This window comes from Phragmites australis, chromosome 1 (assembly GCF_958298935.1).
Source record: "Phragmites australis chromosome 1, lpPhrAust1.1, whole genome shotgun sequence".
Classification (NCBI taxonomy): domain Eukaryota; kingdom Viridiplantae; phylum Streptophyta; class Magnoliopsida; order Poales; family Poaceae; genus Phragmites; species Phragmites australis.
The window spans coordinates 55,315,418-55,387,266 of record NC_084921.1 but is presented as its reverse complement, the minus strand read 5'-3'; the positions used below and the strand labels follow the sequence as shown (position 1 = coordinate 55,387,266).

Genomic DNA, 71,849 nt, shown 5'->3' with positions numbered 1-71,849 from the left:
CACAGACAGATTGTTGTGTGGGTTGCAGCAAGCAGTCTGCTAGTGCTAGCTAGCTAGCCAGGGATGGAAGGAAGCAAGGCGATGCTGCTCCTGGCGGCGGCGGCCGTGGTGCTTCTGCTGCTCCCGCTGATTCTTCCTCCCCTACCGCCACCGCCGTCGCTGCTCCTGGTTATCCCCGTGATCCTTCTGCTCTCGCTGCTTTCCCTCGCTTTCCTCCCCAACCACGACGGGGCATCGTCGTCTCATCACTTCATGCAGTGATTATGGATGGGTACATGCATGCATGTTTAACTCAGAAGATGCAGGCATCGATCCATCGTCGACTACGCCTCTACGCGCGGCCGGCCGGCCGGCAATCTGCTAGGAGCCACCAAGTTCCAGGGGCTGCAGGCCTGGAATGATGCACACGAGATTGATGCAGCGTCCTGGCCGGACCTTCAGTAGGAGCAGGGATTTCAATTTGGTTTTAAATTTGTTTTGTTCATCAACGAAAAAACCAAAATTCATAAAATTTTGTAGAAATTTTGGTTATTTTTCATCCTATGTGGTTTCATATATCAGTGAGAGAAAATTTCAAAATTAGATATCTTGTTTTCATCCAAAATTTTGCCGAAATTTTAATCCAAAGTAGGATTGTTTTCTCTTCTATCCATGTGCTCTAGCTAGATGTCGGTAGAAGAAACTTAATGTGCATATGGATTAACTTGAACGAGATGGGCTTTAATTAGGGGATTTTGAAGTAGCTAGCACCGTGCATGCAGTTGTACAGCATTGTTCTTCTTCACTAGCACTACTTGTCAACAATGTGAAGAGTTCAGATCAAGGGGTGTTAAATTAAAAGTAGACCGACCAAATCTTTGTGGCATGTGTAGTTTTCCGTGCAATTTTTAACCAACAAGAGGTGTTAAATTAAAACTAGACCGATCAAGTCTTTGTGGCGTGTGTACTTTTCCTTGAAATTTTTAACCACCAGCAACCTCTTTAACTTTTAGCTGCTCAAATCAAGTTAATTAGTTACGACGTCAGACCTTTGTATGACGATCTGCAAATACATTTGCTTTGGACAGAAGTACACAAGATGAATTACTTTGATTGTAGAAATTAATCCGCGTTCTCATTCACGGATAAACCCCGCTCCTCCTCGATTGATCAGCTTGTATGTCTCGGATGTCTGACTGACATATCAATGCATGTAATTGCACGAACAGATAATTTCTTGCTTGTTAATCTTTCATGTTCTTTCTTACCCGTGCCTCCTCGATTGATCAGCTTGTATGTCTCGGATGTCTGACTGACATATCAATGCATGTAATTGCACGAACAGATAATTTCTTGCTTGTTAATCTTTCATGTTCTTTCTTACCCGTGCCTCCTCGATTGATCAGCTTGTATGTCTCGGATGTCTGACTGACATATCAATGCATGTAATTGCACGAACAGATAATTTCTTGCTTGTTAATCTTTCATGTTCTTTCTTACCCGTGCCTCCTCGATTGATCAGCTCGCATGTCTCGGATATCTGACTGACAGATCAAAGCATGCAATTGCACAAACAGATAATTTTTTGCTTACTAATCTTTCATGTTCTTGTTTACCCGTGCCTCGATTGATCAGCTCGCATGTCTCGGATATCTGACTGACAGATCAAAGCATGCAATTGCACAAACAGATAATTTCTTGCTTATTAATCTTTCATGTTCTTGTTTACCCGTGCCTCCTCGATTGATCAGCTTGCATATCTCGGATATCTGACTGACAGATAAATGCATGCAATTGCACAAACAAATAATTTCTTGCTTATAGCTTACATATACTTTATATTATGATAAGTAAAACACTTAACTTTTAGGGGGGTGGGGGTCATTATTATTTACTTGTGGATTGAAGAAGTACTCTACTGATCAGTCAGTTTCCGTTCTTAACGTAACCGTGCCATCACTCGGTATAGCAGAACAGGCTGAACAGTAGGCAGGTCCCCACGGCTGTTGCAAGTAGCAGAGTTTTTGATCGACGGTCGATTCAATGCACAGTTTCACACAATTGGACCCAAATTAAAACTATGTAGAGATGGAGGGATTCAAATCGAATGGGACCGAAAAATAAAGAGGGATGCCAAGTTGAGTACTCTAAGCAAAGGCAGACAGCTGCTCCTCTTGTTGTTTCTTGACTGCACCCCCCCTGGCCTAGATCAGTTGAGTACTACCTACACACCAAAGCCACTTGTGCTTTGCTCTCTATATATTTGTCCTTAAAGGGTGCAATGCAATGAATCTGACTACATATGAGCAGCTTGACCTACAGAACCAACGAGTAGCCATGCACAACCATGCCAACTTTTCTTCCCGTTGGTCCTCCGATGGATGGACGCCGGCCAGCCGGCCCACTCGACCAAGCAACTTGCCACCGGTTTTCTTGAAATCTTACTCCAACTTGGTTTCGCACAGCATGGCGCATATATATACAACAATTCTTCAATTTATTTCTTGAATACTTAATCCAACTTGGTTTCGCAGTGTTTATCCGATCCACAGGATCGAATGATGCATGCATGTACCCCGGCCACCTCCTCTCTCTCTCTCTCTCTCTCTCTCTCTCTCTCTCTCTCTCTCTCTCTCTCTCTATATATATATATATATATATATATATATATATATATATATATATATATATATATATATATATATATATATCAAAAAGAAAATTCGATTAATCTGCCTTGGTGTAGATCATTGTACGATTAGGTGAGTTTTCGTTGAATCATTTGATTCGATCGGTAGTCCCCAATCAAGAACAGCATACCCACACAACTTGCGAAAGGGAAAATGATGCAACAACGACTTTGGCTGCCGTTGTGCGCTCTCAACTCTCAAGCCTAGCCACATCTCTTATCTTAGGAAATCGCTAACAAAAAAAGCCTCCCACGTTCACTCCCAAGAGGAGAAATTACCACATTAATTAGAAAAAAAAGAAAAGAATCTACACGATTTATTGTTACGATCAACTAATGGTCTAGATTAAGTCCAGAATTTAAAGTTATGGAAAATTAGTAGTTTGATTTTCATGCAAATTGGGAACGAAAATACCTAATACTAATTCATACAAAATACTGCATCGAAAAATAATGGTACAACTACCCCTAAATTAGAAACTCCTAAGATCCGAACCTAAGTCTGATGGCTAACCTAACAGAGTTGCAAAAGGATGTAATGAGATTAGGGTAACTTAACACAACGGAAATCGAATCCAACAAGGTTTCACAGCTCTTCTCTTCCTCTGCTTTCATTTCTTCTCAACCTCTGTCTTTTTCGAATAAAATGAGCTTTTGGGCTGATTTTTGTTCTTTTATCGAGGCGGGACGGCGATCTATTGCCCCGCACAATGGATCTCCCTCTATTCGGAAGATTTTCTATTGATCGTGAAAGGATGATCCATTGCTTGATCCCTACTAGGAGCGCGACACATGGATCGCCCACTAGGTGGTAGATTTTTTAATGGATCAAGCGGGCCATTTCTGGGCCTTAGTGGCAGCCAAGCATGTCATGGTGGCATGACAGATGGACTTTTCTCGCCCTCTAGTTGGGCGAGGACATGGATCGCTCTCTCATTTATATATTCTGTCTGTTCAATGGGCAATATTTATCTCGCCCGTTCAATGTGCAATATTTATATCTTGCCCAGTGCACATATGTGAAGCACCTTTTTTTTTTTTTTTGCAAATTTTGGGAACAGGCATGTATTTCTGCTATTTTTAAAAATAAAAAAATCACGGATCACTGTGGTGTGTTGGGTAATGGCGGGCCGGGTGGGGATTTGCTAGTTCTGTTCTGGGCCCATTAAGTTCTTTAGATCAGATCATGCATCATCCCCTTCCTCTAAAAGAGGATCAGGCATTCATCCGATGCTCTTTGTTCTTGCCATGGAACCTCTTCACAGGATTCTTAATCTTGCATCTCATCTGAACATCATCTCCCCGGTGCACAAAAATTCAAGGGGAATTGAGCATCCCTTTATGCAGATGATGTTGTGATCTTGCTTAATCCAAGGACTTTGGAGCTCAAAGCGGTTAAAGAGATCCTCGGTCGCTTTGGTGAGGCTTCTGGTCTACACACAAATTTGACAAAGTCTGAGCTATACCCGGTCAGGTGCGAGCGCATTAATTTGGAGGAGATGCTACATGACTTCTCGGTTAAAGTTAAGAAATTCCCATATAGGTACTTAGGACTGCCACTATATTTACGAAAGTTTCGGAAGGTAGATTTTCAGCCTCTTATTGACAGGGTAGCAGGACGGCTTCCCAGTTGGCAGGGTCTACATCTATCTAAGGCGGGAAGAGTCGAGCTGACTAGGACGGTCCTGTCTTCAACTGTCACTCACCATGCCACTGTTTTCAAGCTTCCAAAGTGGCTAATAAAGGCGATAGATAAAATCCAAAAGCGTTTCATTTGGTCAGGGGATAAAGAGCAAGAGAAAAAAGGGTGCAACCTTGTTAACTTGGAGGTCATGTGTAGGCCGAAAAGGCTTCGAGGCTGGCATTTTGGACCTTGAGCGTTTTTGCAGAGCACTTCGGTTGAGATGGCCTTGGTACTCATGGTTTAGCCTGGATAGTCCTTGGTCTAGTTTCGCTTTACATCTGGATGAAACCGAAGATCACCTATTTGCTGCGTCTACAGTCATCCAAATTGGCGACGGAACTAAAGCGAGGTTCTGGCTGGATCGATGGCTAGATCAGCGCAACCTAGCTTGCTATCTTATCAGCATTGCCAAATTCAAAATGCGAACAGTTGCTCAAGAGCTAAACAATTCGCAGTGGGTTTCCATTTTTAAGAAAATTGAGAACTTGGTGCAGCTGCGGGAGTTTTTGGCTGTTTTGATGTTGCTACAAGGGGTTATCTTGATGCCCGGCCAGCAGGATACGATCTCTTGGAAATGGACTGCCACTGGTACCTACATGACGAGGTCCGCGTACAAGATACAGTTCCAGGGCGCCACTCTACCCTTCCATGACCCGTTTTTTTTGGAAGGTGAACGTGGAGCTGAAGGTGCGGTTCTCTACGTGGATGGCCTTGCACGGTAGGTTGCTTACTGGAGACAATTTGGAATTGAGAGGCATGGATCAAGAGTCATCTGTGCCATTTGCCACCAGCAGCTTGAAACGGCAGACCACCTTCTCTTATACTGTCCCTTTGCCCAACATGTCATTTCTCAGGTTCTGTTTTGGCAACTTTCTGCGATAACCTCATTGTACCTTTCCTTGACCCCCTTGCAAACTGGTGGCATGAGACAACAATTTCAAGGCCGAGGACGGAGTGCAATGCAACGTTGGGGGTAGTTCTGTATGCATGGTGGAACATATGGAAAAAACGAAATTGATGTATTTTTGAAAGTTGCGAAGAAGATTGCTTGAAGGTGGCGTTAAGAGCAAAGGAAGAAATCAATATTTGGCGGATGGCGTGGACAGGAGATTTTCTGGTTTTCGATAGTTCTGACGGTTGACATCTTCCTCGATCGATTTTTTGCTTGACCCATGTCTGACCATTTCGCGCTCTGCAACTCCAACTCCATCGCTCGGTCTGTCTACTGAACTAGCCAGCATCGAGCTGTTTGGTTTTTAGAGGCATGGAGCTTTGTTTCTTTATAGTTTTCTTTGCATCTTGAACTGTTAATCATGTACTTCTTGAACTCCTCCTTAAATGAATAGGCTGAGCACGTGCCGATTTGCTTAAAAAAAAGAGTCATAAGACCGTCGCAAGGGACAGATCAAAGGCTAATCCTAGCTAGCAAAAGTTACACTACTATAAGACAGGTTATATTAGTGCCTTAGTGGCGCCTTAACCAGGTACATTGCACCAAGGCTAGCAGTTAAATTAGAGCTCTTTTACGGTGGTTCATACTATCTAGAGGTAGGAGGTAGTATAAATTTAATCCGACGATCCATGTAATTGGATATTTTGGTAATTATGGTAATTTTGTTAATATTACCTATCATGCTTTTGCTAATAGAAAGATCAAAGCCGTAAGCGTCGGATCGCTAACCCTAGCTGATGGGTAACAAATGAACTCTCATACCGAATACAGATTAAAATGTTAAAATGGCAATGAAATATTACTCTATTTAGAGATATATAACTACAGTTAATTACTTTCATGTCACGTATTTTTTCCCAAAATAACCTTAATACTATCATACTACTCACAGATACTACCAGTGAGAAATGAATAGTATCCTGACTAATCTGGACCGTTGGACGGCTCATATTAATTTTAGACCACCATAAAATTTCTCTTAAATTAACTAAACTGCTACTTGGCCATGCACACACCAGATGACACAGATTTCCCAGCATTTCTCTGCTGCTTTATGCTGCATATGGACCGATGCCTTTAAACGTGGATTAGCCCAACTTGCAGCTGTTCAGGCTAATCCTCCCTAGTGTACTACTGCAATCAGCTGGCACTAGAGACCAACACCTGAGGTGACATGAACTTGGATATAAATTCAAACCACGCAGGTATAACTAGCTAGAAGATGTGCAAACCATGCATGTTTATATCTCTATATATAGAGAAAATATCAGTGCACAAAAATATATTAATGAACATATGTACAAACTCAATCTCGTGTCTCAGATCCAATCTGAAATGGACTAAGTGGAAGGTGGGAAGTCCCTCATCCCTCTTGAACCAACTTAGGCCTAAATGAATTGGTTAAATGAAATGGTGCATAAGTGAGTTGGAGAATTTCCACGTCTCCCTTAGGCCACCCAAATTGTATAGCACACATGCATGATGGGTTAACTTTGGTCCTATATGCTATAGCTTGGTTCAGGGTTAAGAGGAGATTAATACATGTTATTAGGAACTGACTTGGGTGACCAAATTATGTTTGATTGCTCATTTGCTCCCATCTTTGTCACTATTGTACAGTATGTGCGTCACTAGTTGCAAAGATTCTGCGCATGCAAAGGTTGCTAGCTACGGTCAACAAGCGTGCTAGCCATTACCCATATATACGCAAGCATCAATCCGGCCGTAAGAGAATCCAGGAGCCAGAAGTTTATTAATTTTCATGTCTGAGTGCGGCTAGCTCAATGAAAATATATATTTATATCCACGCAATCGGTCATTAGTGGAATATTTATAGGCTTATAGCTCGCAGAGTGGCCGGCGAGACAGCCGGAGATGGACACGGCGGCGGTGCTGCTGCTGCTTGCGCTGGTCGCGTTTTCCTCTGGTGCCCGCTTGTTCTGCCACCGCTGCCGCCTTCTCCGCCGGCGCTCTTCGTCTGGATCCCGTTGCTCATGCTGCTTCTCCTCTTCGCCCTTGCTTTCTTCCCAGATCGGTAACCCAGCTAGCTATACAGCTGAAGCTCACAAGGTTTATTCCTAGACTCCTAGCCGCTGAAACCTACCCAGCTAGCAAGGGCATTCGGATTTGTGTCTTTTGATCATGAGATGTTCCATCATCACATATAAATGCTTGCAAAACCTCTATATATGATCGCATATGAATGCAGTCATGCAGTTGTCTGTCGGTCTATATCTCATGTATGGTGGTGGAAGCGTGATGAAGCAACTGAGACTCAAAGAATGTGCGATGGGATCTACAACATGTCAGCGAGCTTAAGTCATTTGCTGCTTATTATTTAGGCAAATACTTTAGTGACCCCTGTCTTAATAAAGTTAATTTTACATATTTTTCATCGTGAAAAATGCAATATTAGATATCCTTTTATATAGGTATAAGAAAAATACTCATGGATTATACACATGCTTAATCAGGCAGTATATGACCAAAATCCTACCGATATTCCATTTTTCATTAGAGATATTTGCACAGAATCTCTCTATTTAATGATACCCAAATCCACATATTTATAAATTAAGCAGACGACATTTTTTCTGAATATGTGCACAAGCATGCATAACTTATTCTTATATTGCGCGCGCGCACACACACACATAAAATGCTACTCTACAGTCTACACAATGTGCTACAGTTCTGCAATATTTTGTCACAGAAAATTGCAGGATCAAGGACATGTTTAGGATGTAGCTAGTGACAATAAGCTACTTGCATATTTCCAAATCTGTTGGAAGGCAAAGAATATACAAGCGGAGATCCTTCTTTTGCAAGGACAAATTAACAAGAGGGAGACAAGCTCCAGTGCAAATCTCTAGAGCATAACCCACTCGATCGAGTACAATCGTATCTCGGAGTGGTTGATCTCAAGGATTATCCTATATATCCGTGTGTGTGTATATATATATGCTTGTTTTTTATATATATATGGTTGCGACATCGAAATCAAGCTTGATCTGCGTCGCCTACCCCCGCATTAAGTATAGCTTGCATGGAATATGGATTGCCTGAAGCTTAGAATGCTTGGATCAGCTAGGTGATAACAAGTGCCCTCCCCGGTCCTCAAACTCTTAAGTTAGGTCCGTATGTAGGGCACTGGCCGTACGCGTGTGCCGTTTCCTTTCCGCGTGAGGCTCGCCTGGTGGGCACAAGAAGCCAGCCCATGCCGTGCGCTCGCGCGCATGTCGGCTTAATCGCGAGCACAGCGGCGAGCGGTGGCCTCGGCTTCCCGAACGACTGCTACACAGAGCGCACGCGGGGCGGCCGCGCCCGTCAGACGTCAGAGACACTGGCCGACACGAGTAGTCACGCACCTGACACTTGCACAGCCTCTGCACTAGTGCACTGCCATCAGTTCGCAGCCCCTCTTGCCAAGTTGCCTCTGATTTATTCTGGGAGTGTCACCAGGTGCACCGAACCTAGCTAGCTAATCCAACATCCAATATTTGGCTTGGCGTTCGTACCTCGTACGTGCTACTAGTGGCTAGTACTAGGAACGTATGGATGGCATGTACCAACCTACACGAGGGCTAGGCTGGTCCATGCCCAATAATGGCAAACATACCTCATCAGCAGTCGTAGCTGTTCGCAGTCGGACAACAGATCGAGTTCTTTAATATAACGCCCCTTGTAATCGATCGAATTCAAAGGAGAATTAATCTCTTAATCTAAACGGTTAATTAGCGAACCAATCAAGCGCAGCTAGCTAGTAGATCGGTAAGTTACCGTACACGGCCATATCTTGTAGCTAGTTCTACACACAGTACCGTATAGCAGCTAGTATACAGGAGTTGGAGAGAGAGGGTAGATGTAGCACCCCGTAAAAAATCCACTTACCCAGCCAGACATATGAGACGAAGGGAATGGACCGGGAGCCGGCGACCCGTGGGTGGCTACCAGCCAAGCAATTTCATGCCTGACGACCGGCGTGGGTGAGGGGGCACATGGTCCGGCGCCGGAAGGGCCTCACGCAAAGATCCAATGGTTGCCAACGAACTGCGGGACGCGGGACACCTATCGGGCTCAGACCAGGGCGACGGGGAGCGCTGGGAGGCCTACAAAATCTAGTCAGAATTAGTAATAGTAATAGTATTTATATATGCGGCACAGTATGAATTGAGTTTAGCTTAGCTCAGTTAATCGATGGTATAGATGTACATCTAAATCAGTCAAATTCGAGTTCTATTGAATACGAATTTAAGTGTCCTTTTTAAAAAATTGTAGTATGTATTCTAAAAGTCTTGACATACAGAAGCTAAAGTTGTACTTTATTATTAAAAAAATTATATGGGTCGTAGCAGTAAGCTCATACGAGGTGAAGTGGATGTGGCTGCCGATAAGGGAAGCAAATTTTATACAAACTTTCTATAAAAGATTTTCATGAGATCTTAATATAACCACACATTCTCTAATCTAACGGTTGAACTGAAGAGAAAAAAATAACACATATCATCATAAATAAAAAAAATCTTTCATATTATCCAATCCTATAAATTTTGGATTCACCCATCAGATTCGATGGTTTCTCAGCGGCGGTGCGCTGCATCTCGAAGTCCGGTCAATTGACCAAAGCCCTGAGTAGCCAAGGCTACATCAAGAGAGGCGCCTCTGTGATCATCGCGACAGCATCCTAATTAAGCACCTCTTACTACATAGAGACCGTACCGTACTTATATTAGGCAGTGCCACTACCTGAAACACTGATGACTTATTGATGGCACTGCCGGAAGCACTTAGAGTTCGACAGTTAGGAGTAATCAGCGTACTATTACATGCTGCAAGATCGTTTATTTGATGCGAGAACCCCCATTGACGGGAGGGGCCACGGATCGTGCGCCATTGGTGCAGCCCATGTGTGCTGCGGAGTGCGACCAACTTGGATTGCATGCGCTGGAATGCTTCAGTGATCTTTAGCAGATATTTTAAAATTTTATCTTCTATAATATTATTATAATATCACTTATTGTTTTATCTTTAATAGCTACCCTATTTTCTACCTTCTATTATTTTTCTCCTCCCTTCGAACCCACTGTCAACCTCTATAAACAATGCTACTACAGTAACTCAGCAAACTTGGAGGGCCAGCCTCCCTTCATTACACTGTAGCAGCACTGTAGCACTGGATAGGGTTAATTGAAGCTGAATTTTAAGTGCTACGGTATTTTTATAGATACTATAGCACTTGGATAAAAAATCTGCTGAAGATACCCTCGGTCTCCCTGTCCCTTTTGCACTGTCGCCCAGGGCCCCAAGTGGGCCTTTGGCGGCTCCAACGGAGGAGGCAACAAAAGGCGTTACTCCTAGTGACACAGTTGACACGTCCTGGTAATCTGTACTCAAATACCGCTAGCTGCTTTGCATCACTACGTTCGTACTAGGCCACTACTCCATCTAAAAAGCCTAAAATGAAGAATTCGTTTTTGCGGCACTTAGATCGTTTATTTTGTTGGTAGTTTTTTAAGCTTCGTGGCACTTCGATGCCGCTTAGCGGGGTGTCTGATCCCTAGCATTACGTTTATACTCAAAACTTTATATTTTTTTATTTATTAATATAATGATACATAGTCGTCCTGTGTACTGTGAAAAAAAAGAATTTGTTTTTATGAACAAGATAGGCTGCATGCTTAATTCAACAAGCTCGGGAACACATCGATCGTGTACAGAACACACATTTTGGAACTGCGAGTCGGAGAAAAAATCGACTTTGCAGGATTTACCAACACATAATCGGAGTCATTGCGGACGTGCGTGTAACGTCGTGGTAGAGCTCCTTAAGAGAAGCCAGTCCAATGGAGGCTCGAGCCCTGTTCCACGCAAGTCCTATAAAAAGACCCGGTTCAAAATAATAATAATAATCATCTGAGTCACCCGGAATCCGGGGACCAGACTGCCGCTGGTTCTGGAAATCCGCCAGCAGCAGGTAATTAACCAGGCCCACCACCGGCTCCTGCCCCATTCCTGGAGGAAAAAAATTATATGAGACCCTATGCAGAAAGGCCTCCGTGAGACCCTGATCTACACCGTTCGTTCTGGATCCAACGGTCTGATTGAATATATGTGAGAGAAGTACAGGATACGTGTCACGCAGAGATGAGGGTCTTTCTATGAGACCGGGTCTCACAGAATTTCCTTCCATCCCTGGAGTCTGGACCTCCGCCCTCAGTAGCACCCAATTCCTCGAACTCCCAGAAAGAAAGGGCACCCAACCAGAGTGTCAGCAGCGACGTTGACGTCGGAGAGATCTCTTCCAACCACACTAAGTGCAGTCTTTCTACGTGCGCTGAAAATTTAAAAGTACCGTCTAATATATTTACTTAATATCAGCTTTAAAATACTTATTAAAGTTGATATTAATAGGATAGATAGCGTAGTTGAAAAGATAGTGCGACCTACCCAAACTGTTTTTATGTTTGATTGAAATATAATGGAATGAATTATTATTCCATATGAAACAATTCATGAACTACATAGAAAAAAGTAAAACGATGTGATATTAAAAATCAATTTTGAGAAAATTTATGACAAGGTTAAATGACATTTTCTTCAACCAGTTTTACGTATGAAAGAATTATCATGATAATGGTGCAAATGGATCCAAAGCTTTGTGTGAGAAGACAATGTGAGGATTAAAATCAATGATGAAGTTGACCCTTACTTCCAAACACATAAATGACTTAGGTAGAGAGATACTTAGACAGGGAGATCCTCTCTCGCCAACCCTTTCTAATATTGTTGTTGATATGCTTACAATAATAATCTTAAGGACCAAACATGATGGACAAATCTTAGAAGCTGTATCACATCTTGTGGATAATGAAATATCCATTCTGCAATATGCAAATAACACCATCATTTTTATGAACCATAATTTAGAGCATTCAAAAAAATATAAAAAACATGTTATGTGTCTTTGAGCAACTCTCTAAGCTCAAGATAAACTTCCAAAAAATAAATTGTTCTATTATGACAATACTAAGGATTATAAAGATATATACACATAGTTATTTGGGTGTGAGATTGGCAATCACCCATTCAAATATCTTGGCATATCTATACATTATAGAAAATTGAAGAACAACTATTAGAGGGGTGCAGAAGAGAGATATGAAAAGAAATTGAGCTGTTGGAATGAAAGCTTATGTTTGCAAGGGTCCAATTAGTGCTCATAAATTTAGTCTTAAGCAGCATTCCGATGTTTATGATATCTTTCTTTGAGATTCCTCAAAATGTGCTGAAGAGACTGAACTATATACAATTCAGGTTCTTGATAGGGGGATAATCAGAAGAAGAAATATAGGCTGGTGCGATAGAATATCTTATGCCAACCAAAGAATCATGATGGATTGAGAATTAACGACATATCAGTCCAAAATATCTGCCTCTTTAGCAAATAACTTTGTAAGCTTTTAAAAGAGGACGAGGCTTGGCAAACGTTACTCAGAAGAAAAAAAACTTTGATAATAAAGCACTCGCTCAAGTAGAAGGAAAATCAGGTGATTCCCAATTTTAAACTGGTCTCATGAAAATCAAGAGTGAATTCCTCAAATAGAGTTCTTTTCAAATACAGGACGAAACTCATATTAGATTTTGGAATAACAAGTGGTTAGAGAATATACCCCTTAGTGAGCAATACGCTCAACTATATCATGTTACTAAGAGGCAACATGCCACATTTGCGAAAGTGATGAGAACAATGCCTCTGAATATCTCCTTCTGTCGACCGATCATTGAAGAGAAACTTATTGTCTGACACAATCTAGTGTCAAAATTAGTACATATTAAGCTCTCCGATGAACATGACACATTAAATAGGGACTACATGTGAATGAGAGTTTTTCAATCCATTCTATATACAAACAGATGATTAACAAACCCATTACGTTAGCTATAGAAACTTAAGTTCTCACTTAAAATAGAGATCTTCTTGTGATATTTAGAGAGAGGAATAATTTTGACCAAAGATAATTTGACAAAAAAAAAGGTAGCCTAAAATACATTTTTTGCAACCATAATAAAAATATTCAACATCTCTTTTTTTAAATGTCACTTTGATAACTCATTACGACGGATAATCAGAATAGCTCTATGCTAGGTGACTTAGGAGCAAGAAAAAAGAAAAAAAAATCTTGATTAGAGATGACTACTCTCTTTTGGGTAATTTAACTATGAGGTAATAATATTATCTTTAATAAGAAACTAATAGTTTCTTTTATATAGATACTTTTCAGGAGTGATTATTGGCTAAGATTATAGAGGTAGATGCAACCGGAAAGAAAGAAAATATAACCACGGTGTGCCAAATATTGGAGGTGGTGACTATAGAATTCTTCGCCAAGAATGAATGGAGGTTTAATACTAGATTATATGATCGATGATTTACAATCATGTGATCTTTTATAATTTTATTTACTTTAATTTTCAGCTATGAGCTAAGATGATATAATAATGTACAATAACTATATATATCACATAACGCACAAGGCCATAATTTTTTTCAATCATATAAAAAAATGGCCCTCAGGAGAATTTCTGTTCTGCCTTTCAAGCCCAGATGGCGCACCATCTTGGAGTAAATGGTTGTAGATCAATGAAGAAATAAATGCTAGCTAGTCATTCCTGTTATGGAAAGAATTTCCAGAATGTTGTCCCTGTGGGAGGCTGTACAGTAGTAAGCCGGCGGTGAGTACCACTGCACCCGCAACAAAGCCAGGTGGGAGAGATGATGCCACACCGATGTACGGCAGTGGTAAGGTGAAAGCGTAGATGGACAGCGGAACTGCACGGGATAACCATCATTAGTGATCAGTTCACAGTCTTCTTGTACATGGTGGCAAGAAGAATAATGAGAAAATGAACGTTAATTGTGCTCTTGATCAGCCTGTGAATTGTCAAACGCTTCTTTTTTTCGCTTTATTCCTACAAGTTATGATTCAGCCACAACAGCAGGTGGCATTAACAGGAGATACCAAACAATTACGGAGATGCTAAACTATTCGCAATTGGTAGGAGAGAAAAATGCAGACCGATGGTTTGTTTGATACAGGTTAGCCTGTATACCGTCCTCTGCTGAAGGAGCACACAGATTTCAAAAACCACTAAGACGTGCACAATTCAACAAGCTTCTTGTACAACTGAAGATAGACAGGAAGCAGCTATCAAGGAGAGTTGCACTAGGAAAACGGCCAAGGAGAAGGCTCACACAATCATTATGCAGGAACCAAATAAATTTTTTGAAGATAATGCTGTAGGAGAAGAAAGTTCAAGCAGAATGTTTGTGTTTGTCTCCCCTACTTCCCCTCCTTGGTGATATAAGTGAACTTGGTTTGAATTGGCATGATGCAACCCAGTAATGTGGGATACTGGTCACTCAACGTAGTCATCAATTCTGTCCACATTCTGGATTGAAAGAGAGTGGCTTTGTCGGTCGGATTCACTTCCAAGCACGCGTTTCTTTTCTCCCTAGGCTTATGCTCTAGCAAGCTATGATAGTTAAACATATGTCAGCCCAGTAGGGAACATTCATTAGCGGCTTCCATAGGCTTTACTTCCTGACTCAATAATTCTACTTTCACCCTAACTCATCATTTTGGCAAAGGGCCTCCAGTCTGCACTGTCCTCTGGGTCAAGTTCCAACCAACTAACCTACATCTCAAAAGCTATAAATTTGCAAAATGGTAATACGGAAAGAACTGAGATATGAAGTCCTATCATCCAAATCATTGTCCTTTCTGGTTATAATTGAAAGACTGGACCACAACAGCACTGTCAACAGAACCAACGTAGCTTTCTTCCTTGGGGAATAAATCATCATAACTCTGCACTATAACACCCAGTATAATTTATTAAGTTGTCGCTAACTGTTTCTTATTTACTCCATCCAAGATCCTGTGCTTTGAACATACCCTGATAAGGGTTGATCAAAATATTTATCTAAGTAACAACAGCCTATATGACGCACATGGGGAATACCATGCATCTAATAGATGACAATTTAGCATTCCGATAAATGGAAAACCTTGTGAATCAATAAAATATGGCTCCCTAGTTCCATCTACCGACTATATCTAAAATATTTGAGATCTTAACCAAACTGATCAAAATATTAGAAGATTAAGCATGAGAATAAGTAATTATGTTCCATCTTTCTACCCACAGTACATTCTGCACAGCACAATAAGGACTGCAGTCAGTGTAAATAAGATGGTGCGCACAAGAAATATGTAAACCTGAGAATGTAGAGGTCAGGGAAGATACAACTGCCGAAGAGATCTTTAGTAGGTGTAGTAATGATATATTGAATCCCATATTAACCAACACAAATAGTAGTGGTAGTAGTGGTGCCCCTTCACAGCCTGCACGGTTCAGAGGTTTAACAAGGAGTAAGATGCTAGTTCAGCATGCTTACATGATTTCTTTTACAGGAAGGAATTGATCCAATGTTGATGTGTCTCTTAAATTAAATATGTGTCAAATTACCAAGTACAACATGGTGGTGAAGAAGTATCATGTGGAACATTGCTATTACGAATCCATGGTTTAAGACATACTGTAACTACAACTATAAAATCTCATAATTCTTATAAAGTTCAACTCAAAGAGGCAGATGAGACTAGTAAAGCACAAATAGATGGGTAGAAACTTCAGAAACTGAATGTATATGGTTACTTCAGGAACTGAATGTATATGGTAACAAATAATTAGTGATCTATTATATTATTATTTGAGGGGGGAAACGAGCCACCACGTTCGCTCTCAAGGTCACGAAATTACCACGTTAATCAGAAAAAAGAAAATGATCTAGACCACTCATTGTTATGAACATCTAACGTTCTAGATTAAACCAAAGAGCTCATATCAAATACGATTAATAAATAGCTAAATTTGGAAGCCAAAGAGTCCATATCAAATACGATTAATAAATACCTAAATTCAGTATTAAAATTATGAAAAATTAGTAGTTTGATTTCCATACGGTTTGAGAAGCAAAATATCTAAATAAAGAGTCCAAATAAAACAAAATTAATAATAACTAAATTGGGGTTAGAATAGAACAAATAAGGATCCATATTAAATATAGTCTCATAAAAAATCAAATTATTATAAAAATCAAATACCTAAATAAAGAGTCTATGTAAAATACAATTAATCAATAGATAAAATTCATAAAAAACAAAAAATCAAAATTCTTATTAAGATAATAGATTAAGAAGCATCGTGTAGCTCAAGGTCGTCACATCACGCAGCCAGTAGGCAAGTCACAGCACGTAGGCAAGGCAAACCTGTTTTGATTTTGGTTGGGCTGCCTATACCTCACGCACGATTTTGACAGTTGATCAAAACGTATACGAATCGAACCAATTCGTGTATATGATTCGGGTACAAGTTTGGACCATAAATAATTTTCTTTTCTACTAACATAATTTTTATTTCTTCTTCTAATTTTATGTTTTGTAACTAAATGACACTAACCTCATAAAAAACTAAAGAGATTAATTTTTAATCCAAGATTATCATGACAAAATATTACAGCGAAGCTAGCCACATGCTAGTTTTTTCAATTCTAAGAGGTATCATGATCTGCTCTCAGTATCGCAGAGATTAAAAAAAAAAGTTAGGCAGCACATACCAGAAGATAGTGATCCCATGTTTAGGAAGCAGGCTGCACCATCTTTGATGTACGTTGGTAGTAGATGGAATGGAACTCCCCATAACTTTGACAGGAAAGGCAGCAAGAGACACATAAAAAGAGCCTGAAATGGCAATTTTACTAATTATGATGGGTTGCTGCTATATACTGCATGCAAAGTAGTAGACACTAGGATAATATTCATACTTGATAAGCAGAGCCATACGAGTTGACAACAAAAAGATCAACTGAGCCACCCTAGAAACAAAGAAGAGTATTGGGATAAGAAAAGCATCCGAACAGACAAAATTTGGGAAGAATGGTTATCATCATTAAATTAATGATAGCTCTACATATTGTGGTGAAAAATGGTAATCACAGGAGAAAGTCGGTACCTTCAGTTTCTTAGCAGCATCTATAAATATTATTTCCTGCAACAATAGACTTTAGTCGGATCAGGTAAAACTGTTCACTAAACCATAGCAATTAGTAAATTTGTTTAATTAAAATAGACTTGCTACCTTCAATATAGTATCAGCAGCTTGGAGAAAGAATGATATAATCATTAATAGTGGCCATAAAATTCCAGTACTTTTTAATGAAGGACCAGTACCTGATCCACTACACATGCCAAGTAAGATTCATGTTAATCCTTATTCATGTCAAGGCAACAAATATCTCAATCAAAAGCAAGCCTTCCGGTTTGGCATTAGAACTTCAACACAGTTTGCTCATGTAGCGTAAAACAGTTCCTCACCCTATTGCAATGGCAAATGAAGTAATGTTCAATATTCCCAAATGGTTCTATGCTGAAACATGGTATCAAATCCTTCATGCAGCTGTATAACAGTTCCTTAACCCGAATGCTATCGTCTCTTACGCTATTGCAATATAATGTTTAATATGCCAAAGATGGTACTAATGCACTATGCTGAAACATAGTACCAAATTCTCCATGCTTAGGAACCATGTTTAGCAAGAAATACATTAGTACTCTAACACATGTGCTCCCAGGATTCCTGTGCATGTACCATTGTGTGGTGTGTGCTATATTAAGGATTTCTGGAGCATAAAAATAATGTTGTACCCGTTCCCAAGTACAAATAAAATTCCATTTCCCAATACTCAAAGTTTCTTGTCTTCTAGATTTAACATTAAGGTTTGTTCAAGTGTCATTTAAGACGTCATTATCGGAAAGAACACAACTCCATGGATTACAGCTGCAAAATATACTTGGAGATCACTTACCTTGCTACAGTTATTATGACACCAACGGCCACAAGAAAGCATCCAGTTATCTCGTTGATTCTATAGCGCCTCTTTAAGAAAATAGCAGATAGAAGAAGCTGCCAGACGAGATAGGTCTGAAGGGAAGTAATGAAGCAATTATAAAGATGTGCTTAAACGTGACAAAATCAAAACAGTCATATAATACTGATAGTGCTCATAACCTGTGACAGTATCGGTATTGAAGCCCCAGAAAGAACAGCTACTCCAACAAAAGCAAAACAAATAACACTGTGAGGGCAAGCTTCACGTATTACAAGTCAAGTACATTTACTTCTATGAATGAACTATCAAGCCAAACTCATTAGCATCAGTACTGACAGCGTCAATACAGAAGTATATGTGTAGGTGTGAAACCTAAAAGTGACAAGAACAGTTTACCAAGTTATTTGTGCATGTGAGTGGCAGATGTTATTAGAAAATCTATAAAAGCAACGAGATAACTGTCATTGGTAACTGGGTATTTTTTTGCTTCAATCTTTACAGAGTCAGAAAAATAGGTAGAATTTAGTAAGAGAAAATTACCCCCGGCAGCCATCCCTGATGCTGCTCCAAAAGCCTCTAAGAGTCCTACAGCTAGAAAAGGTTTATGTGGTAGAGACAGCATCTCATCGGTGACAATACCAGCTTGATAACGAAGATACAGGATCGAGAAATAGACAACTACATAGCTGTAAAAATTAAAAGATTAAAAACATACTATCAGTGACTAAGAAATGCTTCAAGCATACTTCATCTAGAAAATAACATTTCAAACAAATTTGTGGATAATGTCGTCTTGCTAACCAAAGGTATAAAGTAAATGAAATAATGGTTGCACAATAACACTTAAACAAGTCATCAAACAACCATATGTTCTGTTCTTTGATATTATAGTTCCTTTGTTCCAATAGGATCTAACTGCAGAACAACAACCTCAAAACCAATGTAAAAAAACTAGTATTTACTCAACAGAGGTCAATGAATGTTGAACAATTTTTTAATTCATCAGCATATATCAATAGAAAAATAGAAACAGTGCCCAGTTGACGCACACTTCTGCACCATATACTGATTAGTCGTAACAGAAACAGCAATGTGACTAGTGTCAAACCAAATCGCAGAAGTTCACTTGTGCATGTCAAACTTAATAAACTAAAGCTTACACTCAAATTTCTAGAAGCTAAATTACTTGACCTCTGTTCCAAGTGATATGCCCTCTGCGAGTGTGACACTATTATTACTGATGTAGGTTTTTTGAAACCAGATTATTGATAACATACTGTTGCATTACGATTTTCAGGGCATGACAACTGGATCACGATAATTTATTTCCGAAAATATGAGCCATTTTTTTATTGAGGCCAACTGGCCAACTCATGAGCTCAGCCATGCATCAGAAAAAAAAGGGGCAATCGTATAACAACAAAAAAATCTCGCCCAGTTATTGCCCCAGACACGTGGGACCCCAACCAGAAATGATTGGCGACGCCGCACGGCTTGATGGAGACGAATCTCCACTGTTTAAACTTGGAAGTCCAAGCAACTCTGCTCGATCCGGTCGAACACAGCAACAAGTAGGAGCAACACGAAGCATCTCTGATCAATCAATGGTGAGCAAATTAAGAGAGAGGAGGAGTACCCGAACGTGGCGAATTGCGCGAGGAAGAAGGGGTACTCCCGGAGCGGCACGAGCGCGAGCTTGTAGAGCACGCGGTTCCCCGTGCCCATGGCCACGACCGCCGCGGCCGCCAGGGCCGCCTCCATTCCGGCACTCCTCCTCACCCCAGTACTCCCCGCCACCTCCCCCGCCGCCGCGCACCTCGCCGCGTCCTCTCTCCTGCTCCTGCTCACCCCAACCAACGCCGACGCCCACGGCTCCGCCTCGATCCGCCGCATGTGCGTCCGTGGCGCAACAACGGCCTCCCTCCTCGGCAGTGTCAGCCCCAGCGCCGTGGCGCGCGCCGCAGGGACGCGGAGCAGCAGCGGGTGCCGCGCCGCGGCGCTGGGGCGGCACGTGATGGGCGACGGCGGCGCCATCGACGAGATTTAGGAGCAACTGCAACGGCTTGCTTGCTCGGTGGAGTGGCCGAGTTGCTCCTGCTTGTTTACTTTTGGTGGCTCCAGTCGAGTCGAGGTTTTGTTCTTGGTCTATTGGAGGGGGCAAAGTTATTTTGTTTGCATTCTGGCAGTTTTTGGTATTTGCGCACAAGTCCTCGAGCATGTAGGGTTTTTGCATTAGCAATAAGGGTCCGTTTGGATCCCTTCTCAGCTTTGCCTCTTCTTGTCGGGTAAGGATGTGTGTTTGGTAACAAGTCTAAATGCTTGTTTTGTTAGGTAAGCTAGTTTGGAAAAGCAGCAAAAAGCTTGCTGCTGTACAGAGATGGACAGCATGTGACCAAGACAAACACAATCAACGTTCAGCTTCACACATGGGCAAAGCAACTAACGCCACCCCTTTTCTTTTCTTGCCTTACCCATCTAGGCTCAGCAATCCTTTTTTTTTGTGTCAAGGCCACCCGGGCACAGCAATTTCGATTAAGGAAGCGTAATAGAAACAACATCAACCAGCTGGGCAATACAAGTGGGAAGTTACCTCAGCCAGACAGCAGAATGAACATTCCTCCTACTTAGATGAGTTAACAAATGCGCCGCTGAATTACGCTCGCGATTTACCTGGGCAAACTCCACCTCTTGAAGCGAAAGAGCTAAATCTTTGCTTTCTCTGAAAAGAAACGCATACTCAGACCTGTCCTCCTTTGGGCTTTTGAAAGCACTGACCACATGAGAGCAATCGGATTCCAGAATTACTGGCATATGAACCCACTGAGCTGCAAGCCTCAATCCTTCAACACATGCTCGAATTTCAGCTTCAATTGAACTAGAGCAATGGAACAGGACCCGCCAAGCAGAGAAACAGACCGAGCCTGTGTGGTCTCTAGCCAGCATCCCAATCCCAGCCTCCCCAGTCTGCTCAATAAACGCACCATCAACATTTACTTTAACCCATCCAGAATTCAGGGGTGTCCATGTGTTCCTAGCCAAGTTCTCAACAGAGCTATATGTCATATGCAGATTTCCCTCTGGTTTCCAGGGCAGACCTTTACCTTTCACATCATAAATTTGCGGGTGTTGCCGGATATCCATCAGAGTTCCCCGAAGAGACAACAAGACATGGACAGAGCTCTCAACTGAGGAAGCACCCGAGTTATGCACAATATCATTGCGAGTAGCCCAAGCTCTCCAGAATAAGAGACGTACCAGATCTCGCTGTTCAATCGTCACATTTTGGAGGAGTAAAGAAGCCAGTCAGGTCCGAGTAGTCGAAACGCTTTTCCTCCGGCAGAGTCCAGTGCCCCCTCAAAGCCTGACGAAGTGCAAGCGCCTTAGGACATCGAACAACAGCATGGTGGCTATCTTCAATTGCATTACCACACAGACTATAGATGTTATCAACTTCTAATCTCCTTCTATATTTGTTGTGCTTCGTAGGGAGAGCATCTCGAGCGAGCTTCCATGCGAAGATTTTGATTTTCTGCGGTATGTGCCCCGACCAGACATGCTGCCAAAGCTTTCGTTCACCATGTACCGCTGTGCTGGAGCTCCCAGCCGTTGATGCCGTAGAGCGCATTTGAAGAGCTAGATTATAAGCACTGCGCACTGTGAAGACTCCAGTTTTTTCCGGCTGCCAAGCAATAAAATCTTCACAGCGCCTTGAAGGGAGTTTCAGTTTGGAGATAGCCTCAATATCAGCGGTGTTGAAAAAAGCAAATAGGCGGTCCTTATCCCAGTCCCTTCCATTTGAATCCATCAGCTCAGAAACCCAGTGGAATCTACATCTACGTCTTGTGCTTGTCACCCGAAGGGAATGGTTCCTTGGGATCCAAGGGTCGCGCCATATTCGCACTTGGGTTCCAGAACCAATGCGCCATATGACCCCTTTTTTCAGCAGGTCGAGACCAAAGATAACAGCCTGCCAAGTACTTGAAGAATTTGAGCTGAAAGCAGTGTCGATTAAGGATCCTCGAGGATAATATTTGGCCTTAAGAAGTCTTGCACACAGGCTGTCCGAAAGCTGAATAAGTCGCCAGGCCTGTCGTGCAAGCAGTGCTTGATTAAACAATCTTAGGTCTTTGAAGCCAAGGCCACCACAATACTTCTTCTGAATCATATGATCCCAAGCTACCCAAGGTAGCTTCCTTCTCCCATTTTCTGTCCCCCACCAAAAGTTTCGGATATTACTTGTTAAATTGTCACACAGACCTTCTGGAATATGGAACACACTCATTATATAAGTAGGGAGGGCTTGAGCTACTGATTTGATCAAAACCTCCTTTGCGCCAGTAGACATGCACTTCTCAGAATAATCTTTGAGTCTCTTGTCAAGACGTTGTTTGATAGATTGAAACCTTTCTTTTTTCCTGCGCCCTGATGGAGTGGGAAGCCCTAAATAATTTGCATCAAAAGATGAGTGTTGCACCTGCAAGATTTGTTTAACATGATCCTGCAACTCTGTATCACCGTGTTGATTAAACATAATTGAGCATTTGGCGGGGTTAACCAGCTGTCCAGTGCACCTTGCAAAAGTTTGTAGCACTTGTTTCACCATCAAAGCTTGGTCTGTATTAGCTTTGAAGAATAGAAGGGTGTCATCCGCAAATAATAGATGAGAAATACCTGGCGCACCACGACATATTGTGAGTTCCTGTAGAGATCTGTCTTGGATTTTCTTATTCAAAATAGCAGATAACCCATCAGCCACAAATAGGAATAAATATGGAGATAGTGGATCACCCTGGCGTAGACCCCGGGTTGGAGTAAAGGATGCCGAAGGCACCCCATTGAAGCGAACCGAGTAACGGACAGAGGTAACACATGACATGATCCTCTGAACCCATTGGCAATGAAAGCCCAGCTTCAACAACACTTTTTGTAAAAAACTCCAATCCACTCGATCATATGCTTTGGATAGATCCAACTTGTACGCACAGAACTGACTTCTTTCATCTCGAGCTGTCTGTATAGTATGTATGCATTCGAAAGCAATGAGGGCATTATCCGTAATCATCCGGCCCGGTATAAAGGCACTCTGATTTTGGGAAATCAAGTCCTGCAACAACGGCCTGAGCCGGTTGACTATGCATTTAGAAACCACCTTATAAATTACATTGCATAAGCTTATCGGCCGGAATTCCTTCAAGCTCTATGGGAACAGCACCTTGGGTATTAGCACAATCGCCGTTTCATTAACCCCTGAAGGCATAAGACCAGTACGAAAGAATTCTTGGACTGCATTAATAATATCATCCTTCATGATATCCCAATTTCTTTGGAAAAAATGAGCAGGGAATCCATCTGGTCCTGGGGCCTTAAGTGGTCCAATTTGGAAAAGAGCATCACTGATTTCTTCATTGGAATATGGTTTACATAAAGACAAGTTCATCTCATCAGTTACCTTTGGCTCAAAAAGGCCGATCAGCTCCTCTGGGAGAATGCTGTCATCTCGAGTGAACACATCTTCAAAATACTTTTGAGTCATGTTTCTCATTTCAGTCTGATTTTGACACCAGGAACCATCCTCATTCTTCAACTTCTTTATTATATTCTTTCTTGAACGCCAAAGGGCTTTCCTGTGAAAATACTTGGTGTTTCGATCACCTTCTTTCAACCATGAAATTCTTGAGCGCTGCAGCCACATAATTTCTTCTCTGTACAGTAGTTCATCTAGCTTGAATTTTGTCTCTCGGATGCCTACTTGGTTTTCAACTGGGTCAGCTTGTTCCAAAAGAGCAAGCTGAACTTTTAACTCAGTAATCTGCTTTGTAACATGACCAAAATTTGCCCGACTCCATCTGCGCAAAGTTCCCAACATTGATTTCAGATTTTGCGCCAACACAAGTAGATCACTCCCTGGGTTTCGACGCGCCCAGGTTTGCTCCACCTCAGTGGTCAGAGAACCAGAACGCTCCCACATAATTTCATAACGAAAAATTGTACTGTGTTGATACGTGTTTTGCTCTTCTTTCAGCCGCAGAAGCAGTGGCTTGTGATCAGAACGAGAGGAGGTCAAATGCTCTATAGTTGCTTCTGGGAACAGGTTGATCCAAAAGGTATCTGCAGCACCCCTATCAAGACGCACTCGAACATTCCTGTGTCCTGGCTGATTATTATTATAAGTCCATGGGATCCCACTAAAACCCAGATCATGCAAATCGCAGTGACTCAAAACTTCTCTGAAATCCATCATTTGTCGCTCCGCACGTGGAGATTCAGAGAAATGTTCATATTGCCACATCGCTTCATTGAAATCCCCAATTACCATCCAGGGGTCGGGACCCACCCCCCTGAGTCTTCTCAGTAGATCCCACATATGCTTGCGGTTCTCTACTCTTGGCTCACCATAGACAAACGTAGCCCGCCACCAATCCTGAGTTAGATCCTCACGAATCATGACATCAATGTATCTTTCTCCCAACGACAACAGATTGACATGAATGCTTTCATCCCAAAATAAGGCGAGGCCCCCACTAAGGCCATTACTGCTGACGCCTAAACAATTACGGAGACCCAGCCTCCACCTCAGATTCTTAACACGACTTTCACTCATCCTCGTCTCCGAAAGAAAGACGACCTTGGGGTTGTTGGACCTAACAAGGCCCATCAGCTCTTGAACTGTCCGGGGATTCCCCACCCCCCGGCAGTTCCAACATAGTAGAATCATTGCTCCCGATGGGGCTCAACATGAGGCCCCGTCCGAATTTTTGTTTGGGCTATCAATGCTTCTGTGATCAAACTTGTTTCCTCCTGCAGCCCCATCCTCTTCTTCTTTTGATGCCCATTATCTACTCCCTGTTCAGGGTCCATTTTTCTCTTCCCTCCTGCCTGAGCAAATAGTGGAGGGCTGGAAGTACTCAGAACTCTCACAAGTTTCTTATACGTTCTTACCGAATGTTTATCCTTTTCCAATATCATGGTATTATTTTCTTTTGGGAAGCCGTCTAGCGCCATCAGATGGATGGTGTTATCAATATTCTCTCCTAGGCAACTATTTTTCACTTCCATTGGTTGCGCCTGCTCTGTAGCCTTCGCCACAAAAAGCTTTGCCTTGTTTCATTCCTGCTCCGCCACCCCCTTATTATTTTCCTTGACAATTGGACTCTCAATTAGATTGCAAAGGTCCTCTTCTTTCTCTTCTTCACACAGGTCAACCCATGATTTCTTCTCTGACCTCTGTTCTGATCCCCCATCGTCAATTTTTCTCCCCTCAACACCTCTCTCCAACGGCAGAGGTCTAGCTGAAGCAGTTTGCTCGCTCTCCATATTGAGTTGCAAGGAATTAATTCCCACTCTCCCATCCGAGCTCTTATGTGCCTCCTTCCTTCTCCAAACATCTTCAGCCTTTTGTCCGCCAGCTTCATACCTTTCAGCCACAAAACTCCGTCCTTCACTCCAGCCTGACTTGCCCGGCGCGGTCCTGGGATTTGGGGCATTTTGCCCACTGGAAGCCGCAGCAGGTCGGCGGCGCCCAGGGGAGACTCGCAGGTCATTGCTGAAGCACTTAACTTTGTCCTTCCCATCTTCCAGATCACATTCACGGTCAACGTGCCCGAGAATTCCGCACCCATGACAGAAATTTGGGAGGAATTTGTATGCGAGGGGGCACCATATACTTCTGCTATCTTCACCATCCGCTCCTTCAATAGCCATCATGACTCCCCGTAACAGGGGCAGTCGGACATCAATCCGAACCTTGATTCTGAGAAAGCGCCCAACCGCCATGTCATCCCCATCCACATCCACCTCCAACGTTTTCCCTACATGCTCTCCGATCAGCTCGGCCGTGGCCTTGTTCATCATTCCCAGCGGCAAACCTTGAACTCGGATCCACATCGGAGACGACGTGAAATCGAATTCCTCCACCCTCTTCGATCTGTCAAATTTGGTGACCACAAGAAGGTCAGATCGAAAGTCCCAAGGTCCATCCTCAAGGGCACGCCTCAAGCCCGCAACATTTGGAAATGTGAAAAGGAAAATATTGTTGCCGAGATCCTTGCATATTAGGTCTTTCCCCGGGCACCAGACTCCGCCTAGTGCCTGAGCTATTCCTTCCGCGTATCCTGGTTTGCCTGAAAAAAAGTTTTCCCAACACTTGGAAGACTGGCGCCTTGTTGGTCCCCTCCGGCATCTTCCCCACCTGAATCTCCCTCCGTTCTGCTTCCGAGAGGCAGAGTTTGCCCAACATACCGTTGAGGTCTGGCTCCCCATCCAGACATGACTTCTCCCCCATTCGTAACTTCTCCCCCATCCGTGATTCGCACATCTTTTTACTTATTCTTTTTTCTTTTTGCTCTTTTTTGTTTTTGATTTTTCCCCGGGTTGCCTTACCGCCGTCGCAGAGGCAAGGGCGTCGCGCAGAGGCAAGAGCTCAGGAAGAGAAGCACACACCGAGTAGCTAGAGGGGGGCAAAAGAGGCAGCAAAGAAACAAGGAGGAAGATGAACGAGACCAGCTCTGAGTCGCCTGGGAGTCGCCCAGCCGCCAGACACAAATCGTAACACGGAAACTCCGTCCACGAACCCCCTAGGCTCAGCAATCCTTGCTCAGCTAGCAAAAGAACTAAACATATCCTAAAGACTTATTTGGATAGGGAGTATTTAGGCTTGGCTACTTTTTTCTGTACATATCTCTAGCTTCTAAATCTGGTCTGGGTTAGATTTGAAGTTTGTATAATAAAATAAAGTAGTTTAAATTTTTATTTTTAATTTAAAATAAAAAAATCAGATGTCTCAATTGAATATCCTATTTACTTATCGCTCCATTTAAAATTTTTTGAAGCTAGGTTTAACCAATTCTAAAAAATCTTAGATCTAGAGTTATGTCAAACGGAGCCTTAGGTCTTGTTTAGTATAACTCCAGCTCTGAGATCCATATTAGATTTTGAGTTTATATAATAAAATAAAATAGTTTAAATTTTTATTTTAGTTTAAAATAAAATGTAGATAGCTCAACTAAATACTATTAATACATTCATAGATCTAGATTCAAAAAATTTAACTGTAACAAACAAAATCTTAGTATAAGTAAAATTTAAATTCAAATTCCTCTTGTAGTACCTCTCATACTAAGCCTTGGTATAAGCCTAAGAAAATACTAATACCTCTTGTAGACAAGGTGCGTGCATGGACTGGACTAGCTTTATCATTGGGCTCCATCCGCTGCTGCTGTTTTCGTCTCACCCGAATTAGAAATCGGCATGTCCAGGTGTTTCTTCCTCGAAAAGAAGAAGAAAGCGGCGACCAGAATGAACGAAGCCAGACCTGTAGCGATTAGAGACGGCTGGCCAAGCAAAAAGATCCAGAGGCTGCTGGGCCGCGCATGTTTTCGCACGAGCGAACGGAGGTCATGGCCGGGGACAGCGAGCTATCCTGCCGTGCCCGTTTCTGGACGACACGGCTCTATCTATCTTGATCGTGCAACCGCCCTGCGTCTTTGCTCCTATTTCTGCTTCTCCGATTTTCTCCTAGTTTGCATTCCTATTTTTGCCGGAATGAATTGGCCGAGGACGGCATGGCGATTGGCAAGCTTGAGAAGGAACACGAGCGTAATGGGTCTTGCCCCTAAATTGATTCTTTCCGGATAGTCTTAAACGTCTATGAACCACAATAGTAACACGATGAGGATTTGTATATCTCTTTAGCAGCCGTGTGTATACAAGTACTACGGCTTATATCACAATATTGAGGCTCAAAAAAAAACTGGGTGGTGCAGCATAGGCGAGGACAGCAGCGGCCAATCAGGGACGGGGTCACACCCAACCTCGTCTCTCGCCATTCTGCTGTAACGACGTGTAGAGAAAAAGGACAGTTTATAATGGCAGGCATAAACACACACCGTCATACCTTCAACTAATCAAGGATTTGCGCGGAACATATAATTCTTTAGGATTTTCTTTCTCCTTTTTTGCGATGAATTCTTTAGGAATTTCATAGTATACGCAACTAGAATAATTCACGTATAGAAATCTTGTGAAATTACTGCGTTTCTGATGGGGCGTAACCATATGTTATTTTGGCTTCATTACGATGCTGTCACTATTCTTTCTGCACCATTCCCAGTTCAGACTTCAGAGTCTCTTCGTGTTGATGAGGTACGCGACAGAACCAGAGGTAGCCAGAGGGATCACGATGTCGTCCGACAGCCAGCCCACGCCGGGCAGGATCCTCTTTGCGAGAAGCGCGCACACCGGGGCACCGAAGAGGAACATGAGAAACTCCATGCTGGCTTTGCCGAAGGTGAAGCTGCTGGCTCCGATCACCTCCTTGCTGATCGCGACGAACTCCTCCTTCTTCAGCTCGCCCTCCGTCTTGTGATGATTCTGCAGTGGAGAAGAGTCAGGTGGCGAGTGAGTGTCCCAGCTCCTTCTAAATTCCATCGCGCTTTATGCTATTGTAGATTGCACTGTGCTTGGAACACAAGCGTCCGTTCTATGCTTTACCACTTACAGGTGACTTCTCAGAGGATGAAATCAAACAAAAAAGTTTACAGTGACCGGAACGGAAGAGATGTGTTCCTTTCGATTTCTTAGCAAGTCGGTCAAACTGATATGGTAATGGTGGAGGATTTTCAGACAGGACAAATGCTTCTGCTTTAAGCACCTTACAAAGGTCAGAATGGATAGAGAGTTTCTGCTTACGTTATATGCCTTCAGAAGGGTTTCTTTCTCTGGTATCTTGTACTGGAACTGCCCACGTTCCTCGCAAAACATTCTGAAGAGGAACAACGTTAACGTAAGACATCCCTCAATAATACTGGTGGCATTCGATTGAATACTAAGCTGCTTTGAACACAAGCGAAATTTCTTGGGATAATAAAAGTTCAAAATGTTCAGTACCAATGTAGGCAATTGAACTGAATACACTCAATGACTCATCAAAGAAATGGTGCCAGAGTTCAATCCTGCATCTCGAAATCAGAGTAGTAGTTGAGAACGTAGGTTAAAAAACTTACTCGATAAGTTCAAAAATGGCATGGTAGAATTCATCAAAGGACTGCGCAGGGGCAACAAAGTCCTCATAGTGATTTTCCATGAACTGAATAAGCTTTTTTGCGTCACCGGGCTTTGGACCTTTTGGTTCAGTCTTCTCACCGTTCTGGGCGGCCTGGCTCTGATCCCCAACTGCAATATCTAAGTTGCATCATACAAAACTTGAAATGTGAAAGACCTAACGCAGTAATTCTCTCCCACATCAGCCTATTTATTTTTTTGTGATTCAAAAGAGCATAAACATTTTCAATGAAGAATGAACGACCATGCCGGGACAATAGAAAAAAATAAAAGCATTTGCGCACATCAGTGTTCCGATGTAAGCAAGAATGAACATGACCAAAATGGTTCAGCACACCTAGCTGCCCCTGAGCGGTATCTTGTTCCATTCTTGAAATGCAGGAACCAGATCGGCCTCCCTGTGATTATAGGACTTCTGTTACATATATATATACCGGGCGGCTAGCTGTGTTCCTTGTGTAGGACAGTGAACAGAGCATGCCCTCTACAGGAAGCAAGGTCAGAATGCAGCGACAAGAATCTGGTAACCTCTGTCTTGGCCTACACGGTATTCTCTAGCTCCAGTGTTCATTCGACCTAAACAAAAACCGGACTTCACGCTGATCAGTGTTCAATACTCCCCGTGCAATTTAAAACTGCCGCCCGCTTTTTCGGTCAGAAAATTTTACTTCTTCTTGTTAGTATTCCCTTAGAAAGGTACATGATGTTAATTTCTGAGCTTAATCTAATAGCAGTCTCAGTTGACTCATTACCAGTATGTTCAACTATAAGTACCAATACAATTGAACTCTCAACCATCAAGCTAGCTACTGATTCAAGCCAAAGAGCCAACCAAACAACCAAGGGCAAGTCCACCTGCACCAACCTTTCTGGTTTCGGTGAACGTGAACATGGTTGCCTCAGGTGAGTTCAGGCGCGTCTTCGCGTTGTTCGACCAAGACGGCGACGGCAAGATCTCCTTGCCCAGCTACAGCTCTGCGTGAAGGCAGCCAGGGCCGGTAATGACACTTCGGAGGCCTCGGGGTGAGATAAAAGTGAAGGCGCTTTGCTCTCGCACGAATTTTTTTTTTTAGAAGGGAGGCAGGAGGACTGCACATTTTATTAGACAAGAAAGAAAAAGGAGATACACCCGGGAAAAAAACCAAAACCGAAAGAACGACACCTCGTCTATGGGCGCGACTGAAAACAACCAGCTAGCAGGGGAATCTGCCAAAAGACAAAGACCGATTCCCCCTCGCACAAATTTTTTTTAGAAAAACTAATGTTCATAGTATAATGAATTTTAATTTTGAGCATTAGGCTCTATAAAGTACATCATACAGACTAATCCCTCATCAATACCAATCGCAAACATAACAATATTAGTGATAAGTTTTGAAAAAGAAATTGTAACATAAAAAATGAAAACATAGAAGGGAACGTCCCTAGGTTTCTCATTAAGGAGGGTGGAATCCTCGAACTCCTACGGGTTGGATGTGTTATTTGCTTCATGGCCACTTGCTTCGTGAGAAGATTAGAAAAGCAGTAACATATACTATTACGGGTAGAATACTTGTAAAAAAATGCATTAGTTAAAGCATTATAAAGAAGAGACATCATCTACATCTATAAACCTACAAATTTAATGATTTTTTTTAATTCAGTATCATTCACTTCATTCAAGCTGAGCTAGCAAGTAAACTTTACTTTCAAAACTCAAAGTTCCTAGTCTCGGACAGCTTTTTGACGAACCATCGACGTCCACAATAACTAACCTGAATGACAGTACAGGCAGATACCTCTTCAATCAAACCTTGGAGGGTAATTGCAGTTCCTTTATAAGGAATTTGCATCCATTTGAGAGCCCAATCCACCTTCATGGGATTGTGATTTTCCAGCCAATTCATGCTCACAATAAGATCATAGCACTGTAGTGGTAAGATTTTGAGACTGGACCGAAAATTATAACCTTCCAAAAACCAATTGGCCAAAACTAATTCCTGAGTGTACTCCAATCTTTGCTCGTTGGCACCTGAACTCTAATTGGACTTGTCATGGACACAATTCCTTGCAATTTGTCAGCCACCATGCTACGAATAAAAGAATGGGAACTACCCGAATCAATCAACACGAGTAGTTGTATACTCTGAATCATACTTGTTAGCTTTAGAGTTTTGGAGGAACAGCCTCTCGAGATATAACCATCAATGTGCCATTAGTGGTATCATTCGTCACTGATACATTATCCATCTCATCAGTGCCTAAGAGATCCCACACTTCTTTGATAGCGTGTAGAGAGACGGTGGCAGAGCAGTGATGATCCTTACTCCAATTCTCAGCACAACGCTGACAAAACCCCCTGGCCCTTTGATAAGCGCGTAGTGCCACCAATTTTTCCTCCGGAGTTTGGGCACGCACCGCGTCCAGACTACGCCTGTCTTGAGATGGCGCGGTCCTGTCCTGCTTGTCCATCTTCGGTGGAAGCGGCAATGGCAGTGCAATACACGGCGGTTGATTGGCAAGGTACGGAACATCAGGCATCCTGAACTCCTTGCTCTTGTTCCCATCACCGATCTCCTCCTGCAATAAGGCCAAAGCACAAGCAACATCCAAATTCGATGGTCGTTGAATAGTAACGATAGACTTAATTTCATCATGAAGGCCATCCAGAAATCACATTGCGTAATACAACGTATTAGTCGCAGTGTGGTACACATCTAGTTGATCAACCAACTGGGAAAATTGTTCCACATACCCAGACACGGTGCCAGATTGTTTGATATGGAAGAGCTGACGAATCAAGGATTCGTGCTGATCGCGACCGAATCGCTCCTGAATCATGCGATACAATTCCCCCCAACTAGCATTGGCCAAACGGCGTTCTGCAGATTGCAGCCACCGTGCCGCTGCCCCCGTGAAATGCATCGTCGCCACTTTAATCCACACCACCCTCTCGACTCAATACATTCAAAATAATTCTCACGTCGCGTTTGCCGAAGCCTTAGATTCTCCCCCATCGAATTAAGGAAAGTTTGTCTTCGGTAACTTGCCCCTGAATCCCGATCGATCGGTCCAGTGAAGATATATACTTTTAGATAGTTCGACGATTAAATGAACAGTATGTCGGAGCCGGAGCATTTCTTACGGATAGGATTGCAAGATGCTCGGTTTGATAAATTATACACGCTGAATGATTCGACGTTCAGTTTGCTGATTTGCCAAGCAAGTGTGTGTACACCAGCACGCAGCGCGCTTGGGATGGGCGCATCGAATGGACGTGCCATTTCTGCTGATAGCTACACGCGAATGATTAAATAGCCAACAAAAGAAGCATAAAAAATTACCACATTAATAAAGAAAGAAAATGATCTACACAATTCCGTACGTCGCCCTGATTAGTGTCTTGCAGTTGAAATGGACAAGATGGAGTAGATCGTAAACCAAATCCTATTTGAGCCTGGAAGGCTAATTAATTATTTCTCCTTTTTTACAACCTGTCGAAACGAATCTGACACGAGAATCAACTGCATGGATCACCATATGCTGGCGACCAATCTTACGCGGCCAAACATCGAGTACTAGTGCACGCTGTCAGTACTGCTCTGCAAAAGTTTTTGCACGGGCCGGCGGTGCTTTCGGATCGATTCCAAGGAACCGAGCCAAGTGCGGCTTCGGCAGGGCAGGGCAGGGCTGCATGGCTCCTTTTGGCTAGTGTGAATGACGAAAGCGGCGGCACACATGTTCCCACTAGTCCCATGGAACAGACCACCTACAAACTTGAGCACCCTGCAGTGAACATCGTCCATACACCACTACAGCAATCTATTCTTTTTTGAAAATTAATTCTATAAGATCGCAAAAGATTATTGTGAGATACTATTCGTATTATTTATCTCGTAATCCAATAATTAAATTAAAAAAATAAAAAAATAAACATATATCATCATAAGATAGAACGTCTTTCCCTGCTCGCTCTCTGTACAAAAACGTCATAGTTTTAACAGGAAATAATGTGATGTTTATTCATGGTATTAATATGGGATCAAAAGGACATCAAACAGTACCAACAAAGATTAGATTTAGAGCAGCGGTGGTAGATGAGTAATGCTGGAATCCATGCGTCTCTGGAATTCAAAAGATTATGGGATGAATTTATTAGGATAAACTTCCTCTGTAGGAGTACTACGTAGATAGAGTTGGAAAATAATGGAGCCATAAGAATATTCCTAAGAAAAATCTGAAAATGCCGCTCATCATGGTTTGACCGAGATGTGCAAGATAAGGAGGAATTGATGAGAAAATAATGGTGCTATCGAGGTAGGATTCCATCATCACGCCGATGCACCGCCGTAGACCCTGTCCATGTCCGTCCACGACAAGACAATGGCCTACCCACTTCGCACCCAATAAAAGTACACGTCACCGTCGCCACGCTAGGGGTCGGCTCCATTCCATCACTCCCTCCCCACTGCACTGCACACAGTCGCAGCAGCCACAGGAGGAGGGCATGGCGGTTCGCAGGTGCGCCCGCCACCGGCCGCCGAGCCATTTTGCGGGCATCGCGATGGCGCTGATCGTGGTCGCCTCGGCCGGCGCCGCGCCGTGCCTGGCGGAGAGCCCCATAAAGACGGTGGTGGTGGTGGTGATGGAGAACCGCTCCTTCGACCACATGCTGGGGTGGATGAAGCGCCTCAACCCGGAGATCGACGGCGTGACGGGCGCCGAGTGGAACCCGACCAACACGACGGACCCGTCGGCGGGGCGCGTCTACTTCGGCGAGGGCGCGCAGTACGTGGACCCGGACCCGGGCCACTCGTACCAGGAGATCCGGCAGCAGATATTCGGGTCCGACGACGCGTCGGGCCCGGCGAGGATGGACGGCTTCGTGCAGCAGGCGCGCTCGCTTGGGGGCGACATGACCGACGCCGTCATGCACGGGTTCGCGCCCGACAGCGTCGCCGTGTACCGCGAGCTCGTCAAGGAGTTCGCCGTCTGCGACCGGTGGTTTGCGTCCGTGCCGTCGTCCACGCAACCCAACCGGCTGTTCGTGCACTCCGGCACGTCCGGCGGCGCCACCAGCAACAACCCGCAGTACGTGTGTAATTGAGTTTATTTATTGATTTTGCTGGCATATCGATCGATATTTTGAGCTGGTTGAAGTGATGCATTCTGAATTTAATATCTGATTCGTTGCGTGTGAACATGGAACGCTAGCCTGCAACTTGTAGATAGATAGATAGATACTAATAGCACTGTGATGGTCATGGATTGGTATGGAGCGGTTAAGCGGTAAGCTGGTGCGAGCGAGATGGCATATACTAATAGCAGCGGATTAACCAAAATTTTGCACAAAATAACTTGAGAAATAAGTAAGCAGCATTTTCTCAAATTCACAAAGCCAGTTTTGGATCTTAAAAATTACTGATGGTTTATAGTTTTAAAAGTTTGATTAAATCTTATTCAAAACGTTATGTATTTAAAACTATAATATAGGGCACTCCTTAAAGAAGAAAAGCGGCAAACTTTGCTAGTTGCGCCAGGGCGTTGCTTTTTTGCTCCATCCAGGGATGAGGTTAGTGCCCTGCGAATGATTACCACCAGTGAAATGACATAATAATACTCCGGTATAATTAGCCGGTAATTAAGGCTGTCACGATCCACCGTCCATGTGAAAGGAGGCCAGGCGAGGTAGGTGGCTGGCACGCAACCTCGCGCGAGAGTATTGGGTGAGCTCAGTCGTCGGTGGATATGCCGGCGGTGCGGATGAGCAGCGGTGTGTGCGAAGTGGGATGACCATGATCGCTGCTGCTAGCTGTGTTGGATAAAAATCTAAAATTAAATAATATATATGAGCATATTTATTAAAATAGATAATTTGTTATCGTATTGTAACATTTATATTCGGCACATGTCTGCTGTTCCGCTGCCGCTGCTGCTGTTAACGCTGTTGTTCTCGGTGATACTGAAGACAGACAAATTTCGGTCCCTATTAGTATCCAAGAGTGTGAAAATAACGTGTGGCATGATGCAGGCTGCTCGCCAAGGGTTATCCTCAGCGGACGATCTTCGACAACATCTACGACGCCGGCAAGTCGTTCGGGATCTACTTCCAGGACGTGCCGGCGGTGCTCTTCTACCGCAACCTGCGCAAGCTCAAGTACCTCACCAAGTTCCACCTGTTCCACCCCACCTTCCGCTACCACGCCCGCCGGGGCTCCCTCCCCAACTACGCCGTCATCGAGCAGCACTACCTCGACTCCAAGCTCGACCCGGCCAACGACGACCACCCCTCCCACGACGTCTACCAGGGCCAGATGTTCGTCAAGGAGATCTACGAGACGCTGCGCGCCAGCCCGCAGTGGAACCAGACGCTCATGATCATCACCTACGACGAGCACGGAGGGTTCTTCGACCACGTCCCCACGCCCGTCCAGGGCGTGCCCAGCCCCGACGGCATAGTCGGCCCGCCGCCGTATAACTTCACCTTCGACCGGTTGGGCGTCCGCGTACCGGCGATCATGGTCTCTCCATGGATAGAGAAAGGGACAGGTACGTAATCCGAGTTGGTTAATTTCTGCAATTGAGTTACTTGACACTAGCTTTGAGTGTCTGTCTTGATCACTGACTGAATGTTTATGCTGTTTCAGTTGTCCATGGGCCAAATGGACCAACCCCAACATCGCAATACGAGCATTCGTCGATTCCTGCAACGGTGAAAAAACTGTTCGATCTGCCTCAAGATTTCTTGACGAAAAGAGACGCATGGGCTGGAACCTTTGAAAGCGTTGTGCAGACAAGAACCGAACCCAGGACGGATTGCCCAGGTGGGACTCCGTCTTGTTTCCTTCTTTTGGTGCACGAATCTCACAGTGCGTATTCAACATCAATGGTGGTGTGACTCCCTCCATGATTTCTCTGTGTATATATGCAGAGCAACTTCCGATGCCAACAAGGATCAGGCAAACGGAGGCGAACGAGGAGGCGAAGCTTAGCGAGTTCCAGCAGGAGATCATCCAGCTCGCGTCGGTGCTGAACGGGGACCACCTCCTCACCAGCCTGCAGGACAGGATCAGGGACAAGATGAACGTCCGGGAAGGCATCTCGTACATGAGGAGCGCTGTAAAGCGCTTCTTCGAGGCCGGCATGTCGGCCAAGCGGATGGCCGTCGACGACGAGCAGATCGTCGAGATGAGGCCCTCTCTCACCACCAGGATTGAGCGTCCATAGAGACAGAGCAAGAAGAAAGCATAGAAATTGATGGAGAAAAACAGAAAATTCATACGGAAGAGCCAACACAACAGCAGGTTGTGCTCGTGCTGGATCGAAATATACATGGGCTGTACAAACGAAACATTAGTTCATTATACAGATTCGTGTTGTGCTTGACTGATTGGCGTGTTGTCACTTTCTGACAAGAACAAAGAAACTGAACAATTCGCAAAAACAATCTGTTGTGCTTGTTTTTTATTTTCTTGGATATTCTATTTCAGAAACTGTACTCCAATCTGAACACTCTATTTCAAAATTTCTTCTATATTGTTTCAACAATTCGCATAAATAATCTTGAATTTGTTTTATATTTTCTTGGATTTGGTTCAATAAATTGTTGAGTAAATTTTTCCAAAATGTTGAGTGCATATAAAAGGTATTTTAATAATTTTCATATAAAATGTTGAACATGCCTAACTAAATTATTGGGTTAGTTTTGAAAATTTGTCGATTAAGTGTTTTAAATTGTTGAATTCTTTTTAAAAATGCACAGAATCGTGAAATATGTACTGTAGTGCATTAATAATAAGGATTAGAAAAAAGAAAAAAAGAAACATGCAAACCTGTTTATGGGCCGAGCTCTCCCCTGTGGGTCGCGCGTCCTGAAGTTGGGTGGCTCACGAAGTGGGCCACGCGCGCATCTTGATGGGCTTTTGGTGGGCCGGGATACGCGATGTATAGGAGGTCCCCCGAACCAGCACTTTGGAGCGGTTTGGTTCTTACCCTCCGGAAGCTAAACTAAAATTTGTCATGTTAAAATTAGTATCATATCAAAATCAGAATAACGTGCTGGCCAGCATGCAGTAGCAGAACCACCGTGTCCTGTTCGACGTCGCCAACGGCCGTGTCGGGTTCTCACGAGAGATCTGCACGGCCCGAATCAAGGAATATTTGATGTGTGCTCGATTTGTTGAGTTGTTGTGCGTTGTCACCGTGTATCGACAGATTCTTGGTTCATTGTCGTGAGCGATGTTAACGAAACGTGGTTACTGAATTGATGAAGCATAAAAATCCACTTTGAACTTAGATTAATAATATATCATATCGAAATTGCATCAAACAGCCCGTCTAGCTCAGTCGGTAGAGCGCAAGGCTCTTAACCTTGTGGTCGTGGGTTCGAGCCCCACGGTGGGCGTCTTGTATTGTTTTTGTCTTCTTGTTGTTTCTTTCCTTTTGTTCCTTTACTGTGGTTTCTAAAAGAAGGTGTCACTATGGAATAAAGTGTACAGACAGCTGGGCCGGCCTTGAAGCCCAGCCGTAATCCTCAGTTGCCGCCTGAGAACTACTACTTGCTGTACTAATTGAAGCCGGTGTCATTTGGTCCAGTAGTTTGCCAGCCTGCCCATACATGTTGACGTACCATTCTCTCCACACGGCCCAATGGTGCGTACATGTGATATATAGCCTAGTTGATGTCATTTGGGCCCTGTGAGCCAGGAAAATCTGGAACTGGAACGCAAATCTGTGTTAAGAAATCTGTAATTTTATAACGAGAGTGACTACGTCTCATTTTTTTTAAAAGATTGGATTATATATTTTTAGATGATTTTTACTATATAAACGGTACATAGTCTTTCGTTATAAACATAGATAAATAAATAAGAGAACGTTTTTTCCTATATTATGTCAGATTTGTGCAATTATTTTCTTGACGGATCACTAGGCTACACCCTTACGCCCTACGCGGCATGAATATGTTCCCAAAAATTAAAATATACGTAGCAGTGATTTTTCAATACATTATCAGCACCAAGCTTCGTCAGAGACCAAACTAGCAGAAAGAATATGGCTGCGACAAACCTATATTGCATCAACATCGTCATCAAACGGGCAGGTAAAAGCCTAGCCCTTATGCCCTACGCGACACAATATGTTCCCAAGAATTAAAAGGTATGAGATCGGTCCGATAAATTTTTGCAGCTACTATTTTTGCACAAAAATAGATCTGTGAATAGCATAAATAGTAGCGTGAATCGCATCGCAATGAACACGACGTATAACTGGTGGGACCCGTAGCCGTCATCACGCCTCCGAGCGAAATTCCGTGACCCTCCCTCTGCACAAGAATGTGGTTGCTCGAAGGTCATCACCACAAATCGAGAAAAAAAGAAGGAGCATGCCCGAACCGACGCCATCGCTTTGTCGTGCCACGGGGCCACCGGCGCTACTACCTTTGTGCCGCCTAGAGCGACGCGGCCACCGGATGTCGAGCCGCCCAACGCGGCACCGCAGCTCGTAGCCACCCGATGTCGACTGTCGAGCCACCCACTGTCATTCCTTGGCTACATCAAAAGCGCATCCGCGCCGTGCGCAAGCCGATGGACGCCAAGCTGATGTTTGACTGGTTTTTATACGTAAAAGGAATGAAAGGAATGAAACTGTGAGGTACAAAGCGCTATTAATTGCACAAGGTTTCACTCAACGATCAGACGTTGATTATGAAGAAACATATTCCCCGGTAATACGTGGTATTACCTATTGGGGGATGATCTCCCATACCCCTTCAGATGGCAAGTCGAAGTCCGCCGGTGGCTAAGCATTGATGAATATTGCAGTTGCATTTCAGGAAATGCAGGTGAAGGCTATGGCGGACCTTCGGTCGGAGGCCGAAGGTTGATCCACAATTTTACCCGCCCATGTAGGCGAAGGCTAGGGCGAGCCTTCGGTCAGAGACCATAGGTTGATCTGCGACTTCACCCGTCCGTGTAGGCGAAGGCTCTGGCGTGCCTTTGGCGGAGGCCGAAGGTCGACCCGCAGCGCCAGGGGCTAGGATGGGCGAAGACCATGGCGAACCTTCGGGTGGAGGCCGAAGAGTGACCCGCGGCTCAGTCACGAGATTGGCCGAAGTCGCCCAGTGGACGTCGAAGCCCACATAGTCGCTCAGGGTATAGTTGTAATTATGCAAATGTACTTGATAGTATCATAATACCCCCGAATATGCTGAGAATGTGGCAGTTGAGGGATGAAACTATAAATTCTAGCGTGCAGTGGTTAAGTACGGGCTATAAATAGGGTCATCTGTAACTGAGGTGACAGAGAAATTAAGATTATTCACCCTCTAAACACGTATCACACCCAGGAGACTTCAGCTTCCCTTCCAGCGAAGTCCTTCCTTGTTTAGGGACTTAGGTTCCAACATTTCCTTTAGATATTTAATCTCGATGTACTCAACCTGGAGTTGAAAATTGAATTAATGAATGTTGTGACCGCATATTTTTATGGGAGCCTTGATTCGAACATTTATACGAAGGTGCCAGAAGTAATGTAATTGCCAAATCATGATAGAAGAAATCAATTATAGTGTATAATTGAAGAAATCGCTATATGGATTGAAACAGTTATGTCCAAGAATAGATTTTTGCATACGAAGATTATCTGAATATCATCGGTACAAAAGAAGAAATTGAAGGAAGGAAGCTCGTACTTAAAGTGTGAATTTGAAATGAAAGATTTGGGTAAAACCATATTTTCTTTAGGCCTACAGCTAGAGAATGTGGCAGATAGAATTTTTGTACATCATTCAAACTACACTCATAAGGTGTTAGAGCTGTTTGATTTTGACAAATCATTTCTCCCTAAAACCCTTATGGTCGAAAGGTTATTGCAAGCCGATCAAGATCCCTATAGACCTAGAGAAAAGGGAGGAACTGTTGGGACCAAAATTCTCATACTTAAGTGCAATATGTGTGCTGATGTACTTGGCTAATTGCACTAGGTCAGATATAAAGTTTGCAGTAAAGCTACTTGCACGATACAGTGCATAGCCCACTAAAAGGGGTGAAAGGGCGTAAAGTATATTCTACGCTACTTGAAAGGTAGCAAAGATCTGGATGTGTTCTACAGACATATCATGACCTGAGTATTGTTGGATACACATATGTTGTGTATCTGTTAGACCCGTATACAATAAAAACACAGACTGACTATATTTTCTTATGTGGTGGAACTGTAATATCCTGAAAATCATAAAAGCAAAGTCTTATATCTACTTCGACGAACCACTCAGAAATAATAGCTTTATATGAAGGCGCACGAGAATTCATATGGCTTAGAAGAGTAATCAATCATATCCAGCAGTCATTTAGTTTGAACACTATTAATACTCTCACCGTTATCTATTAAAATAATGTTGCATGTGTTACACAAGTGCATTCAAAATATGTGAAAAATAACTTCAGCATATCAACCCTAGGTTTTTCTATGCTCATGAATTGTATAAAATGAATGAAATAAATGTAATGTATACTAAATCATGTGAAAATCCTACATATTTATTAACTAAACTTCTCCCTGCATGTAGTTTCAAGAGATGTGTTCGTGACATTAGCATGATAAGGCTTAGAGAGCTACATATTTCACGAGAAGAATTTTCATATAATACTGATACAAGGAATTAAATCTTAGTTATTAAGATTATGTACCCAAAGTTAATTATGAATATTATATGAAACATTTTAGGTGGATTGTACTTTTTTCTCTTAGATGAGTTCTCTGAAGTTTCTCATGATTATATTTTTAATGAGACAATTCGTGTGACCATATCATGAGCTATATACTCTTTTTCTAATTTTTTTTACTGAGTTTTTGGGAAGTTTTGATAAGACAAATGCATTTCATGAGAATTGCCCAAATGAGGGAGTTAAGAAACTTGAAATTTTACAACCAAATTTAGATCCTTCTCGATGTCTTAAAAGATTCAATTATATCTTTTAAGAGTTTTTAACACTATATTTACGGATCATAACTCCTCGTTATAAACACAGATAAATAAAGAGTTAAAGATTTTTCTCTACATTGTATCTCTTTTGTGTAATTGTTTTCTTAAAAGATATCTGGTCCATACCGATAACAATGGTTCCTCAACAATTTAGACAAACCGAGCTCTAATAGGGATAACAGCAGATCAGATCCGGTACGGATTTAGTCAAAGCCCATCCATCACGAAACTGAAATTCAAAATTCGATCCACACCTAAATTACTAATCAGGTTCAAATATGACTCCGCAGCCGAACCCACCAGGACCTCCCCACCGGGTCTTACAACAGTACTGCCCAACACTAGGATCATGAAGGCCCAGGGACTCGAGCATGGCCGGGTACATGTGGGGCTGATATTTATGGTACAAAACATACTGCAAATGAGATGTAAAAAAGATTGCCATAGTGGTTACAAACAAAGTGTATGAATATTTTGTCAGACTCCAATGATCACATCTTCCTCTTAACCTCCTGAAATTACATTAGCTAATGAGAACAACATGCCGGATTGCCAGTTGCAGAAAATGTGCAAATGATCGAGAGGACTTGAGTTACCACAGTAAAAAACAATCAGTTACCACAATACAAAATGAAAAGGTTTACACTAATAACTGCCATCAGCACCATATTGTAGAAAAAAGACATAAAAACAATGCTATAGTTTAGGGCAAAATAGAAATTAATTCGTGCTTCAAATTGCAATTCTGAATTAACAATTTGGCTAGCGACTAAATATATATGAAATGAAATAATAGGCAAATACTAGTAGCTATCTTTCCAGTACAAAACCCCGTACTCAACACTTCAACAGACAGATCTGAGCACCTCCGGACCTCCTTCTGTTCCGGCTTCTGCGACGGTGATTCAAGCCCTTTTTTTTCCCTGTTTCTGTTTCTGTCAGAAGACAGAAGCCAGAACAAACAGTTTTCTGTAGAATTAGTTTCTAAAAAAGCTAGAAATCCATTTCTGAGAAAAATAAATTAAAACTGAGAAACTAGTTGAGAGACGTTTTTTCTGGAAAGCTACGTACTGAGAAGAAAAAAAATTATTGTATAAGCTAATAGTTTATTTTCACAAATAGTTTTTCAGACAAACAAAAACACAGTTTTTTAAAAAAACTTAAAAACAGAAGTCTAGACAAACAGTCCCTCAGCTCGAAGCAGTCAAGCAGATCTACTTAGGGTCTGTTTTTTTAGCTTCTGTTTTTGTGCTTTTCTGAAAAGCTAATTTTATAAATAGGTTGTTAGCTTCTACAACAAATTTTTAGCTTCTCAACACACAGTTTCTCAGAAAAGCGTCTTTCATCGGGTTTCTCAGCTTTAATTTATTTTCCTCAGAAGCAGGCTTCTGACTTCTTAGAACCCGTTTATTATGACTTATGACTTTTGACAGCAGTAGAAACAGAAGCAGAATCAGAAACCAGAAACAAACAGGACTTTATTGTCTTGGTGAGGTCGGTGACAGCCTGCTACGCAAAGAAGATGGTGCGACGGCACCTTAGCTCGGCGAGTCCGCGGATTGGCAATTTGTCGGAGGGGCCGGCGCCAACGATGAGGTTGGAAGGGGTGGCGTGGAGCCGTGTACGGCGAGGCCAGAGGGGGCCAAGCGGCGGCATGTGTAGTTGCGTTGGGTCGCGGTGAGTGCCCGAGTGACTAAAGTGGGTGGCGGCGGCACGGGGAATGGCTAGGTGCTGGCAGAAGGATTTGGATTTCCCGAGTAACTGGTGTAGTGGTGTGAGACCTGAGACATGTTGTACTGGGTTGCGCTGCGCGGGACCGAGATGGCGAGAGATGCACAAAAGTCTAACATGTTATTTGGTGACATGTAGGTACAAATCCACGTTCAACTCGTTACAGTTCAAGTATCTGACCCATTAATCCTATGGACGAGATTTACCATCTGAATCCGCACCTGTTAAGTGCAAAACCGGTAGGGACTTGAACCTACGGGCCTAGTTGTTATCAATACCAGTAGTCATTGAGAAACATAGGATGTGGGCTTTTTGCTTGTTTTGAAACTAGAATATGAGCTTTTGTACCACCAAATCAAATCGTTTGTAACCGCTTCTTCTTATCACATTGTGTGGAGTAGTAACTCATGCAGCGCAGTGCCGTCAGTGAGTAGCAAGGTCCTCTCCCCGCGGGGGTGCAAAACCAAACGACCATCGTCACGTGACAGGAGACAGGCACTGAGGCAGGTTATCTTGGATCAGAGATCGCGCCCGTACCGTACGGTAGGGAACTCGCTGCAACGCTCTGTGCAGCAGCAGCAGCAGCGAGCGAGATACACAGTAGCTCAGCGGGAAGCAGGCCGGAAAGCAGTAAAGAAAACCAGACATGCCCAGCGTGCCCTAGGCTCATGTGCCTCAGCATTTACTAGCCTGAGGCCCATTCTCCCCCAGGACCAGACCAGACCAGACAGACATCAAGCAGGCCGCTGGATCGCAGGCCTGACCTACAGACACCCTGATCTGACCCTGAGCCGGCTCTTTAGCCTTTCCCGTGCACCTGCTTTAAAATCGCCGGTACCTCGGCCCTCGCACCGAGAGGCGTCACGCGTGCCAATGCAATGCAGGGCCGGGGCACAGCCTCCTGCACCGCACCGGAGGCGTCGGAGCGGGCGAGCTGGATTTTTCCATCCTTCCCGCCACAAGCCATAATGGCCAGTGCAACAGATGCAAGGGGGCCGAGCTCAGTGAGTTTCGAAATGGACGCCGGTGTGCGTGAGCGTCGATAATTGGAGGGAGCAGCTGAGGTTATCCAAAAGCGCGCGGGACGAAAACGTGGCTGTTTAGCTCGTGTTTTAGTGTGCGGAGACGCGGGTCGTCACGTGAATGCGATGCCGTGAAGGAGGACGAGGACGAGGCGCATGTGGGGGACACCGCGGACGTGTCGGCGTTCGGGGAGGCGACGAGATGGCGGCGCCTGACTCGCCGGCCGGCCAGTGGAGTGCAGGCTTTATTAAGTACTCAATCGGCGTCACGCCTGCGGCCATCGACCGCTGGCTCTGCCAGGGTTTAGTTATTGTGGTCGTTATCCGGGCGCGGATAAAACTAAACAAAAGAAACCGACGAGGTGGGTGGGCCGTGGGCACGGCAGTTGTGTGTGGAGTGGATGCGCCCGGTCTCCTCTGCCGCCTGCCCGCGCGGGGCTCGAGGCGGGCATCCGCCGCTCGGCTCGGCAGCTGCTCCTCGGAAACCGCGGCGCCAAAGACGAGACGCCTCCCTTCTCCCCTGCGCAGCTGTGTGCCGGGCGCACCTGCACCGCGCCGCGCCGCGCCGCGCTGCGCGTCTCTCCTCCTCTCCTGTCCAGTGGCGTGGCATCTGCGCCGAAAGTTTCTTTCCCCGTGCGCGGGGGGCCCATCCCGTTGGGCTTGGGCACATCTGCCTCCTTGCGCGAACCGCGTCCAAGTGCATGCACGAAACACGCCAGTTTTTCACTTGTCATAGGGGTGCCACATGCCGTCGGCACACTTGTACGCCGTATACGCAAAGTGGTACAGTACTGCTACACATTTCATTCGCAAAAGTAAAGAAATGTTTGCCCACATACAATCGAAATTTCAACAGTCATGCTAATCGTGCTGACTGATATTTTATGCCAAAGACTTGCTTCACGAACAACGTACTACCCCAACTTCATTCTGGCGCATGTTGAATTTCCAAATCCCTGCTAGTACTGGCATATCGGGGGTATTACTCCACTATACATATATTCTGTACTAAGAGTTGTATCTTGTATATCGCACAGCATCACTTGGTCCGGTTCCTAATCAACAGCAGTATCTATATATGCTCCCTCATAGGCCAAAATACTGCGATTAATACAATATCAGTAAAGATGGTCATTTGACTCATTTCAACAGAAGAGCCTTAGCACTAAGTAAGAAATCATTATTAGTGACACTACATTAGTAACAACCGACTAGAATCTATCACTAACGGCTCATTAGTAACGGATTCAACGATGACATGTGACTAATGTCACCATAGGCTAGGATCCATATCAGACTCGCCACTAATGATATATCATTAGTAACGAGTGAGAAATCACTCATCACTAAGGATAACAACGAGGGGTCACTTCATAAGCTGTCACTAATAACTCAGTCGTTAGGTACGTGTATCGATTGTCACTAATGACTAACGTATCAATTTTCAATCGTCCCTAATGTTTATTTTTTACACGTGGCAGGTGGCAAGCCTTCTCTACTTGGGCCTGGGCTATTACAACTGCTGAGTCGGACGAGAAGGGGGGCGCTCGTGCGCCTGCACACAGATAAAGGGGCATATGTTAGGGTTTTCGTGCTCGACCAAGCCGCCACAGCGTGCTCCTCGCCACCGCCAAGCCCCCCCAAGCCAGTGCCCCTACCTCCTTCCCCTGCCTCCCTCTGTCCCAGCAGCAAGGAGGCGCCCAATGCACGGGGAGCCAGTCGTCGCCTCTCCACACTGCTCGCCAAGGAGTTCCTCCAGTTCCATCACGTCGGTGCAGACTCGACGGAGCGAGCATCTCCGCTTCGAACGGGGAGCGTGGGTGTTGTGGTAGGGCCTGCCATGGACGAGGAGGCAACCCCGGTCCGGTGAGGCTAGGCCTGCTCGAATACGGCAGTTGCTACGCCGGGGCCACCCAGATCTATCGGCAAGGGCCTCCCTCCATTCTTGATTGAGTTCCTCCACTCGATTCTCCACTCCTGTGTGCAATCCCTACCCGCAACGGCGCCTGTAGTAATGGTGAAGGACCCTCCCCTGTGGCCATCTATGATGATCTCTCGTGGCTTAGGTTGTCGACGGAGTGAAGAGCCAACCCATTGAGGTCCCCTCCTTGGCCAATGACCCCAAGCTCTCCTCCCCATCCCTCTGCCGAATACCTCGAGCTCCCCTCCGTCGTCGAGTATCCTAACGCCCTACAGCTGCTCCCCACGCCATGAGAGCATGGAGGGTAAGCGGACATGGGTTGGAAGTCCGCTCTTTTGTTTCTGTTCGTGTGACTAATTTGGATGTGGTCTTATGCAGCAGTTCAGGGCGTAGGGTTCAGAGAAGGTTCCGGAGGAGAAGGTTTGTATAGTCCCTGATCTCACCTTACCTCATGTTTGCTCGATGATGAGCTTGTCCATATGCATTATGAATCAAATTGCACTTGTACTGCAAGCTCTAGTCTTTCAAGATTACTTTTGCCTAGATCTTGTTCCACAAAACTGTTAATTCAAGTAACTGAATCAACTATTTATATTTAGCATTTGCGATGCATATCAAGCAACATATCAAGTAACTGATATGTTTTTTTTTTAGTTTAAACTCTGCAGCCCACTCTATTCGCTTTTCTTCTTTATGGATGCATGCAACAAGTTGATGAGAAAGAGTTACAATGAACACTGAAGAAAGATCAGAAGGTATCGATTAAATTCCATTTGGGATTATTCTCTTCACATATATCCATGTGTTTTTTTATTGTTTCAGCACGAGTGGCTATTCTCTTACTGTTACATTATTTTGTTTTTACCCATATTATACGCCACCATTGAACAAGATTCAATATCCTTCAATCATATAGTTATTGTAGAAGACAAACTTCTTGTTTCCTAACAACTGATGGCGCGGTGAAGACCCCATCGGACTTCCTCAAGTCCATTAGGGGGCGCCCTGTCAAGCTCAACTCTGGAGTCGACTACTGAGGTGAATGAAGATTCTTAGAAAATCTTGTGTGTTTCTAGTGTAACACTGATTTAGTTTGATATTTGGCATTCACATTTGTTTTACCAAGTTTATTCCCTTGTTGAGTGCTACCTCAGTGACTTGTTGAAGTATAAGTTTAAGGATTCAATGCCTTCTGCTTACTAATGGAGGTTAGGAAGAAAGTGAATGGCTTCTTCAAACGCTATCTTGATGCACATATTGTATATAATGCTGATCCTAAAAAGATATTAATATAATGTTGTTTCTTAACTCGTCGTGTTAGTAATTTGAAAGTGTCTGCTTTGAGTACTAGGTTAGTTAGTAATAGGTTGAGGACAAATCTATACATATATGAATTATAGTATCAGAGAGTTTGTCTGAGACCTAAAATGAAACAAACGCCTATTATATACTCCATCTGATTGTAAATGTAGGTCGTTTTAGCCTCCTCAACTATTCTCTAAATATAAGTTATTCTCAAACTTCTATGCACTTTTATCTCTTTTGTTCCCTTCTTACCCTTGTTTAATAAATGTTATCACTCTTACAAATGAATGAGTTATGTTTTTCAATGCAGAATAAATAAGGGGCAACAAGGTCATTCGATCTACTTTCTTAATCCTTGTGCATAAGTCTAAAACAATCTGTATTTGCAATCGGAGGGAGTATGATTATGTTATTTATTCCCTGTATATCCAACTAATCCATATTGGAGTTTTTGATTGGAAAACATGAGAGAAGGAAATTTGAGATGAAGTTGCCGACTATTGTATGACTCATTTTTGTATTCCTCTTTTTTGTTTTTAATAATTCATGACTATTCACAATGACACGTCTGAATCCACACCTGTCGCGGTTAACGATCATCAGTGACGGGCCCATCTCTAATGACGCACATCAATGATGGATATGGATCTAGACCCGTCACTGTTAACGATCACCGGTGACGAGTCTAGATCCAGACCCATCACTAATGAGTCTATACTAGTGACATATTCAGAGTGATGATGATTTTATCCATCACTAATGAGATTATTACCCATCATCAATATAAATTTCTGAGGTAGTGTAGACAAGGTATTGTGTCATGCAATTAAAATACTATACACCTAAAGAACTGGTATAGTAAGAAATGGCAACTAGGGTCTGGGAAGACATGAAAAGGGAAAGTGTCTTTCTTCCCTTCGCAGTAATCCTTACCCATGAATGCGCGCATTATTACAGCAAAGGGCCTCAGAGTAATTTACATGCTGCACCACTGCAGTTGTACTACTTGCGGTGCAATCGAAGCAAAGGATCCAATGCCATGGAAGCTTCAGCGGAGGAGACGCATGATGCACCCAGTAATTGTTGCTCCATCGCTTCCTCTTGCAGTGTCCTTTCGCTGCTTCGGTCTCGTAGGTAGCGACCTTTGGATTGTGTGGTTTGGTGGTGGAGCACCACAACATATGGGAAAAAAGGCCTCCAATTATCCGTACTCAGATCTTTTCCTCCCAGAGTGTCTTTCCTTTTGTCTTGTCACCACTCCACTAGCTAGTATAGACTTCCCCACACAGCAGCGTCGTCTGAGCAATCATTTCTAAAGTTTAGAATCTAAACACCCACAAACTTTGGCATGCACTGCTCACCATCAGCTTGAGCTGCTCAAATGGAGCACCGGCTGTCCGGCCAGTGGCGGACCAGAACAAAAATAACTAGGTGTCCTACTTATTAGTCTAGAAAAAATAACTAGGTGTCATACTTATTAGTCTAAAAATTCAGGTGTTTCATTTGTTAAGCTAGAGGGTGTCCTAAAGATCTGGTACATACGATGTATCACTGAAAAACGAAAAATCATCCGGTGTCCTGTGCACCCCCAAGCCTCAACGTCGGTCCGCCCTTGTGTCCGGCTATATGGTATCACCGTATCAGCTCGGTATTGTTCTGTACGTATGTGTTGCATGATTTACTACCATGCATATTACTTGCAGTCAATGTTTCCACAAACCATGTGATTATTCATTGTATAATTTCTGTAATCACGGCATATATCTTGCCTTCCCGTTTATGCTGACCGTATATATGGTAGGAGATCATATAGTCTGGCCTATATATGTAACAGGTGATCACTTAATCAAGGTATTGTGATTGCTCTCCAATTTCCTACACTTTCATGGCCTCAGATTCAGGCTTTTTCCCCTCTCGCTTCCGCTAACCTTCTCACCACCGCCTAGCATGACTAAACATGCCTCCATTTGAGAAACTAAGTTGAAATGTAATCTGGTTTATATATGCATGAACATATCTATACATCGTAATTATGATCATGACTAATCAAAAGTGCAGAGAAAATAGTGTTGATATTTTTGTCTCTTAATCTAGAAAAATTTGGCTCATCAGATGGTCTAGCATCCAGTGAAATGAACACGCGGGATAGTCTGATGCTCAGATAGATTTAATACTGGAGGGTTTTCCAGGAATGTGTCAGTGAAGGAACTATTGCACACATTAGATGGTCCCGTGATCAGAGCGCAATACACGTCAGATCATCCAGTATTCACGTTTTTCTGTGATGTGCTTTCAACTGAGAATTTTGATTTTGACTAAAATATAATAGAGTTAGAGATACGTGTTTGCTTTTCTTTTAATGTGTAGGTGATTGATGCAACTTGACAGTCGATGGTGAGATAATCGAGGCTAAGCGGGGTGTTTAGTATTGAACGATCAAAGAGATCGGATGACGATGAAGTCAAGGGTGATCCTAGCTGTACACGTGGAGAGTAAGTAAAACATGAGAAGGCGAATGAAGATAGCGTGTTGACAAAGTCAAATGAAAGTGATGCCGGTGGAAGTGACAAGACGATCCGAGGGATCAAGAGCAGGAGAGAATTGCCGATAATCAAGATCGCAAGATAGAGTACACGAGTCGATATCGGATTGCTGGCTTAAGTTATAAGTAAGTGGTAGTGAGTACCACTTTGAGAAACGTGCAAGACGGTTTCGTGATTTGATCTTAAAACTGTGGAAGGATAAAGTGCACGTAGCATCATTACGAAGCTTGCATCGAGACGAAACTAAGTCATGAAGGCATTACGGTCGTTCAATGGATGGAGAAAAGATTAGATCAAAATGCATCCGGTGGTAAGTAGGAGTGCATTGGAAGTAAAAGATATTTTAGGAACAAAAAATTTAAGGGCTAAAAAATCTCCCTAAATATATAAATGGAGGGTGAGGGCTGGTAGAGCTTCTTAATCCAGCCACTTTAGAGTTATAAGGTATGATTTTAAGACAGGGAGATGAGTGTTTAGCATATGTATTAGATGATAGCTTTTTATATGTAAAATACTTTGTAATCTTCTGAAAAATAGGGTTGTTCTTTGCAAGTAATAAAGTTCATATTGTCTCTTATATTTGTGTTTATCTCTTTCTAGTTTCTCACTATTGGCTCTCTTGTTTAGCTGTATGTGTTTTATTTTTATCGTGATTTTCGTTTTGGTTTGAGAGATGAAAATGTGAAATGGTTTTTCTTGTTGCTAGAGATATAAAATTCACATTTATAATTGATCTTTAATTTTCTTATTTCTAAATCATCAACTAAAAAGTTTCTTCCTCCAATGAATATATATATTCCTACGCTTTCAGTATGTGCTGCCGCTCAGGGACGGAGCCAGGGAGGGGCTAGCAGGAGCCCTGGCCCCCCATGGTTGATGATTTACTCTATATAACTTTAAAAAATTATGTATAATAATAAAATTTCTTTATTTGGTACCCTTAATACTCGAATCATTCTAATTAGCTCCCTTTTGATTATTTTCTAACTCCGTCCCTGCTGCCGCTGGGCTGTAAATATTGCATGCATATATGCTCGTCTACCATCCGGCGGCTAGAGAAGTTTCAAAGGATTCTGCACTGCCACCACAGTTTTGTCATTGTGCATGCAGATGATCGACGTGGTCTTGCAGATGATCATGTCGAGGGTACCCGTCCACCGCACCCGTCGTCGTCAACGATGTCATGGCAGATGCGAAGATCAATGCACCTCGTTTATCGAAACGGGCAAGGTCACATGCATGAAAGCATGACCTTGATCAGCTAGAGATGCCCAGGACAGAGCTTGCCCCCATCTCAAAGAACTTTCCGCGGTCGCTACTCAGATGGGCGACACTTGTACGCCTTCTCCTACTCCCAGTTGAAGCCTGAACCAAAGTCCGAACCAGATTCATCTCACGCGTCTCCTTGCTTGAGAGAGAAAAAAGTAAGGCGAGCAACCACTGCCGACCGACCAGCGGCGGCGCCTGCACACCGGCAGGAAAGAACGGACACGCTCCGTAGACATGCATGGGCCTATGGAGAATTTACAATGGAGAGGACGCGTAACAACTAAACCCATTGGCAGCTCTGAACCGGCATATGGACCAGCTCAGGTCTCTTCAATATTTTTACAGCGGCTTGATGACCCCGGGACGTGACGAGTTAATTCTGATGGGCCAGGCTCTGAGTCCGACACTGATCACTTGTCTTTTCCGGCTCAGATTGTTAGGGACCAATGAGCAGTAGAATGATGAGATTAACAGGGCAGAAAGGCTCGTGATCTGTGTTGCAGGCTTGCAGCCTGCTGGGGTAGCATGTGATGTTCTCTGCACTTGTACAGAAGAAAAGAAACACAAGCTGTGCATATAAACCACAGTAGTAAAAAAAAAACCTTTTGCTCCTAAGTCACCATTCCAAAAGTATGATCAGCCGAGACACGGGCAGGATGAGTATTAATCAAGCAAGGTTATTGCACCAAGAAAGCAAAACAAACTGACAACCTTTTAGTTGTAAAGGCTTACAGCATCTCTAACAACACACATCATGAGTATGAAGTATTTTTACTAGGTGGAGACTACTAGCTAGTTAATAGACCAATCTAATCGCGGACTGCAAAACACATGCAGACTTTATCACATTGTTACATGTTAACATACGTTAAGTTTGAAAAACATGCAATAGCTAATCTATTGGAGAAGTTATATATTCGGTACCTATAGATGACTGTATTGCTAACTTTGATACTCTCTCCGTTATTTTTAAATGTCATTTTAGCCTCCAACACAGAGAACAATATGACATATCTAACCCTCTAGATTACTCTCACTTCCAATTAATTGTACCCAATTCACTACACTCATTAAACCTAAACTCCAATTTGTACTATAAACCTAAAATGACATCTATTTAAAAAAAATAACTTTCTAAAACGATATCTATTTTAGAAATTAGATGGTTGTATTGTTGGAGATATCCGTAAAAGACTTGTATTTGGGATGGTAGGCAAAAGTTCGTTTGGATCAAATTAGTATCTCTTCGCTGCTTCATTGATTTTGTTTGTCACTGTAACCACAAATCTAATTAATAAAATAACCTAGAACTTGCAAAACGCATTATACAATAATGATGTAAGGGGACTTTAGGAAAAGATCCAGTTATTTCTTCCAGTCCCATAATAGAGTATATCAAACTAAAAGGAAAAGGTTTTGTCCTGTTAGACCATAAAAATGGACGCAGATAGACCAGTACCACCTTGTACTGCTAACTTCGTAGAGCTTATGCTTTTAACGAGTATGTCACCAAAACTTGATAGGTCAACCCTGCCGTGTGCCTAGCTGCTAGCAAATTTAGACTCCTAGCAAGCAATCCGTTTAGGCTATCTCCAATCCAATGCTCGCAAGTTAAATCTTCATACCCGAACACGAGCCATAGCTCGGTTGATTCAGGTGCGAGCGCCGCTGCCATCCGAGTTCGATCCGTGAACTCGGGGTCTCACAGGAGGGCTATCCCCTGTTGCTCTTGGATGGGTTCCAGACGTAATGTAAAGTACATGCATGCGTGTGGATGTTAAATATAATGTGTGTGCTCGTAAGACGAGAGTTTAAGGTTCTTCAATGTATCTTTAGTGTATAGTTAAAACGTGTACGGTGTACGTGTGTGGAACGCGTGAATATGGTGTATGGATTTTGTGCATCCTCATGTTGTACTGGATAAAAAAAAAGTTAAATCTTCACACCACGACCACGATTACGCGCCTGCCTGTGGAGTACGCTTGCAGCCTTGCATTGCAGGCATGGTGATGTGCATCATCACCCGTGTTGCATCATCACCACGACGGTCGGCGGGTCAAAGGCCACGGAAATGATGCCCGGATCACAGGAAACGATCCGGAATGGAAAGGCGCTGCCGCCGTGCATTCAGACCAATGCGTTGTAACGCCATGCATCCACCGTGAAAACTGCCACCAGCACTAGCGTTTTGCGTGGCTTTCACGTCCACAAGTTGCCGCGTGCACCGCGCTCGCGGGTTGGGTCTGTCCGCCGTGCTGCTCATGTTGGCCTTTTTGTGCGAGGAGCAACGAGCGGAGCAGGAGGACCCGGTGGGGATACGCGAGACCGCGGCCCGCGTCATGTCTTCTTATCGTGACGCAGTGATGGGTCACTCCGTCGCTTCTCAATCAGGCCACTTCCTTCTATTCCATGCACCAATGATCACCGGTCGAAGCTTTTTTTTTTTTCACAACTGAAAATGACGGATTACAATCTACGGCTAACGGAGTGGTTTGGTTGCGGGGTGGGCTTCTTGAGGCCGTTGGGCTTGTAGGAGGTCTAGGGCGACAACCAACCATACATGCAACACTGAGTTAGCGTAGGTGACGCATTGAGTTATCATAATTCGGTGTTCTGATATTTTTTTTCTAAACTCAGACTTTGACAAATTTGCTCCATTCCACTCGTATGCATTGGCAGCACGTGGAATACAACTCTCTTTGTACAAACCATTAAGACAGCCATTCTCCATCATCACGATGAGCATGTGGAGGCAAGATATGGCAGTTGAGGAGGAGGAACAAGAACAGTGCAGCACTGTCGCGCGTACGGGCGTTTCTCAGTCAGCGCCAAGCTTTCGAGATCTCACAAAGAGGAGGCATCGTGTTCTAACTGCAGTTCTAACTTGTAACACCAATGAGGACGACACACTTCGTTTTCTTCTTCTTTCTAGATGAAGTAGACGGTGCTTCGTGTTCTTCTTCCTTTTGCATCTACTTACCAATTGACTGATCGAACTTTTACCAAAAATATTTTTTTAAATATATAACCGTGTTGCATAAAAGTGGTATTATTAGATTTGTAATAAAAATACTTTGCTAGCCTGGTATATTTAGAGCTATTTGCTTTTATGTTGCTTAAATATAAGTGGTTAAATTTGAATTAGTCAAAGTCAAACTGACAAGGGAATGCTCACCACATACTCATTAAACCTTCCTTTATTTAGATGTTTTGCTTCCCAAACCGTATGGAAATTGAACAGCTATTTTTCCATATCTTTTAATTCTGAATTTACCAATAATTAATTGTATTTAACAGGGAATGTTTGGTTTAATCTAGATCATTAGATATTCATAGCAATGAGTGCTCTAAATCTTCTTTTTTTTCAGATTAACGTGGCAATTTTGTAGCCTTCAGAGCGAAGGTGGTGACTTTTTCCCCCTCTCAAATATTAAGAGAACTAGCAAGGTGGTCCACGCTAATAGCGTGGCTAACCTTGCTGCTATATTTTGTCATGGTAATCTTTAAGTAAAAAATTATTATGTTTAGTTTTTTATGAGGTTAGTGTCATTTACTTATAAACCACATAAAATTAAAATAATAAAAATAAAAATTATGTTACTAAAAAATTTATTTATACTCCAAACTTGTACCTGATCGTATACATGTATTATTTGATTCGTATACATTTTGATCAACTGTCAAAATCATACGTCAGGTGTACACAATCCAACCAAAATAAAAAGATGTTTACATTGCCTACGTATTGTGACTTGTCTGTTGCCTGTTTGATGTGACGAATGTGGTAGCTTATTTTCTCCCTCAAATAAAAATATAACTAGCAATGTGGCTTATGCTAATAGCGTGGCTTGCTTGGCTATAATATTGTTCCACAATAACAATTGATTAAAAATTTGTCTCTTTAGCTTTTTTTATGAGGTTATTGACATTTAGTTACAAAACTCGTAAATTAGAAGAAGAGATAAAATTATGTTAGTAGAAGAGAAAATTATTTATTCTTCAAACTTTTACTCGAATACATGTATTGATTTAATTCGTATACGTTTTGTTCAACTGCTAAAATCGCACGTCATGTGTCGATAGCTCAACCAAAATCAGAATAGCTTTTATCTTGCCTGCGTGTTGTACCTTGCCTACTGACTGTTTGATGCGATGATCTTAAGCTACACGTTGCTTCTTAATCTATTATATTAGTAAGAATTTTTTAAAAATTACATTATTATTGTTTATCATTGACTCTTTATTTAGTTATTTGATTTTTATTATAATTTGATTTTTTTCTAAGACTATATTTGATATAGATCATTTTTTCTATTCTAACCCCAATTTTAATTATTAGTATTTTCATTTTATTCGGTTCTTTATTTAGATATTTTGCTTCCCATACCATATGAAAATCAACTGCTGATTTTCCATAATTTTTAATTCCTAATTTAGCTCTTATTAATCATATTTTATATGGACTCTTAGGTTTAATCTAGAGCGTTATATATTCTTAACAATAAGTGTTCTATATCTTTTTATTTTTCAGATTAACGTGATAATTTTGTGGTTTTAAAAGTGAATATGGTGGTTTTTTTCTCCTTAAATATTAAGATAATAGATATATATATATATATATAGATAGTACAGAGCATATTTAATCATAACCAAATATCGGTCAACAGTTGTGATGGGGACAAAACTGTTAAGATTAGTGTTCGTGGTACTAAACTGTTAAGATGTGTATGCGTAATTTTTTAGTCAATCTGATTAAGAAATTTGGTACTAGTCCGCTTTGCACCGGATGCCTCTTTGAATTGATGACATGCACTGCTGTGGGAACGAGATCTTCTGCTGCCAGGAACCGGCCACAGCATCGGGCGCTCCTCCAAAGCCCAGTTTGGGAAATCTCAGCATCCAGGGCGAACAATTTTAGCTGGGTTCATGCAATAAATTATGGCAAGAGTTTGGGAGGGTTGAAAAGAGACAAGGTGCCAAAGGAGAGGCCCGGAGGAGGAGCCACGAGCAAACAAAGTTTACCGGCAAGGTCTACAGACACAGACGCGGGCGAGAGGCGGCAGCGGCGGCACGGTGCTCTAGAAAGAGAGAAAATACTGCCATCGCAAGTCAAGCATTGAAGAAGAGCCCGAACCACCTTGTTTTCGCTCGGCAACCGAACATGTGAGTCACGAGATGATGCCGGGGGAGTATCGACTGCCAGAGCAGTGGCGCTACGGCGGTAGGCGGGAGAGCACCATGCAGTCGTGCAGATGAACAGAGGAAGGAGGCGACAAGCCGGCCTAAATTCACGGAGCCTGGTGAGGCGACCTGTCTGCGTGTACGTACGGATCGGACGACGCGCGAGAAGCCACAAATAATTGCCGTCCTCCAAAGCTTGTGGCTCACCGCGACGACGTAAAACGGAAAGGAGGCGAGCAATAACGCGCGCATATGCAAGAGCTAGCTAGCCGCGCAAGAATCTTCTTGCCCGCCGATTACACCGGGCGGCGGACGGCCGGGCGCGGAACGGTGCATGTGCTCAGCGGCGTACGCCGCCGGGCGGGCGGGCGTGTCGTGTGGTGTCGTCGCTTTTAATTTTCTCCTCGTGAGACAGGAGCATATCGTGACCCGCGCACGCAAGATCGCCGAAAGGGAACACGTCGCCGTAAGTTCGTTCGTAGTTTTGATTGAAGCTGCTAGCGCGTGTTTGGTTCGCCCATCTTTCCTATTCTGTCCTAGCGAATGTGTAAAATCTTAAACAAATATATTTAGTTGCAAATATATATAGTTATAGTCTGATTCGGTGGTGAAAATATATAGTCTCATAGCCAAGGTCAAATCTAACTTTTCATCATAGACTGGCCGGCGTATACCGCCTCTGCATTAGCTCGTACAGATGACCTACTTATCAGTATCACAAAATTATCTATACAATCTTAGATTCAGTCAACCAAACATAAATTTGGCTCGTCTATACAGATACATACATCTAACTAAACACTCTTTTTTTCAACAAACTAGCAAGATTTATATGACCCATGTTAATAGCAGGGTTTAGTTTGTTGCAATATTTTGTTGCGATAACCATTTATTAAAAATTAGTTTCTTTAGTTTTTATGAAGTTAGTGTCATTTAGTTACAAAACACATAATAAGAGATAAAAATTATGTAGAGGAATAGAAAAATATTTCTGCTTCAAATTTGTACCCGAATTGTATACATATATTGGTTCGATTCGTATATGTTTTAATCAACTGCTAAAATCAAGTGTTTTATATAGACAACACAACCGAAATTAGAATATATTTTCCTTAACTGTGTGTTGTACCTTGCCTGCTGGCTGCATGATATGACAACCTTGAGCTACATGCTTCTTAATCTATTATCTTAGTAAAAATTTTAAACTTTTTCATTATATTTTATTATGAATTTTAGCTATTTATTAATTGTATTTTACATTGACTCTTTATTTATGCATTTATTTTTTACAATAATTTGTTTTTAAAGACTATATTTATGTGGATCCTTCTTTTTTCTATTCTAACCCTTTAAATTATTATTATTATTAGTTTTATTTTATTTCGATATTTTACTTTCCAAACTATATGGAAATCGAACAGCTAATTTTTTCATATTTTTTGAATCAGAATTTAGCTATTTAATAATCACATTTTCTATAGATTTTTTGGTTTAATCTAGACAGTTAGATGTTTATAACAATGAGTGATCGAGATACTTTTCCCTTTTCCGATTAATGTTGTAATTTCATGACTTTAAAAGCGAACGAAGTGGCTTCTTTTAACACTCAAATAATAATATAACTAGCAATATGACTCATGCTAATAGTGTGGCTAGCCTCGCTGTAATAATTTATCATAATTACCTTTGATTAAAAATTAATCTTTTTAGCTTTTTTTATGAGGTTAGTGTCATTTAGTTACCAAACACATAAAATTATTATAAAAGACAAAACTTATGTTAGTGCAAGATAAAGTTATACATGCTCACCCGAATAATATACATATATTTGTTCGATTTGTATACGTTTTGATCAACTGTCAAAATCATGTGTTAGGTGCAGGAACCATAAGCAAAATCAGAATAGATTTGCCTTACCTGAGTGTTGTAACTTGAACGCTGTCTGCTTGATGGGATGATCTTGAGCTATATGGTGTTATTGATTAATTGTATTTTACATTAACTCTTTATTTAGGTATTTGATTTTATAATAATTTGATTTTTATAAGACTATATTTGATATGTATCGTTCCTTTTCTATCTAATCCTTATTTCAATTACTATTTATTTTATTTTATTTGGATTTTTTAGTTAGATATCTTTTCTCAAACCGTATGAAATCAAACTGTTAATTTCCATATCTTTTAATTTTGACTTTGGCTATTTATTAATTGTATTTGATATATATTGCTTGTGCCAATAAACGTGTCTGAACAGGGTAAATAAGTTGAGATATTTATTGCTTGTGCCAATTGTGACAATAAACGTGTCGAACAGAATACAAAAGTACCAAAGTGGTGTATGCTTTGCTTTCCAATTATGCCAATAAACGTGTTTGAACAAATATGTATGCTTTGCTTTCCAGAATAGATATTTTTTCATATATGATTAAATTTAAACCATTAGATGTTCGTAACAACAAGTGGTCTATTTTTTTTTAGATTAACGTGATAATTTCGTAACCTTAAAAGCGAATGAGATAGCTTTTTTTAATCTCAAATATTAAGATAATATATATAACTCTGTTCAAGGATACAACTCAATAGTACTTATTCCAGAAAACAAACCCACTGCTACTCAATAGTACAATACAGCTCAATACTTTTTTCACTCAAATATTAAGATAATATTAGACCACTTATTGTTACGAAGAACTCAAATATTAAGATAATATTATCACGTTAATCTGGAGAATATTAAGATAATAAATACAAAGAACTCTGTTCAACCTATTTATAAGAACTCAAATATTAAAATAATAGATACATAGAACTCTGTTCAACCTATTTATATTTATAGGATACAGCTCAATAGTACTTATTGGAGAAAACAAACCCACCCCTACTGAATAGTACAATACGGATCCATCGGTAGATGTTAAGATCACCCACTCGTTAGCCCAGGATCGGAATATGCGCAGTACTTCAATTCCCACGCATTGATTCGATTAGCTACAGCTAGGGTCGGGACCTCACAGCGCGAGTACGTACGGGAACATCGGTCTTGTCGTTTGCTGTATCGTTGTTCCATGTCGAGTGGTAGACGCCACACGCCACCGCGCGAATGTCCTCGGCGGCATGGAGTACACCATGCCGGCTTTCTCCATATGGCTACCAGCACTTGTGCTACAGCCTACAGCGATCTCTGTTCCTCCTGCGATCGGCCACGCACCCATTAGATTGCAGTGATCATACCGTACCGGCATGCACATTGTTTTGTAACGCTGCGTTATTGCATGCCCTTCGTCTCCGTCCACACGTACCCTACGCCGCGACCGTGAATTGGTTTCCAAACGATGGAGGCGGTCATGTTGGTGTCGGCAGCAGTAACTTCGATCCGGGCCGGGAGCTAGCGAGGGCCAATGTTTCTTTCTTCTCCGGGGAGGGATGCCGTTAGGCGGGCAGCCAGCGGCCACAGTTATTGCACACGCCAGTAGCGTACAAAAATCCAGCGGTCCCGGCTCTGCCGCCTCGCCGTCCTGGAACTGGAAGGCTGCCCTCGCTCCTGCCAAGCCGTACCGTACACACCAATAATTCGCTTCTTGTATGCATGGTGTGGCGCTACACGTCCCATTCAAACCTTCCAATGTCTCACACGTACGTTTTATTTCTACCACAACGATGAGGGAGCTCGGCCTTCACTAACGCGTCGTGTGCGGCGAGCAACCGGTGACAAAGGCAGCGGAGAGAAGTCGTTCCCGGCGCGGGGTGCGACCTGCAGGGGTGGCCGGCCTAGTCCCTTCGCCACCGGATTGAGCAGCGTCGGCCGGCGACGGTGGAGTGGCAACGCAAGCTGGGCGGCGGCCACCCGGATTGTGCTTTTTCTCTAGAGCATTTGCAGTGTCCTAATCTGTACTAGTCAACTTGTTGCGGCACTTGATATCTACTGGATTTTAACAATAGATCGAGTTTAGATTGGACGATTTCACCCTATTCCTTGGAACTAAATCCCAGAAATTCTTGAAATAATACCTACAGTATTATATGCGCACGGATCACGAGGGACATGGGTAGTAGCACCACACGCAAGTGGACAGAAATAACAGATTAGCCAGCACGTTTAGCTTGTTCGCTCATAGGAAACAAAAGCTGAGCTCAGGCTGCGCTGGGAATCGGAGAGATTTGCACGCTCTGGGGCGTTCACTGGAAAGCTATCGAGCTCCTCCACATTTGAATTGGGTTGGGACCCCGACGGACCGACCCCCCATCGCCCTCGCAGTTGTCTCACTACTCCCTGCGACCTCGATCGATGGATCAGCAGCCTTGTTTGACAACTCACTCGGTGGGTTCCTTCTTCCCTGGTACTGTACTAGGTTGGCACATTATGGTAGCTTAAGCGTGTGGAAGACTGCTGGCTACAAACAGCTTCTCGATCGGCTTGACCTTTTTGCCGTTGCTTCTACCTCAGATTACGGCCGGGGTCCCGTTTTCCTGGCTGGCTGCCATTTCCAATGGCATTGGAGGCGCCTTTTTGTGGGCAAAGCACAGCAGTCGACGCGCCGCCCGCCCGGCCGTTTGATGGATGGATCATCGCGCGAAAGGGGAGGGAATCGAATCGAATGGTCCTGTGGAGCTGTGGATGCATGCATGCATGCTCCAGCGATGCACGGGTCGCTTTGCGGCTTGATTTCCCATGCTTATTGCTGTGATTGCGGGCGGCCAGCTTCCAAAAGGCTGGAGGGATCTGTGTGTCTCAACCTTCTTGTTTGTTCCGGAGTTCAGACTAGCACGTTTCTTTGGCTCTCAAGCGTATGACTATCACCTCGATCTGTGTGTGTTGCCAATTACGTAGTACTATGTAAGGGCCTAATTTAAGACGACCCTGCTAACACGACTGGTACGGTGAACTTTCAAAAGCCAATCAACAAATAGGGTGCTTGAATAGATGCATGTTTATAACAATGGATTAGTCCTTACACAGTACCGAGTTGTTATATCACAGTTGGATAATTTATTCTCCACACCGTTTACATGCAGGGGAGTACTCCTCTCGTTTTAAAATAGATGGTGTTTTAAAGTTAAACATAAATATTGATATAAAAATAAAATTATTATCTTACTCACTATTAATACCATTTATTGTATGAAAAATAAGATCTATATTAGAAAAAAGTTACTTAATAAATAAGATCGAAAAACTTAGACTAAACTTATCTCAATCGTAAAATGTATATTTTGAACATGGTAGAAACGGAAAATGTATCTACTTTGAGACGAAAGTTATAGCCTTTCTGAACTCCGGTTGGCTTGAAACAGAATAGGGAAAACTGCACAATAATTGAAGATTGCCATCACATGGTAATGATCTCAGTGTGGTACGTACTACATGCTTAGCTAGGCTGTAGAGTATAGGACAGTGGATTCCCTGTGTAAAATTCGTGGAACGGATGATGACGATCGGATGGACCAGGAAGGCCGGCCCCACTGACAGTGAAAAGAGCCATCCCTCCCCAATCATCAATCATGCCGCTGTTGAAACACAGTTAGTTTATTACTGCTGAGTGCGGCCCTACCCAAGAACGCGCGGCGCAGCATTTACCCTGGACTGGCCTCCTCTGTTTTAGGTGCTGTTTTTCACGGCTAAAAATTATGAGTTTTTATTAAAAACTGTTTTTTAAAACTTGTTTATAGTTTTTAAAAAGCTATTAGCTTATCAGTTTAATTTTTAGCTCTCAACATATATTTTTTTTTTAGGAAAATCACCCTCAGTCAATGTATCAATTTTTAGTTCATTTTATCAAAAACCAACTTACCATTTTTTAAAAAATCAGCATAAACACAGTCTGTTTTGCACAGCTTATGACTTCTAAGAAGCAATTACTCCTGATAAGCTGTGCTAAATATGGCCTTAGTATGAACTCTCACCGATGAGCCAGGTGACTACGGATAAAAATTGACAGGAACGGTCCGAAAACCTTAATCATTTTTATTTTCATATTTTCTCGGGTATCGAGAACGAAATAATTCAAATGGAAACATCTAATATCGATCGGAACCCGATAATTCAAATAGAGAAATACTGACCCATAGAACTATGACTTCAAACATCGACATGATACATAATTAATTCACATTAACAAAATTAATTTATACCATACAGAGATAGATCACATAATGATATAAGTCACAACTAAAAAATAGTCACCATATCGTAACTCCAATAGACACAACATACAATCATACAAAGACTAATGTTGGAGGTGGCACACGCGCAGGAGCTTGGATGACATTGGTAGGCCAATGGACAAGTGAGATTAGGTCATTGTGGTCTGGGTGAAGTGTGTGATAGGGTGATATTTGGTCTGTGAGCTATATTATGATTTGTAAAGTTTGACTTGAATTGAAAAATGGAAGAATCCAGATTAGAAACAGGATACCGACAATATGGTCACGAAAACAACAAAACCATTTTCATCATGTTTTCATGTAAGTCCCGAAAATCCAAAAACGATTAAAAAAATTAAAAAAATGGATCGAAACAGGACATGATTTATACTATCTGTTTTCATCCCTATATGTAACCGCGTCGAATAAGCACCAGGCAATACGCAACAGGCATTCCCAAGGCAAATGCAGAGGGTGAGTAGAGTACACCACCATCCACGGCCAACATACTCGACTAGACGTAACACAATAAATGTGGTAAAAATGAATATTTATAAAGTTTATGGACTCTTATCGTTATATTGAGTGGATATAATCGTATTAGAGTTTTCCTCTGGTCTTTGTATAACTAAGATGCGCATAACCATCACAGTTAATTAGGAAAACTGGGTATAAAATTATAAGGGTATGATTGGTTGCCCACATGGATAGATTCGAGCTCGGCTAATACGTATAATCTCAAGGAGATGTATGTTTGGTTGCCGACATACACTGTTTCATTTAGGCCATGGATACAAATGTACGCCCACAGTCTGGCCCGGTGAATGCGTACTCTTTTATTCTCTTATACGGTTCGCTTGTCAATGTCACAAAATTATCTTCGTGTGAGCAACCAATCACAATCTCAACTCTTGCATCCAATCGTATGGTCTCAGATTTGCTCAATCAAATAGAAACTTAGATCAGTTTGTTCAGACAGATACAACCAATCAAATACTCTTCCCTTCAACAAATATGACTTCGCTCAGTTTGCATATACGGTCGATGCTGGCAAAGCCCATGCAGGCAGCCAATCACACTCTAAACACAACGGACAAACCACAAAGCGAATATACCACAAATGTTTTACTATTCTTTATGGGTGAAATTCTTGTGTGTTGTCTCGGGCGCAATAGAAGTGATATAGAGGAGGTGAAGGGGGTTTCCGATGTGCACCTCACCCAAGTCGCAGAAGAGGTACCGAGCGAGCAGGGGCAATTACAGGTGGCACAATGCGCAATCATGGGTGATTTTGGTAGCGATCGCACAATTAGGCATCTCTTAATGCTCCACCTTGGCTTATGCCTTAGGTATTACTTAGGTATCCACCTAAATAAAAATTTGATGTGGCAATTAATTTAAAGAGGAGAGAGAATGAGCTTGTTTCTTATGAAGGACACTAGCTTTTTGAGCAATCCTAGATAACTTCGAGACAATTAATTGCATTGGAGACCTTAAGAAACTAGAAACATACATGCATGTATTGGAAGCTTATTTCTTAATAAAAATGTCTTACTCTCTATCCTTTTAGACATCAAGTAAGACATAAAGCATTGGAAGTGGCCTTAAGGCCATGAAGAAATATTTTTGAGACAAGACGATCTAGGACATCCATCTCAATCAAAATACCAATTCCCTATTATTTTTATTTAAGCTAGTCTAATTGTGCACGCAACGGTTAGGCAACCTTAAGGCTTACACTTGAAATTTTAGCTATACATGTACTTTGACAACAATAATCTAATATATTTTGAATAAGCTGATGTACAGTAAGTGTGGCATAGCTCCTTCTCTTTTATAGATTATTGCAATTTGACTTTGTACCTGCAGATACATGAGAAGGTTAAACATGAAAGTATAAACACACTACTCTAAGGGCCTATTTGGAGCGTATGATTATCAAAATATAGGAAGAAGAAAAAACCTTGGATTAGAGTTGGCACAACTTGTTTCAATCATAGGGAAACAAAAATACAAGAATTACTCACAAAATGGTTTTCGGAGCTTAGATGCTTCGTGAAGGACTTTGATCGTGTATAAGTTCTTTCTTTTTTAGCGATGGATATATGTTCATCAGCAAGATAGAGAAATGTGATGTACAAACACTCCTAGGGTGTGTTTGGTTGGAGGCAAGGTTTCATGGGTTATAGCCCTACATCCTGTGTGTTATACAGGATCTCAATTCATTACAAATGATGTTCTAGCTGGTTGGCAGACTTGATCCCTCCTACATTCAAACGGGATCCTCATCCCTTTATGCAGTAGAGAGGATGAAAACTTAATGTGGGTCCAAACACAAAATCTCTACTCATCCTAATATCTAACACAAACCATTATTACGGAGGATAAAACGTGCCCACTTGCTCTGAAGGCTCTGTATATCCTATCACCATGCGCCGCCATGCTAGCCTGCAAAGTCTCACTCCGCAGGATTCAATGATATGGGATGGGACAATGCTCTTCTATGCCATCCCCGTCCACTTGCCTGGTCAGGCTACTGATCATGTCCCATCCGTCGTGCGTCGCCATGCTGGTCTGCAATATTCCGCCCCACAACATTAAATGCTACTGGACGGGACAATGCCGTCCATGACTTCGTCCACTGGAGCTGGCGCCTCAGCAAGAAAAATACTTGAGTGAATGTCAATAAATGCGCTTTGGATATGTTGTGTCAAATATGGTCCTACGATCTGTGGGACTGGTCGCGGGTTTATGCGATGGCGTAGGGATACTAATCGTGTAGGCATTATATTGGTCACTAGAGCCATATCATTGCCGTACGAACGACCAGTTTTTAGGAAAGATACACCTCTAGTCGTTAAGTCCTCTACATGGTCCATTAGTCAGGATATCCCTTTACTCAATACACTGATAACAACCTTATATGAGGTACCAGACTTCTCTATAGTATTAACAAGCCTTTCATGAACAAATTTGAATGAACTACCATCCTCTTAACTTTCGATGGTCTTGGCCCTCTTGGGTTTGGTAGCTGAAGATGTTGACTAGACCTGGATGTCGAGCAAGCTGGGCTCGATTTAGCTTGATCTAGCTCGTTAACATAATGAGCTAGCTTAGCTCAGCTTGTTAAGGAAATGAGAAAAAAAACTAGCTTGGCACAAGTCGATAAAACTCGTGCAAGATTGTTAGGCACGTGAGACAATCACAACTAAAAACATCAAAAACACATGTTTTTAAAAGGGACTAGTAAAAAGCATAGGAAACATATTCCAGTCATACACACATACACAAAAAAAGTTCCAGTCTTCGAGAGAAGAGGGAGAGAGGGAGAGCTACTCTTGGTTTGTTGTATCGGTACCTTTGGCCGGCCTAGCAATGACGAGCGATGCAGAGTCATCAAGGTTCATGGGGAGGCGAAGCAGCATTGTCGGTCCTAGGGCTCTGATTGCTTGGTATTGATATCGGTTTTGTGGCCTGTGGCAGCTGGCGATGAATAGACGCAGTTGGGTGCATCCACGGCCTGCAATGGGGGCTGATTCGAGTCGATTGGGAAGAGAAGCCCAAGTGCGTGGCGTATCGCCGCCATGTGGCATCGTCTTTCGAGGTGCTCCTCTTCTTCTTAACCCATGGATGAGGTTGCAGCTCTCTCGCAATGTCAGAGGGGCGAGAGGTGTGTGATGATAGGGAGAAGAAACCATACTCACCCCCTTTCTCTCCTCCGTTCAAACAAGCGATTGATGGGACCTAGGAACGGTAGGCGTCAGATGGGAGTGAGATGAATGTGAGGCATCAGGTGGGCTCCAGCTCCTCCTAAACCCCTGTTATGGCCGTTGCCTGTTGGTCCTACTAGGACTCGCGAGGATCGTGAGTTGCTTTCGAGCTAGCTCAAGCCATCTCATTAACTAAACAAGCTAAAACATAAGCTTGACTCGCTACAAAATACACCGAGCTGAGCCAAAAAAAATGAGTTGAGCTAGCTCACAAGCTACGAGCTTTTTGTTCAGAACTAATGTTGTCCCATTATTATTAGCAATGGCAACACCACTCACATCCTCTTGTTGACGTTCAATTTCAGTCACTTTGGTAGCTACAGGCTCATTTGACCCCTTTGCATGCTTCCCCATAGCCAAATTATTATCAAAGATTTAACCATATCATCATAGCGCTTTATTTGTTTGTTTAAATATTCAACATCAGTTTTATGATCCTAGATTTAAATAATAATATGAGCTACAAGGATACCTTAATGCCCTATATAGTTTCTCATGATCAAACGTAAGCATGAAATTGTCTTCATCCGAAAGGGCAATACACAACTTCCTAAGATCATTTATCGTTGCACACTTCTACTTCTATGTTCTAAAATGGTTTGCCATATGTTCCCCAATCAACCTCAACTTGAAATGATAATTCAAAGCCTTCGAACAAGTGTTGAGATGAACTTTCTTGAAGCTTGTAGATATTTTTGTGCCATTAGCCACCAAATTGGCTTGGTGAGTGACCATGAAAGAGGATATTGAAGACGTCCATATGACATCCACCCCTCTCAGTTTGTCTGAAGTGTTCCTCACCTGCCTCAAACTTCATTTCGTAGCATATTATGACAAAAAAATTCAGCAAGCAATAATTCAATATGGAAAAAAAAACAGCTAGCAATTTGTCTACACAAATCCATTTCAGCAAGCAATATGTCCATATAAATACATACATAGTTCTTGATCACAATGCATATACATATTACTTGATCATAGTACAAATACAAAATAGTTTTTATAGTGGTTTTGACAGTCTTCCCACATATGATCGGTTAATTTCATACCTGAAATTTCATACCTAAAATTAACCATAAACACATGTTCACTTGCTTGACCACTCGACGATGAAGCCTTGATCCCTAAAAAGTTGACTAAAATGATAAAAAAAAAGTCATCTTCTAACCATATGCATGTTTACACAAGTTGTATTATTCTTCCATATTTTAGTGTTTAGATGCTCAAATCTCATCCTATCCTTTTCATCCATTGGCCTTATCGTGGTATAAACGTTGACAATGAATCCTGGATATACCGAACGACACGCGCGTTGATCTATATTTCCAGTAGATGTTCATCAAACTGGACTGAAGAACACCAAAATTTATCCATGTTCAAACCTCTCGGGAGATAATAGCTATACTTCCTGTGTACTCTCTTATGAATTAGGTGATCTTGTTACAGAATATGCCCCTCCCAATCCAGGTCTTCACCCCTTTATATATCAAGAAAAAAGATGTTCATACAAATGACCATGCCAAAATAGGTGACAGATCTACGCAGGACAAAACCTATTTATTCCTAGCCCATCATGATGGTGGGTAAACACGCCCACCCTACTCTGTTCTTGCTGCAGGCCCTGTACCATCACCGAATGTCGTCACACTCACCCGTGAGACCATCCTACTACATTAAATGCTACGCGACGAGTCACTGCAGCACCACATCTGCCCACGATCTTGCTCGCCGAAAGGGAGTGCCATGGGAAGAAAAAACGTCGAGTGTGTAGCATTAAATGAGATTTGACTCGTTAGGTGTATACCTGCTCTACGACCAGCAAGGGTTATTCGCGGGATTTTGCTTTGAGACCAGGCGGCTGGTCGCACAAGCCTCTCTCTGGTTGCGTGATGAGACCATGATCTTGTCAATATCTACTATCGACTGACACCTGACGGCGTGGGACCCGCTTCATAGGGAACCTCTTACCCATTACACCGACAGGCCCATAGCTAATACCTTCTCTGTTTGCACCCTTTTTCTTTTTCTAAACTCAATAACCAATGCCATCATTGAAAGCAACATATGTGTTGCAACCCATAAATTAAAAGCTTAGTCCTCTTACCCATCTACAATACAATAATAAGAGAAAAGCAATTATGTGGCCATGTCATAATCAAGCACACGTCACAAATAGTTAGCACTTAGTTCAAAATTTGCAATACACAGATAAATTATATATCTCAATAGTTTCGAGTGGTCATGTACAAATCAGGAGCATAAATACCAATTTTATGCATCAATTTATCTACAATCACCTGATTAGGCTGTTTTACCATCTAACCTTTAACAAATCTAAAGGAAGGAGGGGAAAGGGATTTACGTTAGGGAATGAATGGAGTTAGGGCTGGGTATCGAATCAGAGTGGTATAGGAGGAGGAGGATCGTGGAGCGATGGGCGGAAGAGGGGCGTCGGGCTTCTGGCATCGGAATTGGCTGGGCGTGGCCCTGTGCGCCAACGAATCTACTCAATAAAGATGTGGGTGCCACTCGACGTGTTCGCTTACGCCACTTATGTGTTGTATGGAGAGAGCACAGGCTGCCTCATTCGACTTTTTTTCGATAGCACGACTTATATAATAAAAAAATATAGATACATATAGATCTAACCAAACACTTTCTTAGAGGTCTCTTGCAATGTGGACTTTTACATGAATTTGTATTATTGGGAAAAAAAAACCCCTACTGCTGGTTGGGTAAGTAAAAACAAAAGGTAGGAGGCCAAAGAAAAACTTCTACAGTAGTTTTCTGACTTCGCGTGTGTTGCATACCAATGTTGGTAGGCGGCAGGCTAGATCCCACGCCTGGGCGCGTAGCTTTTAACGCAGCTGCAGGGTCGGCAGCAGCAGAAGAAGCTCGTCAGTGTGCAGTGCTGCAGCTGTGATGGCGGCAGGGCAGGGCAGGGCAGGGGCGAGAAAGAAGAAGACAAGGGGCCAAGGGGAAGCCAATAAAAAGTCCGTCCCACCGCCAAAGATAGATAGGGAGTGATCGAGAAGATCTCACAGAGGAATTTCAGTGTCCCCACCCCACCACTTGAATCCCACTCTCTCTCTCTCTCTCATTCTCTTCCCTTCCCTTCCCTTCCTTGCAGAGCTCGCTCGTTCTCTCTCTCCCTCCCCTTTCCTTCCTCTTCTCTGAGTTTCTCCTCCCTCCCTGCCTCCCTCGTATATGTAACCATCCATGTCACTCTCCTAGGCACAATAAAAACTCGCAAGTAAGGGAAGAGAAGAGAAAAGAAAGAGAAGTTCCCCTGCCACTACTAGTGGATCGATAGGCCCTGCTGGTGCATAGGTTTTGGAAGCGCTTGAGATAGCTAGCATGGTGGGGAGCGGAGAGGAGTAATTAAGAGACCAAGGATAGAGACAGGGCACTCTAGTGCACTAGCTCTGCGCGAGGAGAGAAGATAGACAGCAGCAGAGAGACCTCAGCTCAGCTCAGCATCGAGGCCGCGAAGGAGACTTTTGTTCGCGTCTTCCTTTTTATCCGCTGCTGGCTGCTGCTGCTGTAACGAAATCTAGGCTCTATCTACAGCGGCGCAGCTCAATTTTAAATCTCCTCTCCGCAGCTGCGAAGTTCCGAGCCTATAAGTGTGGCTTCGGGACGGCGCTTCCCATCCGACACTGGCGCCTTCGCGGATTGGGTCGCTTCCTCCGCCGCCGACGCCGCTGGCCGCGGGGACGACCTCTCCCTCGGCTTCAATGCCAGCGCAGCCGCGGCGGCCGCGACCGCCTCCGGCGCCTCGCTGGGCGCGGGGCTCTGGGGCCCCGTCTCCTCCGCCGCGTCCATGCGCCAGGCGGCCGCGCTGAACTACGGGATGGCCGACGTCGGGATGGTCGTCGTCGCGCCCGCGGCCTCCTTCCACCACACGCATCACCACCACCACCACCACGAGGCCGCGGCGGCAGCGGCGGCGGCGGCCGCCGACCCCATCTTCCCGTGGCTCTCCGCTGGCCCCTGCGTCCTTGATCCGGACACAGCCAAGTCGGGTTCGGGGGCGCCGGCCAGCAGCGCCATCCAATTCTGGCAGTCGCAGCCGCCGACACAGTCGCCGTCGTCTGCAGTGGGTGCTAACCCTAACCCTAGCGCCAGCCCCTTCGCCTACCTCAAGAAGCCCCTCCCGATGCTGGACACCGGCGGCGGGCCGTCCGGCTCCGGCGTGACTACGTGCCAGGACTGCGGCAACCAAGCGAAGAAGGACTGCGGCCACAACCGGTGCCGCACATGCTGCAAGAGCCGCGGCTTCGACTGCTCCACACACGTCAAGAGCACCTGGGTCCCCGCCGCCCGTCGACGCGAGCGCCAGCAGCTCGCCGGCTCCGGCTCCGCCACATCCTCCCCCGCCACTGCCGCCGCAGCGGCCGTCGCGTCCGCCACCACCTCGAAGAAGCCCCGCCTCCTCTCGTCGCAGACCACCAACTCACACACATCCACCTCCAACGCCACCACTCCCCGAAGCTTCGACACCACCTCAAGCCACCAGGGTAACAATATACACGTGCGCCATTCGATCGATGCGCAACTTCTTTGCTAATCAAAGTTTGTTTCCTCGCGCGCAGACGCGTCGTTCAAGGATAGCCTCCCGAGGCAAGTGCGCGCGCCGGCGGTGTTCAAGTGCGTGCGCGTGACCTCCATCGACGACGGTGAGGACGAGTACGCGTACCAGGCCATGGTGACCATTAACGGCCACGTGTTCAAGGGCTTCCTCTACGACCAGGGCGTCGACGACGGCCGTCACGCGTCCACGAGCAATGACGACTCAACCGCGGGGGTGCCAAACATGTCCGAGCTCCACCTTGGAGGAGCGTCAGCTTCTGGCCCCGGTGGTACCGCCGTGAGGGAAGGCGGCTCGTCGATGGTGCCCACGGAGCTATACGGCGGCGGAGGCCAGCACTTTCTCGGCGGGCCAAGTTATGGTAACACCATGAACTGAGTTCTACACTGGAAGAGTAAGGTTACATCGATCATTGTCATTCTTTGTTTCACTTCATTATTAGTGGATCGAGTTCAATTTTCTGTTTTTCGTGCCCGTACCAGTAGAGGGCATCAATGCATGAATCGGTATCTGTTCATGTTCATCTCAGCTCATCTCATCTCATCGTGGTGTTATTGTTGGTGTATAATAACATCGATGAGATGTTTTTAGTAATCTAGTAGTACTAGTTCCTTTTCTGGTTGATGAGTTGAGGGGAATAATTGGAAAGATAGAGCAAGCTCAAGGGGTGCTTATGCATAAGATATTGCCTGCTGGTTTTTGGCCTTCTGTTCATATTCCCGATGCCTGTGGTTCCATTTCCATATTTGGGGATGTGTATGAAACCGTGTAGGCCGTGGGGGTCACCTCCACCTCCAGCAGGAGCAGCTTGAGAGGCGTGCACTGTTGTGTGAGCAGAAATGTTTGGCTCTTGGTCATTTCACTGGCCCTCTCCTCTTTGGGTGCCTAATTTGGCCTCCAAAGCTGAGCTTGTTTAGTTGTTTTGCTGCACTATTTGGTTTCTTCTCTTTTTCTATGGTAGGTAAGGTTGGCATGGATTCTCGGCTTGGCTTTGTGCCGTGATGAGCATCTTCTACTCTACATGCATCGGGACTGGTATATAATGCATGTGATGCGCTTAGGATATTATAAACCATCTCATCTCATGCATGTTA

The 71,849-nt window shown here is 43.2% G+C and overlaps 4 protein-coding genes and 1 non-coding gene across 8 annotated transcripts in view; 3 read left to right on the top strand and 2 right to left on the bottom strand.

Moving 5' to 3' along the window:
• Positions 1-13,828: 13,828 nt before the first annotated feature.
• LOC133928956 (protein CLT1, chloroplastic-like) lies at positions 13,829-20,398 on the bottom strand. Its single transcript, XM_062375501.1, has 10 exons — positions 19,893-20,398; positions 18,797-18,942; positions 18,436-18,473; positions 18,233-18,348; positions 17,506-17,605; positions 17,380-17,415; positions 17,192-17,242; positions 16,985-17,108; positions 15,585-15,710; positions 13,829-14,134 (listed from the first exon to the last, which is right to left on the bottom strand). Exons 1-10 carry the CDS (start codon positions 20,288-20,290, stop codon positions 13,965-13,967), a joined length of 1,305 nt encoding a protein of 434 aa, XP_062231485.1. The 5' UTR covers positions 20,291-20,398; the 3' UTR covers positions 13,829-13,964.
• A 7,695-nt stretch (positions 20,399-28,093) lies between these two features.
• LOC133891097 (uncharacterized) lies at positions 28,094-29,702 on the bottom strand. 2 transcript variants are annotated; one of them, XM_062331814.1, is made up of 4 exons: positions 29,652-29,702; positions 29,257-29,425; positions 28,943-29,015; positions 28,094-28,624 (listed from the first exon to the last, which is right to left on the bottom strand). In XM_062331814.1, exons 1-4 carry the CDS (start codon positions 29,680-29,682, stop codon positions 28,373-28,375), a joined length of 525 nt encoding a protein of 174 aa, XP_062187798.1. In that variant the 5' UTR covers positions 29,683-29,702; the 3' UTR covers positions 28,094-28,372. The 2 variants fall into 2 exon arrangements, with proteins under 2 accessions (XP_062187798.1, XP_062187788.1); XM_062331804.1 differs by having other exon boundaries at positions 29,257-29,434; positions 29,652-29,701.
• A 4,006-nt stretch (positions 29,703-33,708) lies between these two features.
• On the top strand, positions 33,709-36,679 carry LOC133928947 (non-specific phospholipase C2-like). The gene is made up of 4 exons (XM_062375490.1): positions 33,709-34,384; positions 35,325-35,842; positions 35,941-36,117; positions 36,225-36,679. The coding sequence occupies exons 1-4, from the start codon at positions 33,801-33,803 to the stop codon at positions 36,518-36,520; spliced, it is 1,575 nt and encodes a 524-aa protein (XP_062231474.1). The 5' UTR covers positions 33,709-33,800; the 3' UTR covers positions 36,521-36,679.
• A 945-nt stretch (positions 36,680-37,624) lies between these two features.
• TRNAK-CUU (transfer RNA lysine (anticodon CUU)) lies at positions 37,625-37,697 on the top strand. Its single transcript has one exon. It is a non-coding gene; the product is annotated as a tRNA-Lys (tRNA).
• Positions 37,698-69,081: 31,384 nt separating this feature from the next.
• LOC133928927 (protein LATERAL ROOT PRIMORDIUM 1-like) overlaps positions 69,082-71,849 on the top strand; it is a 7,816-nt gene continuing 5,048 nt past the window's right edge. For 2 of the 3 annotated variants that reach the window (XM_062375470.1, XM_062375478.1), the window contains exons 1-2: positions 69,082-70,684; positions 70,760-71,149. In XM_062375470.1, the coding sequence (XP_062231454.1) occupies positions 69,988-70,684; positions 70,760-71,133 (1,071 nt within the window). In that variant the 5' untranslated portion in view covers positions 69,082-69,987 and the 3' untranslated portion in view covers positions 71,134-71,149. Of the gene's footprint in view, positions 70,685-70,759; positions 71,464-71,849 lie in introns of those variants that run through there. The other variant, XM_062375462.1, reaches the window with a different exon arrangement.

Bases quoted from the DNA above. Each gene is read 5' to 3' on its own strand.
- LOC133928956 (XM_062375501.1), bottom strand. From the start codon at position 20,290: ATGGCGCCGCCGTCGCCCATCACGTGCCGCCCCAGCGCCGCGGCGCGG. The intron at 18,474-18,796 runs GTAATTTTCTCT...TTGTTGGAGTAG, and splicing joins ATCAGGGATGGCTGCCGGGG to CTGTTCTTTCTGGGGCTTCA. The intron at 14,135-15,584 runs GTTTACATATTT...TATCCCGTGCAG, and splicing joins CCTGACCTCTACATTCTCAG to TTCCGCTGTCCATCTACGCT.
- LOC133891097 (XM_062331804.1), bottom strand. From the start codon at position 29,682: ATGGAACAAGATACCGCTCAGGGGCAGCTAG. The intron at 29,435-29,651 runs GTGTGCTGAACC...GATGCAACTTAG, and splicing joins TACCGCTCAGGGGCAGCTAG to ATATTGCAGTTGGGGATCAG. The intron at 28,625-28,942 runs GTAAGCAGAAAC...TCTCCACTGCAG, and splicing joins CCCTTCTGAAGGCATATAAC to AATCATCACAAGACGGAGGG.
- LOC133928947 (XM_062375490.1), top strand. From the start codon at position 33,801: ATGGCGGTTCGCAGGTGCGCCCGCCACCGGCCGCCGAGCCATTTTGCG. The intron at 34,385-35,324 runs GTACGTGTGTAA...GGCATGATGCAG, and splicing joins GCCACCAGCAACAACCCGCA to GCTGCTCGCCAAGGGTTATC. The intron at 36,118-36,224 runs GTGGGACTCCGT...GTATATATGCAG, and splicing joins ACCCAGGACGGATTGCCCAG to AGCAACTTCCGATGCCAACA.